Genomic DNA, 72,089 nt, shown 5'->3' on the forward strand with positions numbered 1-72,089 from the left:
GTCGGGGACACACACGCACGCACGCACGCATATGCACACAGAGGCAGAGCAGTGCTTCATAGGACCTAAGATCCAGGGTGGCTGGAAAGGGATCTGGGAGGCCACGTCTGAAGGAGCCAGCAAGGCCCTGGTGCTGCCTCTGCCAGAGTCGTGCAGCCACTGAAGCAGCCTGATCCTGATAGTTATTTTGGGGGGAAAAACACCTGGAACCCAGGTTTGAGCTAAAGAAAGTAAGGGCAAGTGACAGATGATCAAGCATTTCTTTGAAATGAGGAAGAACTGAGAACTACCCAGCTGGCCTGGCCTTAGGGCAAACTGGACCTTAGGAAACTACTCTCTTCGCACACACAGCAGCACACATCCTCCGATGGCAAGTTCACCCGTGCCCAGCAAGGGCCACTGCACCTCCTAACTGCTTTTTCAGCCTCCTCCAGGTTTTGCCAGGCAAATGAAACAAGAACTCAATAGTAAATTATTTTGTTCAGACTTCTGTCTTTTTATGAAAATAAAAGGCAACACTTTGTCATTTTTAATCATATAAGCAGACAATAAACCTAATCTTGATATTGATTTTTCCAGAATCAAGTGATTTTGTGCAGTGTCTGTTTTATTTCCTTTCTGAGGAAGAGCTGTTTGTTGGTAGATGGTGTGGCTCTAAGACTGCACTCCAGTGGGCAGGTGCTTATCTGAAACATGTAGTTGATTGTGGACTTTGAAGCGAGATAGCTAAAATGGGGTTCTGCCTGGGTGGCAGGAAGTTTGGTTTTTGTCTAGTTATTGAGATAATGGTTTCAACCTCTGGTGCACTAGGATAGATTTAAGACTCAGCTAGTGCTTTTAGAAGTTATGGCCTCAGAGTTTCACTGCAATTTTTTTCAAAATAAAATCAAATAAAAATAAAACCAACAACCCCAAAATCTTGATGTTATTGGTCCCAGACAGCACCGTGAGAAGCATTAGCAAGGAAAGCACACTCTCGAAGCAGCCCCAAGTTTAGGAAAGGGACATGACCCTGAGCTGGCCGACCTCGGACAAGGGCAAAAGCCCAGTAGAGAAGTGGCAAGGGATGCAAGTTCCTGCTAATGGGCTCAGAGGCATGGATGATTTCTCTGAATTCTGATGTTCTTTCTTTCCTTTGTCAAAAACAAAGTGATATTTGATGCTGATGCCAAATGGTGTTGGCACCTTTCATGTGAAAGTCTTGAGGTGCAGGGAAGTGGGCCTGGCCTCCACCTAGCTATAGAAGGAAGAGAAAGAGGGAGGGGATGAGGAGAGAAAGCTTCAAAGAAGAAAGGAATGAGTTGGAGAGAGGAAGGAAGAAAGGGAAAAAAATGAAAAGAGGTGGAGAAGAAAATGAAACGGGACGAAGAGGGTAAGATAGAAATAAAACGGGGAAAGAGAAGTAAAAAGGATGGTGAAGGAGAGGGAGAAAGGAAAAGAAGGAAAAACAGATTTCAAAAGACCTAATTAAAAAAAAAAAAAAAATTACCCCATCCCTTGGAGGGAATTGTTTGCTCTGTGGACTACGTGGGAATTTTCCCATAGTTCTGGGTAGTTTCTCCTCCCGCCTGAAATGCAGAACAAATTACAGTCGCCAGCATAAATTAAAATCCCCGAAACTCTCACTCCAATCCAAAAGGCTGGACTCAGGGAGCGCCGACCGCGGACCCATTGGCAACCCTACCATCCACCAACTCCCCCAGCCACCCCCCCTCCCCCGCCCCCTCAGTGAATGGCAGAGGTCACCACCACCCCACTCCACCCCCACCACCAATTTCCAAGGGCCTAGGACCCTGGCTAAGGGAAGGGGACTTGATGGTTCTGTGCCCTGCGGAAGGGGATGGAACCTCGGGCCTTCGAGTGACCCTAGGGCTCTGACCTTTGCCGCGGTCCTCTGGGGTCAGCAGTTAACCTATCGCTCCCCGCCCCTCTTCCCTTCCCGCCCCGGTCACTCAGCGGCCCCGGCTAGGGAGAGTGCGTCAATATTTGGGGCCAGCTTGGGGGAGGGAGCGGCGTCCAAGCAGGATTGCAGGAGGATGGAGCCCAAACCTGCGTGCTCATTCCACTCCCCACACCCGGAAGACCCAGCCTCAAAGATCCCTCGCTTGCCCGGCGCTCACTGCCAAGGCCCAGTTAACCCCGTGCCTGGTAAAGAACCCGCTAAGGCATGTAGGAAGAGAGTGGGCATCTTTCTCAGTTTTCCTGCCCTGTTTAGAGCAATTTATCTTCATTCTAAGTGTTACACACCCTTCAGACACCAGCCACCCACCCTTTTGCATTTGGGGAATTCAAAGAGCCTTGGGTGAGAGGGGGAGCAGTGTGGAGTTAGCCTTGTGTCCTCCTCAAGCCCGAAACCTTGGACTAGTCTCTGGGAGCAGCTGCCAAGAGAACCAGTGAAGAAATTGGGCCAAAGTCCATGCTACGGAGCCCAGCTGACCGCCTCACTGTCCCCTCCGGGACTATGAGAACCAGCTTAGCGCCTACCCCATCCCACTTCCAAAAGTGCCTGCGACCGGCGCCCCAGAGGGCTCTCCCGGCGGGGACGGAGGGGAAAGCGGGCGGCAAACCGGAGGCTGCCGAGGCTGGCGGAGCGCCCCCAGCCCCCAGCTCACCGCTGCTTGGGGTTTTCGCGGTCTCCCCAGCTGGAGCCGGGGCCGCCAGGAGCCGAGAGCGTTAGGTTCAAATGCATCAAGGCTCTGAAGTCATTTATCCGGTTTCATAAATAATTTTCTTATTACACTTAAGCCCGATTCCTGCCCCCTTCCCGTTTTTATTGCGGGGTTTCAGCGGCTAAAAAGTTTCTAAGTCGGGTGGGCCGTTGTTTTCCTTTTTCCATCATTAACATCATTAATATAAGCTATCAATAACCCTGTCGTTCGGAGCCGAGTTTCACGGTATTGATCCACGCGGCTATTCATCTCTGCCATGCAAGACACGGAATAATTTTCGCATTACAGTAGCCTGGATTTGCTTTTAATTCATATTTAAAGCTGCAACCGGCTCGGTGGAGCGCTCTGCGAAAGACTAGAGGCGCCTAATTAATAATAAGTTAGAAACGAAGGAAGGCACCGGCGAATAAATAATTAATACAGACATCTATGTCTCTTTGAATATTGCTCCTTTAAAAATTTAGACTTACCAGGACCATACTGTAAGTCTGCAATTTATATTGCAGGGATGATTTAAGAAAGCTATTTTTTTTTTTCCTTGAAATACAATACTAAATTATTTACAGTGTTTTTGCAAACCTAAGTTCCTTCATTAGCCAGCCCCTCGGGTTTGTTCCTTCCAGGTGGAAAACACCAATTAAAAAAAATAGTAATCAAAATAAGAATCACAATAAACTCCCAAGAACCACTGGCTATGATTAGTTTAAAGGTGGTAAGGGTGGGGGCAGATTGGCTGGAAGAGAGGTATATGGGGTTTTCAGAGGAGCAGAGAGCTGCCCTGTGGGGGGCTTGAGGGGGAGGGGTTGTTAGAGAAAACAAAAAAATCTGAAGTCAGTGGCAGTGACTTGGGACATTCACTGGTACTGGAAGGAACAAAGTTTTAGGTAAACTCAGAGTTTTCAAGGGGACTCAGGGAGTGTCCCAGGTCCTCCCCCCTACAACTCCCCCTGGGAGGAGGGGGAAATAGAATTTTTAAAGAAAAACTATTGAAAGCCAGTTCTGGATTCGAGGCTAGCTGGGGGCTACCAGTGGGCTAGGAAAGATAACAAAATTTAAGCGGGTCAAAGTGACTGAGAATCAGACAAAGGTTTGTGTGAGAGAGACTAGGATTTGTTTGCAATATTGTTAGCAATATTGATTTTTTTTTTTTGTTACTTGGATTAATGTATGTTAAACAGGGAAATACAGGCATTAGTCAAGTACATTATAATCATCTATTGTTGAGAGCAACCTTTCTCAGGTGAGTGCTGGAGATTCAGGACTGTAAAGCACTTCCAGGGGCTCAAGAACATCCAGGTCCAGTTAGGGGCATCTGGGAGCCCACAGGGGCTGGCAGTGCAGAAAGAAGGCACCCTCCACCCCAGCTTGCTCTTCCTCCCGCTCCTTTAGAATTACAGGCTTATTTAACCAATCTACTACCCAGGTATGTCAGGTTCAATCTCTAGCTGCGTAGGTGACTACAGAAATGTACAAGCTAAGTCACTTCAGTTGCGTCTGACTCTTTGCAACCTAATGAACTGCCAGGTTCCTCTGTCCATGGGATTTTCCAGGCAAGAGTATTAGAGTGGGTTATCTGGAGAGGTGGAGGCATTCTTGACACCAAAAATTTTTCACCGGCCCCAGGCATTTTCCCACACCCTCCTAGCCCGGCTTCCAGGTCTATTGGCCCTGGTGACCATCCCTACAACCCGCTTGGGACCTAAGGCTGGGAACTCCCACATCCCAGTCGGTGGTCTGAGGCCTGGCAGGGAGCACATTGGCGTGCCTACACAAGTACATCCACATGCATCCACACCAGTTAGACCTGAAAAAAAAGAGACGAACTGGGGAGAGAGACACCTGGAGACCCTCCCAGTCCTGGCTCAGCCTGGGTGCTGGCCCAGCCCTGGGAAGTGTGCCTCTGAGACAACAGACATCCCCCACATAACGGTCCCCAGTCATCCCCTCACCCCAACCCAACCTCAGGCCCACTCCCCACAGGCCCTGGCGCCTTGCCCCCCCCTCCCCCACAGTTGAGGGGGAGGGGTTCTAAGACCACACACTCTGCTTTTTTTTTTCTCATTCCCCTCTCCTGCACCCTGGGTCACTGCATTTATGGAGCAAGACCCTGCGACATGAAGTTCCCAGCAAGTGAAGGTGAAGGTCTTTTACAAGCTCCACTCATGTTAAAGGGCTTGCACAGGACCCCTTGGGCCTTGGATGGTTCAGAAGGGGGCAAAAGGGTTAGAGGGTAAGGATTGTAGGGGAAAAGACTTCTGGGCACCATTGCCCAGATGGTGCTGGGGCAGAAGCTTGCCCAGAGCCCAAGAGTCACGCAGCCAAGGCTGGTTCTCTTGTCAGCCGCAGGGACGAAGGAATGAGAAGGCCAAGACTTGCAAGATGAACAGGGCCGGATGGGCAAAGAAAGAAGGGAATGTGTAGAAACTGTGAAGGGGAAAGGAAAGATGAAGGTTGGGAGGGGAAAAGGCGGCCCAGCCTCAAGAAAACACATGGCCAGGCGCAACCCCGGGCGGGAGGCACAGGCAAGGAATGGGGAGCCCAGAACACCAACACCGGCGTTTCATTTTTAAATCTTCTAGGTGTCTGCAGGTCAAATAAAGACAAGGGCAGTAACGATTATTCTGTTAAATCTATGGTACTTGACTTCGCAAACACTAATTGATTAGACACCAAAATGATTTGTTTAAAGAGTTTTCCTTCCCAAGTGCAGCTGCTCTCCAGTGGGTCGGTGTGATACTGCAAGGCTGCGGAGGAGCTCACCAAATGGGCCATGCTCCTGGCTGCAGAGACTGCAATCAGCCCAGGGCTCTGGGGGCTAGTCCACACCCATCCACCTCAGATTCTGGGCTGGACTGCCACCCTTGACTTCCATCCTTCCTGTCCACCAGGTCTGAAGCTTGGTGTACCTGGAGATCATTGTGAGCCAACTTTGCCCTCTCTCCAACCCTTTTGCTCGGAGTTGTCCTCACTTTGGGTCGCTTTGATCTGCTCCAGTGAAAGGACCCCTTCTCCCTGTCCTCCCCAGTCTCCAGCCCTGTAGTTCTCTACATCAGGGGCTCGCCGGCTAACCTGGAATAGAGCCCCACAAAGGAAGCACTGCAAGAGCATTTACCACTGCCCCAAATCTGGTAAATTCATTGCTCCACTGCACCTGCAGCCCAGATAGGTCTCCTTTGTAATATACTTCAACAATACAAAGACTAGGAAAGAAAATCCACTGAAGGATTGGCCAGAGAAGGTCACCTGCCCCGGAATCTAGCTGGCTGCATCCATAGCGGGGTCTTGAAAACAGTATGTTCCACCTGGGAGCCTTGGACCCCATCCAAAGCCCCAGGGTATCAGGAAGCCCCTCTCCCTTTAGGGCTCTTAGCCAGAGATCTTGAAAAGCCCTAGCCAAAATTGGCAGCCATTGGGATGAATTTAAGTCCAGGAAAAGCCGCCTCTAGCTTATTTTCGGTGGCCCAATTGCCCAAGAATGGGGAAAGGAATGTTGGACCACCTGGGCATCTCCTATAACCCAGAGTCTGCTGAACTAACAGGAACTGTCAAAGAGCTCTGCACCAGAGCATCTTCTCTTTCGGATTTGGAAAGTGTAGGTAGGAAATGTCACAAAGGAGAGAGTGAACTCACACTATATATAGTGTGCAAAACATAATTTACATTAAAAAGGAAAAAACTAACAACAGATGAATAAGAAGTATATGAAGGTCAAAGATTGATGAAGAGGGCTAGAATAATTGATTAGCACTTCCTTGGCCCTCATAAAATGGAGAGAAGCCACTGACTAATTTTTTTTAATGGTTGTCAGTAGGGAATTACAGGCCACCCTCTTCTGAATTTTTCCTATTCTAAGCCAATAGCAGTTTTCTGGATTAAAAAAAAAAAAAATCTGCAGAGGTGGGAGGAAGACAGGAGAACCTGGCTAGAAGCACCCAGGATCAAATCCTTCACCCACAGTTATCAAGTGCCTAACTCTACCCGACACCAAAGAAATGGTTCCTCACCAAGAGTTTAATTCTAGACTTGCTACAGGCATCAGAAAGGCTGGTGAGTTACCAGCCTTGCCATGAAGCCCTGGATGAGGGAATCCACCCTGACACTCAGCTTTGCTGTTTGTGCTGTCTACAAACAGGAAGTAAACATTTAATGACTCAGAGGGGCTGGAAACAGTTCTTTGGAAAGGTACTGAAAACTGGGACTGAGTCATATGCCACATCTCTGTTACTTACAAAGCACACTAAAGCAGCAACTCTGAAACTGATAGAAGGTTCTCAAAGAACCTTGTGTGGCCAGCATTTGGAGGAAAGACTTTATTCTCATTCTCTCTTCTAAGCCTTCTGGGGTCATCGGGCAAGCTCTAGCCCACCTAGCATAGGAAGGATTGGACCTGCCTGACCACCACCAAGCAGCACTCCAACTACAAAATAAGTAGTCTGAAATCCTTGTTTCCACACTGAAAATATTGCCAGCAACAAGCATCCAGTCCATAGTCTTGTTTCCTTTTTTCTTAAATATATAAGTGTATGAAACAGAGTAGTGACTGACTTTTTTTTTTTAAAGTTCCCTGCAGCTACTCAAAATCTAACCAGCTAACAATGAGCCCTCCCCTCAAGCTTCTTGGCTATTATATAGAACTGTACACATCCTGTAATCACATACATTAAACCCATCAGGTAATTTCAAGAGACCCATCCTTGGGCTCTTTAATCCTCCATAGTGCACCGGATGGGTGCCAGGCTAGGCAATGGCAGGTGGAAGGGCAGAGAGAGACAAAATGACAAGAATCTATCCCAGTCCTCTGGTTCCCCCCATACACACACATGCACACTCACTCACATAGATATGCATTCACCCTAATTAGGCCTAAGAGCGCCCATCCCACCCAACATACATTCTTAGTAACAGGAAAGTTTTCCAAGACATTGAGTAAGAATAAAAATGTTTCTGAGAAATCACTGTAATTCAGTCAACTCCAGGAAAATGAAGGTTAAATAAAAGGCATAAATGACCAAGAAAAATTAAGGAGATTTCCTCCCCAAGCAAGTCCTGTAACACACTTTAGTCCACCATATAAATACTTATCCAGATTTTTACTTTGGCTCCTCCTTTAGGGACCAGCACTGAACCAGGCCCCCTTTCATAAGGTGGGGGGAGGGAGAGTTAAGCTCACCTGATCCCAGCCCTCTTCAGGTAGACTCCAGAGGTTCAACCAGGAGCCTCAAAGGAGGAAAGGTTTCTAGGATCAAGTCCCTAATTAGTTACACAAAGAGAAAACCATGAACAATTTGTGCATTTGGTGGTATTTACTTCTTTCTTTTAACAAACTGCCTTTTGGGAACAGAGTTGTCATAAGGGCAAATCAATCACTTCAAGAGGATTAGAATGAAGGGGGAAAGGCAAAGGGGAGGCAAACGGTTTAGCTCAAAGTCTGCCTTCTATGTTAACCCATTGTTTGGTCTCATACAAGAGCTACATGCTCTGTGTTGTAAGAAACGAGATCAGAAACATTAAGAAACCAATAATTCAGCTTGCCACCAACATATTGTGATCCACTAGGCAGAAAATATGTTTTATGCTTGTATGTATGTATGTATAAATAGATGTAGATACATGTAGATACAAGTAATTTTAAAATTAATTTTTGTTTTCTGAGTTCCTTTTTGTCAGTCTATGTTTCCCAAAGACCTTTTACCCTCAGGAGGTTTTAAATCCTAAATATTCATTGTTCAAGTTGATGCTAAGTCCACGGAGATAGACCCCCCATAGGCATTGTTTGGACAAAATAGGAGTGTCTGTGGTGATGAAACCAACCAGGTTAACCCATCTCTGAACAGGATAGCTTTCAAAGAAGTCAGCTAGAGTGAACCCACAGGTCTTGACCTACCTTGATCTTCATGTTTCCTGGGCTGTGGTAGGGACCTGGGCAAAGAGGTTGGCCTGCTTATGCCTTCGCTGGTGGGAAGTCTCCCCACCTCCTCCCCCTCCCCAAGGATAGGCCAGCCCAAGCTTTTGCCTAAGGGACTCAGCTACCACCACTACTAGCACCGAACCAACCTGAGCTTTCCTAGGGTCTGGGAACAGTCCCAGGAGAGACACCAGTGGTGGGCTCTGATCGGAAAATACAGTTGGAGTTCGGCTCTGCTCAGGTCACAAACACTTTATTTCATATCCCAGCCCGGATAGACACCCAGGCTCTGGAGGAGTTGTTCCCCCATTGTGACCACCACTCGCCCGGGGCTGAGGCTCGGCACTGACCGGGTCGTAACTGCCAAGGGCCTGACAATGGACACATCTGTCCTTTCTCTGAGGGATGAAAGCACCTAAGCGGACACGCTCTGCCTTTTGTTACGGACTTTTTTTTCTTTCTTTTGTAAATGAAAGAAAGCCGGCATGTGGCAGCCGGGAATACGTCCCATACTGGGGGCTTCCCCACGCGTCCCCAGCCAGGCCCAAGGACCAGGTTCGATTCCGGATTGGAGCGTGATTGTGGAAAGCGAACAATTACTCCCGAAGCTGAATTGATTTTCAAATCTGGAGGCCTCTCGCAGGGACGCCGGGAAGAGGGCGTCCCTACGGGCCAAACAGAGACCGGCGCGCCTGGTCCACCCTGCGGGCGTCAGTCCTTCCGCAAGCAGCGGCCTCTGGGTGCTTTACCAGGAGGGCCATGAAGAAGCCGCAGGAACAGCACGAACCTCTGCGGCCCCATACGAGTTAACATAGGAACCCACCCAGGGCACTTACAACACACACACACACACACACACACACACACACACACACACACACACACACACACACACACACACACACACACACACACACACACACACACACACACACGCCGAGTCATTCACGAAGCGGCGCACCGCTTAATTATCAGCTGAACCGGAGAAGGACCCAGGCGGCTGAGGATAGAGAGGTATGGCCCGGCCGGGACTCTTGGCACTAAGCGCGCCTCTTCGCAGAGCATGGAAGAGGAAGGGTGGGCAAAGTATTAGGGAGCACAGAGATTGTCGGCTGAACAGCCACTGGGTTGACCAAGGCCTTTGAAATATTTGTTCCCCTCCCCGGCAAAAGGTCAAACACCTGAAGCTTGGGAGAGTGTGGACTCTCAAAGGCCCTCCCGGGAAACAGGCCAGGGTGGAAGAAGTGATGACACCAGCTGAGGCTCCTGGGTAACCTTCACCGGGAGGCAGCAACTGGAGAGAGGGGCGATGGCTCTCTAGGCATCGTGCGCCACTCGGGATGCGAGCCCAGCAAGTGCGGCCGGGGGCTGGGAGAAGAGCCCACCCAAGCCAGGGAGCCAAGGGGGACGCAAGTTTCCCGGCGCGGGTTAGCAACCCTAGGTCGCGCTCTACGTTAGACACTCGCACGCGCCCGCCGCTTCCCCGCCACCCGGCGCTGCTGGTAAGGCGTGGAGGCCCCCCACCTTCATTTGTACGGGGACGTCACCGACCGAGAGCGCGGGGACGAGGGGGCGGGGCCGATTGGCGCGCCTGCGCGCTGCGCCCGGCTAGCGGGAGGGTGGGCCGCGGCGGCGGCGGCGGCGGCGGCGGAACAGCGGCCACAGAGTCTGCAACAGTAACCGAGCCATGGCTGGAGCTGGCCAGCGGCACGGACAGGCAGCAGCCGCGGAAGGCGCGCGGGCTGCGTCAGGGGAGCCGGGGGCCTCACAATTCTAAGAAGGAGAGGGGCGAGAGGGGGCCAGGGGCGGGAGGGCTGGGGGAACCGCGCTCGCCCAACGGCGCGAATCCTTTTTGGAAATTAATATTAAAAAAAAAAAGAGAGAGAGAGAGGACGCAGAGGGGAAGGTGGGGGCAAGAGGAAAGGCGAGACACACTGAGAGGGAGACAGAGCCCCACAGTGAGAGGAAGGAAGGAAGGCAACAGTCGCCAGCAGCCGATGTGAAAACCGGACTGCGTGCGCCCTTCGCCGCCTCTGCCCGGCCTCATCGATGTTGTGTCCGCCGCCCGCTCGCCCAGATCACGATGAACGCGCAGCTGACCATGGAGGCAATCGGGGAACTGCACGGGGTGAGCCATGAGCCGGTGCCGGCCCCTGCCGACTTGCTGGGCGGCAGCCCCCACGCGCGAAGCTCGGTGGCGCACCGCGGCAGCCACCTGCCCCCGGCGCACCCGCGCTCCATGGGCATGGCGTCCTTGCTGGACGGCGGCGGCGGGAGCGGCGATTACCACCACCACCACCGGGCCCCCGAGCACAGCCTGGCCGGCCCCCTGCACCCCACCATGACCATGGCCTGCGAGACTCCCCCAGGTATGAGCATGCCCACCACCTACACCACCTTAACCCCTCTGCAGCCGCTGCCGCCCATCTCCACCGTCTCGGACAAGTTCCCCCACCATCACCATCACCACCACCACCACCACCACCCGCACCACCACCAGCGCCTGGCAGGCAACGTGAGCGGTAGCTTCACGCTCATGCGGGACGAGCGCGGGCTGGCCTCGATGAATAACCTCTATACCCCCTACCACAAGGACGTGGCCGGCATGGGCCAGAGCCTCTCGCCCCTTTCCGGCTCCGGTCTGGGCGGCATCCACAACTCCCAGCAAGGGCTCCCACACTATGCCCACCCGGGTGCCGCCATGCCCACCGACAAAATGCTCACCCCCAACGGCTTCGAAGCCCACCACCCGGCCATGCTCGGTCGTCACGGGGAGCAGCACCTCACGCCCACTTCGGCAGGCATGGTTCCCATCAACGGCCTTCCTCCACACCACCCCCACGCCCACCTGAACGCCCAGGGCCACGGGCAACTCCTGGGCACGGCCCGGGAGCCCAACCCTTCGGTAACCGGTGCGCAGGTCAGCAATGGAAGTAATTCAGGGCAGATGGAAGAGATCAATACCAAAGAGGTGGCGCAGCGTATCACCACCGAGCTCAAGCGCTACAGCATCCCACAGGCCATCTTCGCGCAGAGGGTGCTCTGCCGTTCCCAAGGGACCCTCTCGGACCTGCTACGCAACCCCAAACCCTGGAGCAAACTCAAGTCCGGCCGGGAGACCTTCAGGAGAATGTGGAAGTGGCTGCAGGAGCCGGAATTCCAGCGTATGTCTGCGCTCCGCTTAGCAGGTGAGCCGCCAATTTGTTGGGCGCGAGAGCAGATAAGGTATTGGGGAAGCTAAAGGGACCCAAGGAGGCAGGGAAGGATAGCCTTCTGTGCACGCTTCATCCCGTCCTTCTTTCACCGAGAGGGGGGTTCCTAGGCCTGGAAGAGCCAGAGCGTTGCTCTCGGGAGCAGGCAGCCTCTTCCAGGACTCAGTGCATTGGTCTGTGGAAGGTTCCGGGAGCTGAGCGGCGCGGCCTGGGTGATCCCGGGGGCGCATTTGTGCTGGGAGAGAGCGCAGGAAGCTCGCACAACCATAGGAGGAGAGAAATCCCCACACCTGGATGGATACGATTTGTGCGTCGCTTCTGGGTTTCGCACTCGGGTTTGGGGAAAGAGAGGCGAAGCATACGTGAAACTGCGCGCAGATGCTGCCAACCAGTATCCCTGGCACATACCTGGGCGCTGCGCTGGAGCGTGCAGGAGCTGCCTGCCAATGTTTATCTGAACTCGCTGCGTTGACTCCCCCCTCCGGCGCTCACTCTAGTGGCACGGAGAAGGGCAGGGGTCTGAGGAGTGGGGAGCGCACTCTGGGAGTTTCAGCAAAAGGTTATGGAACCGCGGCGGTGGGTGTGTGGCGCAGATGCTTCCTAAGATTTAGCACGCACTTTGAGCGGGTGACCGACTGTTGAGACGGAGGCAGACCGTGCCAAGGTCCAGGTGAGGGCGGCCAAGGAACAAGGGAGCTTCTAGCTGAGCCCAGAGACCGCTTTTGTTGCCGATTCGCTTAGTACTTCTCATTTTGTTTTATTCTTCCGCATGAATTTTCGTCTGAATCCCCATGCAGGGGGTGGGAGTGTGAGAGGAAAAAAAAAAAACAAGTCTTCGAGAAGAGGTCTCCTGGCCCCAAACCCCGAGGCACTAGTGTTTCTGAGTTGGGCGGGAAGGTCTCGGTGATACTGCATACACACAGCGCCCAGGTCCCCCAGCCTCTCTAGGCCAAGGATACCGGGAAGGCTCTGGCCGGCCGACTGGCGGAGGGAACAAGTGACGCCAGCCTGAATCACACGGGGGACTTCAAGCAGATTCAGCCACCCCCTAGGGCGAAGGACAAGCGGAGAGGTAGAGCCAAGGGGAGCCGAGGGTGGACTCGGTTTGATGAGACCGGGGCTGAGTTGATTGACTCTTGGGTACATGCTGCCGCTCCCCACCCCATCTTAGCCTGGCGCCCTCGCCTGAGTCCTGGCGAAGAAAAAGGTAAAAGCCGGAATGAGGGTTTGTTAATTAACTGATCGTTCTCCATTAATTTGTCCCTGGAGTACGAGAGACAGTCAATCCGCTCAGAGCCGGGGGCACTGAGCCGTTTCACAGTCTAAAATCAAAGCGAGAGGCCAGGGCCCCCTCCCCCACATCGTGCGGGCCAATGAGAAGCTAGAGGGGAGCAGGTGCCGGTGTCCCCGCGAGCCGCGACTGGAGCCGGAGAGGACTCAAAGCACTCCTGGCGTGTGAGCTCTTGTGGCCTGGCTAAAGCGCCTCGCCGCCTGAGCCTCTGCCCCCGCCAGGTTTTCCAGCCCAACCCCGCGCTCGTAGGCTCCAAGCAAAGTCCCCAGGAGGACTCGTGCAGCCTTCGCCCAGAAGTTTGGAGAGGCTGGGGTAAGGGGACAGGAGGGGCAAAAAAAAAAGGTTGACCGGGTACCCTCTGGGGCTCCCGCAATTCCATTCTGTAGTTGTGTGTGCAGCCACCAGATCGCCCCCCTATCTCATGGGTTGACCGAGACCCCAGGACAGTTGAAGTCCTAGAAGGAACGGCCGAAAAGGCTATTCCTCTCCCTGACTGCTTCGCCTCTACGGGCGCCCAAGGTAGCCTTTTCACACGCGCGCACGCCAGGCCACCCTCGAGTCGGGCTTCAGGACCTTTTACCCAGGCAGTGTACACACAAGCCTCGGTTAGTGGGGTTAGGGGAATGCAAGGAGGGGGTGCAGCTGGAAAGCAAGTCCCCTCAGGAAAACTCGCTCCACACCCCCTACCTCGTGAAGGCGCTTCTTCAGGACTTCAAGAACTCTCTTTCCCCAGGGCCTCCTATCTCCCCCTCGAAAGACTGACTGAGAAGTTAGGTTCAGAGACGACCCTGGAGCCCTGGCAACCTGCCCTGGCGCTCTGTCCTGCAGGAGCGTCCTCTGACCTCCTTGCGTGGGCAGGCCTGGGGAGGTGCGGGCAGCGTACCCACCAGGGCTCTCGGGGACCCGAGTTATCAAAGGGGCCGCTGCCTGGCACCCAGCAGCCAGTAGAGAGTCGTGCTCAGCCCTTGCGCCGGGGCGCGTGGCCTTTTCCTCCGTGAGGTGGGGGTGGTGAAGGCAAGTCGGAGACTTCGGCGGAACAGGCGTTTGGCGCCAAACCCCCAGCGAACTCTGCATCCTAAGACCCGGATGGAGAGTCGTCTCTTCCATTTTCCTTTCTTTAACTTCATTAAAGGGGTGGGGCAGGCTGGGATGAGCGTGCTTGCGGAGCCAGCCGGGATCAATCCTATTATGCAGGAAGAACCAGGACTTGTTTTTAAGACACCAACTAACAGCGAGCCGTCCTGTTAACATTTCTTTTACGGAAAATAAAAGGGGGGGGGGGCAGATTCCTGGGCCGTTCAAATGATCTCTTGTCGGTTCTGACTGCAGGTGACTTAAAACAGATTGCAGGGCATGTTGGCCCCAGCTATGGGACATCGCCGACCCCCACCCCCCAGCTCCGTCCGATGCACAGAGGAAGGTGCCACTTGCAGTTCTGCTCGCCTTTGCATTCATTCAAAGACAACCCCACCCCCACCCCCCGCCACCTCACACTCGTTTCTGCCCCATTCCAGGCAAGGCCCATCGAGGTCGGTTCCTTGGCTGGGTGGCAGGAGAGTCGCTTCTTCGTGCCCTTCCTGGTACCCCAGGTTCCGGGCAGGTGGCAGCCTGTTTGGAGAGAAGCTTTCTCTTCACGAAATTACATCGGCTGGTGGAAGACAAGAGACAGGAGGAAATTTTCACCAAATTAACTACCTTTAAAAAATCAATATATGTTCCCTCAATGTAGTACTTGCTGCTGCCCCATTTAAGTGCAGTGCAACTAGGTTCACGTTGCGTCTTCTCCCAGGTGGGGAGAGTGGGCTGGGCTGTGCGGGTGGGTGGTCGCCCGCCTCTGACGTGGTCGCCTATTAAGACGCAAGGAGATTAGTTTCCAATTAAAGATTCCAGAAGACTCTGGCCACATTAGGGGAGCTGCCAGTGCAATAAGTGGCTGCAAGTGCACACCCACCAGCGGGCAAGGCCGGGAGTCTGGTGCCTGACTCCTGCCTTGAGGAACCTGTGAAGGTGGAGGTGAAGAAACCTCCAAACCGCAGCGCCGGGGAGCCACACGGGTTTGCAGCACCCAGGACTGCTCCTATTTCCAGGCTGGCACTTGCCTCAGGGCCACCTGGACAAGGGCAGGGGTGGGGGTGAGGGGGTGGCAGTCTGGCCAGAAGGTGGCCATGAGAAAAGTCTCCCGTAGGCCAACCTGGGCCATGTTTGCCATAAGTGGCCTTGCGGTCTGGTTGATTGATAACTGGCCCCCGCACAAGTCCATTTGCTTTTTGTTAATATTTATCCCAGCGGGTGATACTTCAACTGTCCCCTCATTTCCCTGGACCAAGGGAGCCAAGCAGAAGGAGTGCGATGCTGGGCCCTGGGAACCCCACTTTCCGAATCCTCGAAGGCCGGGAGAAAAGCCAGGACTGGGGCTGCGGAATGCAGGAACAGAAGGGTTCCTGGGCCCAAGAGTAGGAGGAGAAGGTGCCAAATGGACTAGTTCCCCCCACGCCCGGGCCGGCGTCTCTGCGCCGCGGGTCTCCGGCAGTGCAGCTGCTCCCAGCCGGCTGTGGCGCGAACAAAGGGCCCGTGGGGCGCGGCGGACCGAGTCAGCCTCGCAGCCTGGGGGCGAGGGGGGCTGGCTGCCGGGGAGGAGGGCCTCTTCCAAAGCTTTCTTATAGCCTCCTCCCAGCGTGGCCTGGGGGCAGCCAGTTGTCAGGCAGAGGCAGAGTCCCCTGACCAACTCAGGCCCAATGGTCACCTTGCTCCCGGGGAGTTGGTTTGGGACCCCGGACACACCAGCCGAACAGGTCTGGCTCTGGAGTCCGATCACCAGACGGCTTTTCGTGCACCTTTCTCCCAGCCCATGTCTGAGTCCTAGAGGCCTTGTGATAATAGTTCTCCCTTGCAGTCCCCACTAGGGAGCACAAACTCCAGGGAGGAGAAGAGGGAATGCATGGAGTTAAGTGTGCATGTGGTGAAGATCACAGCAGATAGTTTGTCTAGAGTAGAGGAGACCTGCTGGTCGTTGTGTGGTGACCTGGTGTCGGGGCATTGAGCACGGCCGCCAGAGACAATAAACCCTGCGGCTTGTTCCTAGGGCGGTTGGCTCTCCCACCAGCGGGCGCAGCCCCAAGTCAGAGGGCGATCAGGGTCAATAGAAACCCAATCCTGCCATAGCTGTTTTGTACTTGACACTTGGGACAGTCTGTGCCAACAACAGCAAGGTTGTGTTGTAGCAGCAGAGCGACTCAAATCCCAGGCTGCATCTTTATCTTCAAGCTTCCAGCGCTCAGTGCCAGGTGGGGAGCTAAACTCCTGCCCTTGCTGATGCCCTCGATCTGGACTCACCTTCCCCCAGTAGCTTAGGGGATCGTACTGTGCTCCAGACTGTGCTCCAGTAACTGCGTGCGCCCCCTGCGGGTCGCAGGGCCAGGCACCCAGTAAACCTCGGTGCCTCAATCCAATGCGAAGAGAAGAGGCTTTGTTTTAGAACACTGATGTCCTAGTGATTTTCAACGGATAACTGTTTTGATTGGTAGAGTGTAGTGGAGGGAGGAAAGGATACTTAGTGGATCTGTCTTGGTCCTACCCACTTCCTGGGTATGACCGCACTGGTGAGACAAAATCACCATTCCCCCAAATTATACCCCAACTCTAACCTCTCCAAACAAGATAGCATGTTTGGAATTTATACTTTTGCTGGAATGTTGAGAATATCAGGGTCACAGTAGAGAAGGTGACCCTGGCAGTCTGAAATCAGAGATTGGGGCTCAGAGTGTAGGGAGGGTGGATTAGCGGTCCCTTTGTTTTGTTGTTTCGCCTTACAGCTAACTGACCAGAGTTGGAAGGCTGCCCTGAGGCTTTGAGCTTGAAGCTCTTTGTTTGCTGTCTGGTGGGGTGCGTGAAGGAACGCTTGGAGGCCTGGCAGCCTTGAAGCCTTGAAGCCTCAGTGTGGCGTCAGGACCCTGGACAGGGCCCAGTCAGTCCTGTCCTCTGGGTTTCTCTTGCCCTTGAAAAGTGGCTAAGATGGCTTTGAAGAGTTGTGGTGAGGAAACAAAAATTAACAGCTAATATTTCAAAGTTTATTAGAAGTCATGAGGCCCTGACAGTAGTATCCATGAGCACAATCAAGTAATAATGGAAAAGATCAAACCTATCCTCATCGATCAGGTGGTTGATCTTTTCTTCCCCCCCCCAGCAGCTTTCTGCGTGCATCTGAGTGCACATGCACACCTGCTTATACAATCGGAATTTGAGTCCCTATGGGTGTGACAGGGGTTGGATCATTAAGCTAAAACGTTCAATTCAGTCCCTTTGATCCGTGCTGGGGAAAATCTATAGTCATCTCTAATCTATGAGGTCTTTAAGGAGGTTGTTACATGAGCTGTTTTGATGTCATCATTTCCACATTCATGGCAAATTCAGCTAATCAAACAGATGCTGCTACCCAAAGTTCTCAGAAGAAAGAGTTCTTGCAGAGTATATCGGTAAAATTTATTCTTTATTTCCTTTTAAGAAAGAAAATCCTCAAGTCTAGTGAAAGTGGGTAATTAAAAAGGAGGTTCTCATGTGTCTTGCTCCTCAAAATACATAGTTAGAAGCCTTTCCCTTCAAGTAACAGTGCTTAGTGCTCTTTGTAAACTTCATATATTGGAATAGTTGAAAACCAGTTTAATATTTTAAGTCAACCAAGGAGCTTAGATGGACAGGATGAGAAATTTCTAATTTCATTTCAGTCCCCATAAAAACAGAAGTTTCCACACTCTGGGCAAATTTGAATGGTCCTCAATCTAAGATACCAACAGAAGGAGGGTCTTATTGAAGTCATAATAGTTAAAGTATAGATTTCCTATAACTTGGGATAAAGGATTCAACAAGTATTAATTAAATACTGTTTTCATTTTGTTTGTATTTAAATAAGATGGCTAAGCACCTTTGAGAGAAGTCATTTCCTGAAAAGTGTCAGCCTTATAGAGTTTAGTAAAAAGGAAAAACCTGATTTCTAATGTGAATTAATTTAATGCATCATCATACATTCCTGTCTTCTATCAATAGATTTGCATAGATTTTTATTTTAACACAAGTATGCTAATATGAATGAAGCTTAATTTTATTCTGAAATTGTAGAATTGGCTTAGATGACCGGGACAATCTGATTATTTTGATACAATCGTATAAATTTGTTTTACCACAGGGTCTGGCTGTAGAAACATCCACATTGTATTCCTCCCCAAAGATGTAACCTGATCATAAAGGTGAAACAAATTAACTTCCAGAAATTTTCCTCTCCTTTAGGTGAGATAGTTTGATAAGATAACAGCTGAACAGAACAAGACCCTGAAGTTCAACCCACAGATTTGTCTTAGCAAGTGATAAGGAAGTCAGTTGATAAGGAAGGAGCTTGTGTCCATTGTGTACCTATTATCGGTCAGGAACTCTACGGGGCACATATGTGTTGTGCTTAGTTGCTCAGTCGTGTCCGACTCTTTGTGACCCCCATGGACTGTAGCCCGCCAGGCTCTTCTGTCCATGGGGATTCTCCAGGCAGGAATACTGGAGGGGGTTGCCATGGGGATCTCCAGGGGATCTTCCCAGCCCAGGGATCAAACCCAGTTCTCCTGCATTATAGACAGATTCTTTACCGTCTGAGCCACCATTTAATTCTCCCTGTACCAGTGCTCCCAAATCTTGCTATACTTTGAACTTATTTAGGGATCTTTTTAAAAATTATTCCTGGCTAAAATCTCAGATATTCTGGGCATTAGTAGTATTAAGGCATGACCTGGGCACTGTGATTTTTAAGAGCTCTGATGTGATTTTAATGTGCGGCAAAGTTTAGAAGCCACTAGTTTATGGGGTCGTTACCATTATTTTCTGGCTTCTCTGTTCAATGAGGTTGAATTACTTAACTGTGGTAACAGAGCTGGAAATCACTGAGACCCTGTGCTCAACTTTCTCAGCTCAAAGCCCAGAACCCCCTTACCCTTCACCCTGTGCCTCAGTTACGGGCTCAAGTTCACCAGGTCAGTGGACCAAGAATGTGGAAATGTCTGATCCCCTGTCATAAACACCAACCTGGAAAGTCTCTGCATAATAAAGGTCTTGAAAGTAGAGAATGTGTGTCTTCCCTCTGGGATGCTCAAAGAGAGATACTTGTGGAAACTTCTTTCTTTTTTTTATTAAGACTTATAAGAGAGATCTTTTATTGCTCCTTTGAAGAAAGAGGGAATGTGAGGCAGTAACAGAGCTAGCCATGGAACTCAAGTCTCCCATCCATTTGTTCACTTAAACAATTATTGATGGGCAAGACCCATCTCATTAGATGTGTTCTGTGGGTAGGACTGGTCCACTGGGACCCAGCCTGGAGGAGGGCCCAAAGGCCCAAACCTCCCATATTTTCTGGCATTGGTGTTCTAATCCGCACTTGCACAACAATTATATTTCTTGGCTTCACATCAGTTCCTGTCTTGCTATTCCAAAGCTTGCCTGTTACTCATGTTTTAGGACTCTGCACTAAAAAATAATAAATTGACTTAAACTCTGTATATATGTTGGCAGTCGTCCAGAGGGTAACTTACAGTTTCCCTCAACCACTGCAAGCTTCCAGTTATCCGTGTGTTTCTTATCTCCCTTTGCATTCGCCAGAGTCCTCAGAATCGACAGTTTCTGAAATCGCTACTTTTGTTTTTGCATCTGGTGATGACCTCATAGTCCCAAAGAGAGGTTATCAAAGGAACATAATAAACTCTGTTCTTTTCACTTTCTTTCCTGTTGTCTTCTAAAACAGATCAATGGGGAAATTAAATAAATAAATGAGCGAAACGCGCCACCTAGTGACTCCTGTGCTCACTGCAGGTGAAGTGCGTGAGAGGAGTGGCTAGCGCGATTCAAGTATTGATGGAGTCACAAAAATCGTTCATTAAGGCAATTTAATCTTTGCTATTAAATGTCCTTTCAATTCATTTGGGGTAATTAAGATGCAGTTAAAGTGATTAAATTCTAATTACTTATGCTAGACAAAGACATATTTGTCACACTAATGCGGTTAACTAAGGACTCAGAAAGAAAGTTAACATTTACTTCAAATGATGCAACTGGAAAAATCAGTTCCTCTTTTCATCATTAATCCAGTGAGCTGGGTGATTATGTAATGGCACTACAAGCTCATTAAACAGGGGAAGTGCTGATTAAAATGATTGCTGGGAGGAAAACCTGATCCAGGAGTACCAAAGTACCCTTTGGTCAGCATTCTTAGCAAAATTACTTGAAGGCCTCTCCCTTCAAGCCTCCCCCCCCCACCCCACCTCCAAAGTAATAAGCAGCTCCTGAGTTTTATCCTGACATTAAAAGAGGGATGCTTCTTGGAAAGCTTTTATTGCCAGCCTGCAGACACTGTTAAACCAAAAGATATTTTCAAATGGTAAATGGATTCTTGGGGTAGAGAAGATCAAGGCAGGGGAGGTGGGGGAGGGGGGATCTCTGAAGTAAACAACTCCAGAATGAAAATTTCCACTTCAGGTTTTCGAAGCCACTACACAAACACCTTTCCTACCAAGTAGTCCTTCTCCCTCCCCAGTTGCTTTTGACTACCTCTTATGTGAGGACAGATTCCTTTACACACACCATGCTTGTTATGCACACTCTGAAGAGCGTAACAGCTGCATAACAGCTTCAGCTGCAAATTAATCTCTTTTCAGTTTTTCTACATTCGCATGTAAAGGCATCTAAGATTATACACCATCAGCTTACTGGGACTACATTGTATGGATATGTGTAATATCCATAAATAGGTCCTAGCCTCCTACAACAGCTTAATTCTGAGTACTCAGAAGAGGAGGATGAATTGAAATTTCACAGCATTTGAAGTTTGGGGCTTCCCTGGTGGCTCAGATGATAAACAATCTGCCTACAATTCAGGAGACCTGGGTTCTATCCTTGGGTCAGGAAGATTGCCTGGAGAAGGGAATGGCTACCCACTTCAGTATTCTTGCCTGGAGACTTCCATCAACAGAGGATCCTGGTGGGCTACAGTCCATGAGGTCATGAAGAGTCAGACATGACTGAGCAACTAACACTTTTTCACTCTTTTTCACTTCCTCACAAAATGGCTTCTTAAGCCCAAACCTATATTTTGCCTGGGGGGATGATCCAAGGATGAGAGTGACAAGTCAAAAAATTGGAGATTAATTTCCCTGGGAGATTGGTGTCTTTATGCTATGCTAAGTCACTTCAATCATGTCTGACTCTGTGCGACCCCATAGATGGCAGCCCATCAGGCTCCCCCATCCCTGGGATTCTCCAGGCAAGAACACTGGAGTGGGTTGCCATTTCCTTCTCCAAAGCATGAAAGTGAAAAGTGAAAGTGAAGCCTCTCAGTCGTGTCTGACTCTTTGCGACCCCATGGACTGCAGCCTACCAGGCTCCTCTATCCATGGGATTTTCCAGGCAAGAGTACTGGAGTGGGGTGCCATTGCCTTCTCCGATTGGTGTCTTTAAAAACTGTTAAATTTGTCTATTGAAAACCATTATTATGGAGATTGCATCTTTCCCCTATTTATCCCATTGAAATTCAGTATTATTTCTGTTTAGTTCACAAGGAAAGGACCTGAAGATATCAAATTCATCAGTCACTTACATCAAAAAACTACCTTTAAAAGTAAATTGGCAGTTATTTAAGTATTTACAGTCATTTTTAATTTAATAGATTTCTACACCATTTTAAATTACTAAACCAAACACATTTAAAAACCAAAAAAAAAAAAATAGGCCTAAATTAAGAATTGAGAGCCCCAGAGACAGGTTCTTATACTAATTAGCTCTGAGAGCTTGTCAAGTCATTTAACCTTTCTGGGCCTCAGTCTCCTTAAATATAGAATGAAGTATTTGGCCTTAGGGTCCTTCAAGATCCATGTTCTATGATTCATTGACTTCTGTGATGACTGTGTCTCTTATCTCAATTTAGTGCTGTGTCCCAAAGTCAGGATTCAACAAGGTGTAAGTCCCTGGCACCCATCTCTTGGACAGAGTCTCAGATCAGGCCCTTCTATTAGATGGCCAAGAGGAAACACCTGTCCAGTCAGGACACTGCATTCTGGTGCAAAAATGCTGCCACTTAAGGATACAATTCCTGGGTCCTAACAATACAAGTGGTTGGTGAGGATACAGATCACCAGGAATTCATGCCCTGCTGGTGGGGATGTAAACTGGCACCGTTGCTTCAAAACATCATTTGGATTATAAACCTGAACCCATGCCTGGATCAAGTCTACTCCTTGGTGTATACCCTAGATAAGCTGACAGATGCTCTTGAAGACGAGTACAAGGATGGTTTGTAACAGCACTGTCTCTAAGAGCAAACAACCAGAAACATCCCAAAAGTCCACTGATGAGGAACACAGGAATAAACTGTGATATATTCATATTAATGCAGGAGTATTTTGTGATGAAAATGAATGAGCCACAGGTATACACCACAGCATAGTTGAGTCTTAGGAACAATGTAAATTAAAAAAAAAAAGAAAAAGCTACAAAAGGTCACACCAGAACAATACTGTTTTTACAAGGCTCAAAAGCAAGCAATGCTAAACAACTTACGGTTTAGAGATATATAAGTATGTGGTGAAAACTAATAATAAATTCAAGTTCCTAAGTGGTTACCTCCAATAGGAGAAGGTCAAAGATGGAAGGAGAGGACACCGTTGTAGCTTCCCAAACACCAGTTGTTCTGGTTCTTTCGTCATGTCTGCCTTCACCTGTGTTCATTTTGTTCCTGGGCTTCCTATCTTAAATATATATGATTTGTAAGAGGTAAATATTATGTAATTTTAACTTTTAGGAGGAAAAATGTTGTTTCTGTCTGGTTCCCCAACCCAAACAACTTGAACCAAACCAACCCCAGGACATTTGAGTTGTTATTTACACAGTTCTTAGCCCTGTACTAAATGTCAGCCCTCTTAAGAATTAGGTTTGGCCGGTTATGGACAGGGCATAAGATGTGGAAGAGGAAACTTCACTAGGTCTGGGGAGAGTGGTTCTTTCTTTATTCGTTTGAGCACCAGCATAACAACACTGTGCTCAATACTGGGGATGGTGTGCACAGCAGACGTTTTTGGAACTCATAGTCGAGTGGGGAAGAGAGACAAATAGCTGTTTCCTGGTTGCATTTTTGTGCCAAAACAAAAGGTTTGGAATGTGATGAAAGGATAGTTTTGAAGATCTAGGGAAAAAAACTGGACTTGGTCAGAAATAGAGGTTTTCAGGCAGAGGGAACAACAGCATCTGTGCACAGCCTGGCTGCAACCCTTTTGCAGAAGATTTAGCGGATGTGAGTTATTATATAACTGGAAGCTTGTTTCTCCCCCAGCACAACTGAGAGACACAGTACCTTTCTATCAATAACAAAAGTGTTCTCCAAGGCTGTAGTTTTTTGTAGTGGGGAGGGGTGGATGGAGGGTTTCATATTCCTCAAATCAGGTTGGCGGCTGGCAGAGAAGTGGGAAGAAAATACATGCTGATTAAAAAGTTTTTCAGGTGATTCTAATATAACTCCAAGTTGAGCATTAGAACATTGATATTGAGCATTGCTATATATAAAATAAACAAGGATCTAACGTATATAGCACAGGGAACTATATTCAATATCTTCTAATAACCTATAGTGGAAAAGAATCTGAAAAAGAATATATATATATATGTGTATGTATGTGTGTGTATATATATATTTAACTGATTCACTTTGGTGTACATTAGAAACTAACACAACATTGTAAATCAACTATAGTTTAAAAAAAGAGTATTGATATTGAGACTTTAAGAGTAAATGACTTTATTTTTGCCCCTTTTATTATTTATTTTACCCTTTTTCTGGAATGACCTATATAATTCTATAGTTATATATATTTTAATGACACATAATATTATTATATAACATGTATTATATTAATATCATTTTATGATATTTTATCTCTTTTGAGATCAAAAGTTCACTCAAAAATTCAATATTCCTATTGGAATGTTGTGTCCATACTTTCCTCTATCTGAAAAAAACTTACTGTTCACTGGGTCCTTACTACTCAGTGTGGTTCTTAGCACAACAGCAGAACTTGTAAGAAATGCAGACTCTTAGGTTCCCCCCGGACCTACTGAATCTGAACCTGCATCTTGACAAGATCCCCAGAAGATTCATGTGCACATTCAAGTCACCAAGGGTCACATCACATCATTCAGAAGGTCCATTCTCCGTCATTAGCCCTCATGCTATAGGAGCGCCTCCTATGTGCAAGTTCAGTTCAGTTGCTCAGTCATGTCCGACTCTTTGCAACCCCGTGGACTGCAGCAGTCTTTCCTGTCCATCACCAACTCCCCGGAGGTTGCTCAAACTCACATCCGTTGAGTTGGTGATGCCATCCAGCCATCTCATCGTCTGTCGTCCCCTTCTCCCCCTGCCTTCAATCTTTCCCAGCATCAGGGTCTTTTCCTATGTGCAAGATGCTGGGCTAAGTGCTGGGGCCCAAAAGTCATATCCTGTAGGAGCTCACAGGAGGATGAGTATGGGTAAAGAATTACTTACAGTGTCCCTGATGATTGCTGGGATAGGTAGGAGTACAGTTATGTGGGAGCAGGGAGGACACTGGAAAGAAGACTGGAAAGGGAGTACATAGTTGTATGTCTGTCCAGTCCAAGGGACTGGACTTTGTGACAGCAGGAGCTGAAGGAAGTTGTGGCCTCTATTGGCGTGAAGTTGTCAGGCTTGTGCTTTTGAAAGCCATCCTAGTGTGAACCAATGGGAGAAGCAGCAGCAGCAGAGGACTAACTAGGAGGGGTGGCAACAGATGATGAGGGTCAGATTGTATGCCACTGTCAGCAGAGGTAGAGAAAATATATGTTTCTTTTCAGGTTTTTTCCCATTATAGGTTACTATAAGACATTGACTATAGATCCCCATGTTATACAGCATGTCTTTACTGTTTATCTATTTTATATATAGTATTGTGTATCTATTAACCCCAAACTCCTAATTCCGCCCCCCCCCATACTGTTATTCCCTTTGGTAACCATAAATTTGTTTGCCATGTCTGTGAGTCGATTTCTGTTTTGTAAACAAGTTCATTGGTATCATTTTTTTTAGATTCTACATATAAGCAATATTATATATTTGTCTTTCTCTGACTTATTTCACTTACTATGATATCTCTAGGTCCATCCAAATGGCATTATCTCCTTCTTTATGGCTGAGTAATGTTCCATTGTATATATGTACAACATGTTTTTAGACACTTAGGCAGCTTCTGTGTCTTAGCTCTTGTGAATAGTATTGCAATGAACATAGGGGTGCATGTATCTTTTCAAAACAGAGTTTCCTCTGCATATATGCCTAGGAGTGGGACTGCAGGATTACATGGTAACTGTATTTTTAGTTTTTTAAGGAACTCCCATACTGTTCTCTATAATGGCTGCACCCACATTCCAACCGACGGTATAGGAGGATTCCTTTTCCTGCACACCCTCTCCAGCAATAGTATTTATAGGCTTCTTAATGATCATCTAATGCTTTTAAAACATAACTTCTTTGTACAAGTATTACTACTAGTCAAGAAAAAAGGTGACAAGAATCACCCATAAGCATAGGTAATCCTCATTTTTGTGAATATCCTTCCAATCTTTTCTCAATGGGATGATCCATACATACTATGTTACAATTTTTTAAATTAAAATCCCTTGTTACCAAATTTATGATAGAACATTTGAAAATACATGGAAGAATAATGGGTTGCAAAGAGTTGGACACGACTGAGCAACTGAACTGAACTGAGCACTTACTCATTTAGCAGATTTGTATAGCTAGGATGTTTGCAAGACGGCAAAGAGTCAAAGCCCTCCCCCTACTCCTGAATCAGTTTGGGTCAGAAAACATTCTGCACATTGTGTTTTACAGCTATGCTATAATTTAACCAACCCCCTATTTGTGGATACTTAGGTGGTTCCATAAATTGATTGGGCAAACATAAATTTTATGACTAATATTTTAGAAGTATCATAATTTATACAACCTCTCCAAGAACCTTTCCTGTCATTGGACATTTCAATGATTTCAGGTTTTTTATTTTATTTTGTGTGTGCTATTAGAAATCAATGACATAACAGTCAGCAATATTATATATAATATTTTGTGAATATTTTCCTTTTTCAAAAATAAGTTTTCTCTAATAACTTTGAAAAATATGAAACACTATAAACAATACAACAGAATCAAGTCATCCATAATTCTGTAACCCAGAAATGATACCCGTCTATGTCTTGGTTTGTTTTCTTCTAGGTTTTAAAAGTACATAAATTAAATACACTTTTAACTTTAATTTTTCACAAAATTAAGCTCATAAAGAGTTAACAATAGAACTTATCTCAGTGTAAATATTAATCAAAAGCATGATTTAAGATTTTATTTGAAAATTTCCAATTTTTCAAATGATACAAAAATAGAATAGTACAAAGAGCATATACCGTTTACCCACCAGTTGACTAATTGTTAACATTTTAATCCCATTTGTGTTATCATTTGTGCACCTATGCTCTCTCTCTGCCAATTTCTCTCAGTCTGTCTTTCTCTCACTCTCTTATATGCACAGAAATGTTTTCATGAGCCATTTCAGAGTATATTACATACATCATGGCCCCTCACTCCTATGTACTTAGGAATGTATTTCCAAGAGGACAGATCTTTCCTCTGTAGCCACAGTTCACTTTTTTGTCCATTGATAAGATTATGCAAATATCCTACTACTCATCAAAATTCCCCCCAGATTTAGCAACTGTTGATTCTTGCCTGACCTACTCTTCATCGCTACAGCTTCAAAATGATTTTCCATCTCTGGTTTCCTGCCTTGTTTGACAATCAGCTCTTGGCTTTCTTCTGTGAGCAAGAGCCCCTTCTCTCTCATTTACTTACCCGTTTGTTATTGGTGTGGATTCACACATTCCTTCTTTCCCAGTGGCTTCTAATTCAGTTCTGTACATACCTGTTTTGGTACTCTCAAGCTTTCTCAGATTTGACAGTGCTGCTGCTGCTGCTAAGTCACTTCAGTCGTGTCCGACTCTGTGCGACCCCATAGACGGCAGCCCACCAGGCCCCATCGTCCCTGGGATTCTCCAGGCAAGAACACTAGAGTGAGAACCCCTTTAATTTGGCTCATGTGTTCTTGTGACATGCTTCTGTCTTTTCCTTCTCCTTCTCGTCCTCCTTCTCCCTGTCTTTTTTTTTTTTTTTCCCCTTTAAACTTTATGGCATTCCTTATAAGATGTTCCAAGTCCTGGAGTCTACCTCTTCTTTGGTGAGCCATGGTTTATTGTGGTAAGGAATGGTGTTAGAGACCAAGAAGGCCTGGGTACTAAGTGTGCTCATGGCTACCAGGGTGATTTTGTTTTCCAGCCCTCACAGAAAAATCCAGGAAAAAAAATGTATGTATATTTATGCACACACACCACACAAACATACATATGCACTCATACATAAATAATATACATGTGCACCTGAACTCAAATGGCACAGTGGTAAAGAACCCACCTGCTAGTACAGGAGATGCGAGAGACGTGAGTTCGATCCCTGGGTCAGGAAGATCCCTTGGATGAGGAAATGGCAATCAACTCCAGGATTCTTGCCTGGGAAATCCCATGGTCAGAGGAGCCTGGCAGGCTACAGTCCTTGGGTCACACAGAGTCGGACACAACTGAGTGACTAAGCATGAACGCATACACATAAACATGCTTACATACATATTTTTAAAATCATGAATTTGCACAAGTACCTCCCCATCTAACTGTAACATATCCCCATAGGATTTTTTTCTTGCCTACCTACATTCCATAATTGTATGTCCCTTCCTCTACAGTGAGAACCCTGTTACCCAATAATTTATCCACCCCACCAACCCACATGCACAGTTACTCATTTGCTCAATTCTGTAATACATCCAAAATCATTTCAAACTTGCTTCACCCATACCCATAAAATAAATAAACCTGCTAAAATTTTTTTCTGTAGTATTCATTTGCAGTTCTTCTCCCATACATATGCCCCAGCATCACTGGGAACTTGTTAGAAATCCTACTGGGAAAGAGCTCAGTAATCTGAGTTCTTACAAGCTCTCCAAGTGATTCTAAAACATGTTAAAGTCTGAGAAGCCCTGCCTGAAATATGTGGAACAGGTTTATAATATGTTTATGTGTATGTACCTTTGTACCAACATGTTATTGTGTGCAATAATACTTTAAAAATACCCTAAATGTAAAAAACATAAAACAGGTCCAGTGAAAATTCATCAGGGTCCTTTTGTCAGCGTGGGTGTGGAAGTGTGATATAAAAGAAGATAAGCCCCCAGTTCTTTGTTTCTGCTCCTTTGCCAGCCTGTTGTATAATCAGGAGGAAGAGGAAGGGATGGGTGTGAAGTACCCTCATTTTCCAGAGGGGGTGCTCTTCAGCTCCACAGTTGCTGCCCCGCTGCCCTTCAGCATTAGGAAGTTCTATCAGTTAATGACAGAATCTCCTCCAACTTTATTCCAAATTCCCTGGGAAACCTGGGAAGATGTATGTTTGTGAATCAATTCTCTCAGAGAATCTAATTCAGTAGGGTTAGGATAGGGTTCTGGAATGTGCACTTTGAACAAGCCTCCCCTTCATGCTCCCAGGTGATGTTGATATATTTGACCCACACCTTACAGTTTCTGCTCTGGACTCTAGACCCTGGTCACTCAGAGGACCATCCTGGACCAGTGGCTGAGTAGTGAGCAACTGGGAACATGTTAAATGTGCAGAATCTCAGACTCTGCCCTGACCAGCCAGATCAGAATTTTCTTTTTTTGGTTTGTTTTGCTTTTTAAAAAAAATTTATTTATTTACTTGGCTGTGCTGGGTCTTAGTTTTGTCACACAGGGGTCATTTTTTGTTTTTTGTTTTTTGTTTTTTTTAAACAGTGAGCATCTCACTTTATTTTTTTATTTTTTTTCTAATCTCAATTTTATTTTTATTTTTTTTAATTTTATTTTATTTTTTAACTTTACAATAATGTATTGGTTTTGCCATATATCGAAATGAACCTGCCACAGGTATACATGTGTTCCCCATCCTGAACCCTCCTCCCTCCTCCCTCCCCATACCATCCCTCTGGGTCGTCCCAGTGCACCAGCCCCAAGCATCCAGTATCGTGCATCGAACCTGGACTGGCGATTCGTTTCCTATATGATATTATACATATTTCAATGCCATTCTCCCAAATCATCTTAATAAGATGTCCAAATGACTCAAGTTTATGCACTCAAGTTTGAGAAGCACTGATTTAGAGTAGTGGTTCTCAGCCTTGGCTACGTGTTAGAATCACCTGGGAACTTTAAAAGGATTGTGTCTTGGATGGCTCCCCATTTTCTATGGGGCCACATCCAACTTATTTATCCAACAAGGATGCTGAGTATGCCAAATTAATAATCTGAAGTCTACTCGGCCCGAACTCATTGTTTCCTAGTGAGAGAGATGGGTAGGTAAAGTAATTTTCTGGGGAGCTCTATGGGCACAGGAGACCACAGTTCTCCCTATATGAGACAGGGGATGGAGAAGCCTTGATAGAAAGTGAGATGCTTGAGCTAAGCCTTGAGTTAGGGAAAAGAAAGAGAAGGACATTCTGGGTGAGGAAACAGCTTGAGCATAGGAATAGAAGTGTGAACATTCATAGTAGATTTAGGACTGACTTCTGAGTAATGTGACTTAGTATGGATGGTGGGTGGGCAGCTGTGGGAAGTGAGGTGGGAACAGTGGTCGGGATCAGAGTGTCAAGGTCCTTGAATCTCATGATGAAGCAGCCACCAAGGGCTTTCTCTCAGGCTTTCTGGAGACCCTTGTGAGGCCAATTGTATGATACATCTGTCATTGGAAGAATAGCATTTTCAACTGACTCTGCAGATGACTTTCCAGAAATGAAAACAAGGAAAACCACTAATTTAAAATTAAGAAATGTCTGATGACCAAGTGAAAAGTCAAAATTGTAGGCTATTTTTGAAGGAGTTCCATTTTATAATTTTCAATTGCTGTGAATATTGTGAAGTGTTATATATGGCTATTAATTAAAGAAATGGGATCAATAAGCTAAGACTTACAATTCACAATGGGCCTGCATGAGATAATAATGCATAATAAGCATGTAATTCATCAGGTCTGCCATTTGTTGTGACTGTTTTGCAGAATCAACATCATAACTAGGGCATCGATATCACATATTTCCAATTATCGGGGCCCAAACTATTGAGGAGCTCCACCAGTTACTGTCAGCAGCTGTACATTTCAGTCAATTCTGTTCCATCCCTCCCAGGCTCAGCCAGCCTCTGCCCTCCTTTGGTCATAAAGTCCAACCTCTTGGGCTACAGCTCTGGAGCCTTCTTTAGAGAAGAGAAATTGATGGAAGTATTTTGGAGCACTCCAGGCAGCAGATGGGTGGGAAGGCAGGTCTGTGTCCTGAAAAGCTCAGTTATAGAAGCAAACAGGGTGGAGAGGTGAGAGGGTTGAGCAACTTTTCCAACCTGAGTTTGGTGCAGCAGACCTCTCTTGACTTTAGCTGCTACCCATCTTTCCTTTGCTTTGGATCAGCTCAGGTTTCTTCTGCTTCCTCTCAGAGCCAATATCCACACAGAGACAGCCTCTAGTGTTCTTCTGTGCCCTTACTGAGACTACACTCACTCTGGCCCCTCTCCCAGGCCAACGTGGGTCTTGCATCCCCTTCGTTGCCTGGGCTTCCTCCATCTCAATTTGTATGCAACCCACTTTCTTGGGTGGGCCAATGCAGTCCTTTCCGCCAGACCAGTCTGGCTGATAATAGGCCTACTGCCTGGCTAGCCACCTGCTTCTGCTCCACTCACCATGGCTCTGGGTTCCCTAGGCTCCCCTCACCAGCTGCTCCTTCCCTATTTAACCATCCTGGGGAAAGATTTCATGATGTGTCCACTGTGTTGCATCTGCTTCCGGGGCACAGTGGAGTTGGAGGTCCCCAGCTTAACCAGCTGTGTGCCCATAGGTAAGTTACCTCACCTCTTTAACAGCGTTTCTTCACTTACAGAAAAAGACATACTATCCATTTCTACCTCCCCTGAGTTTTGTCGGATCACATGGGAAGGTTTAATGGAGGTGTTTTAAGCACTGTAAAGCATGGTACAGGGGTAAGATACAGCGATCATCCTTGACCAGGAACATCTGCTCTTTCCATGTCTGTATTAGGTGTTTCATACGCATGCCCAGAAGAGTTTCCATAGGTACTTAAGCTACCCACAAAGTCATAGACACCAGCAAAGCTCACCTGTGTCCAGCAGGTTGTACTGGCCCCACGTCCCTCTCCTGGGCATCATCGTTACCAAATAGTCCATGCAGGTGTTCCCTTCCCGTGTAAAGGCTGTCTTTGGCTGTATCAGTTAGAACTCACTGGAGTTGCTTTTCAAATTGTACTTTATACTGTGGGAAGGGTAAATTTGCTGCTTAAGAGCTGTCCCATCCCCAGAACAGCGAGGGGCCTGGCTTATAAAAAATATGCACTGGACAGTAACATAACACAAAGCAAAGCAGATAACATGATGACCCAGCACTCCTGCAGTCTGAGCTCTAATCCTAAAGTTGTGTGGCCCACCCACTGACTCTCTGATCTCCACAAGGTGGATGCCATCCTGTTAAATGGGCTCAAGAACCTCCCATATTCACCTCCATAGTTCCCCCATTCTTGTCTTTTTGAAGAATGTTTATTGGAATATAGTTGATTTACCATGTGTGTTACCCATTCTTGTCTTACTGAAATTTGTTCTATTTGCATGCTTCCTCCTCGAACATGTATTGTCTTATAGAGTTTACTTTGAAAAGCAGCTTCAGCTGTCAAGAGACAGTGTTTGGGGGCTCAGTAGACATGAACAGCAATGCTACCATCCCTGTTAGTCCAGGAGAGGTTTCCTGGGCAGTGAGAGCAGAGGGCTCACTCTGTATGTGTGCCCAGCTACTTCTTTCTTAAATAGTTTTACTAAGAAATAAGGGCTTCCCAGGTGGCGCTAGTGGTAAAGAACCCACCTGCCAATGCAGGAGACATAAAAGACGTGGGTTCGATCCCTGGGTCAGGAAGATCCCCTGGAGGAGGGTATGGAAACCCACTCCAGTATTCTTGCCTGGAGAATCCCATGGACAGAGGAGCCTGGAGGACTGCAGTCCACAGGGCTGCAAAGAATCAGGCACGACTGAAGTGACTGAGCATGCACGCACTAAAAAATAATTTACATGCTCTACAATTTACCCATTTAAAGGGTGTAAGTCAGTGGTTTTTAGTATATTCACAGAGCTGTGCAACCTTCGCCACAATTTTAGAACCTTTTTATCTCCTCTCCAAAAAGAAAGCCTGTACCCATTAGCAGACCCTTGCATTCCACACCCCTCACTACCTACTCAGCCACAGGCAACCACCTACTACTTCAGTCCCTATGGATTTGCCTATTCTGGTCCCACTGCTTTTTTATCCCTTTTCCTACCCATGAAGTCTCAAGCCCCCCTGAGCAGGATGTGCGAGGAAATCCCTGCTGACTCCATCAGGAATCTGGGTGGAATTTCAGTGTGTGTTTTTGCCCTCCCCGTATACCCTACTGGTCCTGGAGACCCTGGAGCAGGAGAGGAGCAGCTGCCCGGACCCTCCTCCAGCTCCAGGCCAGGCCTTCCCTGAGTGATGTGGGACATGGCAGGCTCACCTGTTCAAGAGCACTTGGCTCTGCAGGTTGCAGTTTTCAGTTCTGTCAGCAGCCTTCAGGTGAAAGACATTGTGTTTCTAACAGGCCCCTGATAAAGTGCACCACACTGTCTTGAGATGACAGTGCATTTTCATGGTGCCCTGGAATCCCAGGCCTTCCCCTTTCTGCTCCCTGGCCCACCTCCCCTCAATCACAATAGGACAGCAGACTCTTGAGCAGTTGTATGGAGGCAGAAAGTACATGGCTATAGTATAAGGACGCTCAGGGTAAAACCCAGGTGTGATTGGGGAAGCTGTAGGCATACAGTCTCCTTCCTCAGTCCCATGGAGTCAGATCACCAAATAAGTCTGATTTGAATCAGCCAAGCCTGGTTCTGTCTTGGCACCCCTCAAGTCCTTTCATCCTGTCTGTCTAGAGGTCTCTATCCAAACATTGAGGCCAAAACTGTTCTCTCCTCAAGTTGAGTCCCAAATTTCCTATTAAATGTCATACCTCACCGAGCTATTGCTAAAATTAAATAACGTCTCTAAAGTGAGAGACACACAGCTTATCCTTCATCTGACTCCATTCTCATCTTATTCTAGCAGATACTGTGGCTTCTTGGTCACTTGTCCGTTTGTACATCTACAACCCCCACCAAACACACACAGTTCTCCATATTCCTCCTTAGGGTAGCTAAGATAAGTGAAAATTTTCCAGAAGACCTTTTCAAATTGTCATTACAACTTATGAAGTTCAGCTTTCTGGTCCCACCTAGTGATACTGTTCACTGGGCACACACGTCTCAGTCCCTTTTCTACTCCATCTGCAGGTGCTCTGCCCAGAGGTCTTCCCTCCCCACCGCCTGCCAGGAGGGAGAAGATGGTGCTGGCACGGGGATATTCTGAGAATAGAGGGGAGGAGGGCAGGGAGGGGGGCAGCTAGAGTGAACAGTTCAACCCTCTCACTTCTCCAAGTGCCCACTTAGGACATAGAAATCTGAACTGTATGTCTTTTCCCTGGAGTGATATTGAAAGCTCTTTACACACGTCAAGTCATAGGGCTGCACCCAGGAGGAACTGTAAAGTTTTTAGTCAAATTCTTTCATTATTATACAGTTAAGGAACGTGGACTAGCCTCGTTAAGGGATTTAACCCAGCCATTCAACTAATTAATGACAGAGCCAGAACCTAAAACTTTCAACAACTAGAGCGGTGCTCCTTTCAGAACCTTCCTCCCTTATAGACTGAGAATATAATGGACACCCTCAGTCTACTTGGATCCTTGGTGTACTTTCCATAAGTTCACACTGAAACACCCACTAGTGCCCCCAAGAAGACAGCCTCTTCTATCTATTGATAAATAAATGAATTTATTAAATAAATAAATATGTATTTGGCTGCACCGGGTCTTAGTCGCAGCGTATGAACTCTTAGTTGCGGCATGCAGGATCTAGTTCCCTGACCACAATCGAACCTGGGCCACTTGCCTCGGGAGCCCAGAGTCTTAGCCACTGGATCACCAAGGAAGTGGTCGTCCTCTTTATCCACAATTCTGTGCTATGTGAAGCAGCCAACTCTGGGACAGATATACCAAGAACCTCAAGCAGCAAGTTCAGACAATTTTCCTATAATGTTAATGAAAAATAGAAAGTGGCAAAAATATAAAATACCTATTGTTCAAGGGCTCAGAATGCTTAACTGTTCACAGGGTCTGTGGTTGTTGCTGTTGTTATCGTTTTCATCTCTAAAGCTCATAAGTCTGAAGCCACTGTGAAGAATATGAGTTTGTATTAGATCACCTTCATTCAAATAAACATGGATCCGGACTATTTGCAAAACTGGATGGTGTCCCTGCAGAGCCATTACCTTCTCTTTTTGAGAAGCCAAAAGGATGGAGAAGATAAAATGGAAGAGTCACCATACTGGCTATATATTCTAAAAGACAGAGTAAGGTTACCTTGGAAATTTTTTAACAGATAATATAAGACTTTGGACACCAGGAGAGATACTGCATGGGTTTGTTCATTGACTCACAGGGCTCTAAAGCCTGCAGGGGCCTTAGAACACTGCCTACTCATTGAAAGGATGCAGAAAAAGAGATCAAGTGATGTGCCCAAGTTTATACTATAGGCTAGAGACAGAGCGAAGACCCAAACTTGCTGTGTAAATTCAGTGTTTATACCTGCATCTTGATCAGAGAAGAAAAGATCAGAGAATTAATTTGTAAACATCTAGAATATCTCCTAAGCACTTGTCATTTTAACAGTCATTTCAACAATCAGATCTTGTGTGCATGCTAAGTTGCTTCAGTCATGTCCTACTCTCCTAGGCCTCATGGACTGTAGCCTGTTAGGCTCCTCTGTCCATGGGATTCTCCAGGCAAGAATACTGGAGCAAGTTGCCATGCCCTCCTCCAAGGGATCTTCCTGACCCAGGGATCAAACCCTTGACCCACATCTCTTACGTCTCATGCATTGGCTGCTGCTGCTGCTGCTGCATCGCTTCAGTAGTGTCCGGCAGCCCACCAGGCTTCCTGTCCCTGGGATTCTCCAGGCAAGAACACTGGAGTGGGTTGCCATTTCCTTCTCCAATGCATGAAAGTGAAAAGTGAAAGTGAAGTCGCTCAGTTGTGTCCGACTCTAGCCTATGGACTAGAGCATGGACTGCAGCCTACCAGGCTCCTCCGTCCATGGGATTTTCTAGGCAAAAGTACTGGAGTGGGGTGCCATGCATTGGCAGGTGGGTTCTTTACCACTAGTGCCACCTAGGAAGCCCATAGCTTATCTCATGCTTATTCTAATCCTGAGAGGAAAGAAAGCCACTGTTCTCTACCTTACAGCTGGGTATACTAAGGCTCTAGAAGACAAGTAACTTGCCCAAGATCACACATCTATCAGTGGCCACAGAGCTGGGACTTGAGCTTGTGTCCTGTGAGCTCAGGTTCATTTAAGAAGTTGTATTATGATTCTGTCTGGCTTTATAAATGTCTCTCAAGCCCACATGTCTGTACCTATGTATTTTTTTTAATATGGCACAGCAGATCTTTTTTTGTTGTAATTTTTAAATTAAACTATAGTTGATTTACAATGTTGTGTTATTTTCAGGTGTACAGCAATGTGCCTACTTATTCCCAAACAAATTCTTGGCAGACTTTTGCACAGCTCAGTTAGCAGTTTAGATGTTGTAAAGTCCTTTGTGTCATTATATCAGGAAAATGGATATGTTGACACACAAATGCTTGGGTGACAGCTGATTCTAGGATGTTACTGTATACCATGTTTTATAAAGTATATTCTAAGACAAGGCTTCTTCAACTCTGTGTAGTGAAGTTTGTCTCTGATTTCCATATGTTCTGGACCAATAGTTTTGATAATACAATAAAAAATATATTACTAGAACAATAATCACAGAATGCTGGAGCAATGTCAAACTGCCATAAAACTTTCTAATTGTTTATTCTCAAATTTCTGATCTTGCTACAGGTCAGTAACAGTTTACAGACCAGCATGGGTCTGGCAACCAGATTTTGAGAGACATGGTTCTAAGCAACACCATTCCTGAGAGAATCTCTGAGTAAAGAGTTGCTTAATCAAATAAGTTTGAGAGACCCCATAAGCTAGAAAGTATCAGTGCATATTAGCATGTTAAAGGCTCTGAGAAGTCCTGCATTAAAGAAGATTGCTTAATCATTAACTCAGCATTTCCCAAACTGCCTGACTTCAAAACTCATTGTTCATTGAATGCCTTTCAACATCTTTCAGAATTCATATTTCTTGAAATACCCTTGGTTCTCTCCTGCCAACTCTGGGCAAAGCACAGGCCCCAGGCATGCCTGAGGTGAAAGCTTGTCCTTTGCCCACATCCTCGTGCATTGCCTTTTAAAAAAACAATTCTTTATCATCTTTATTCTTGTGATACACAAAATCATTCTCTGCCTTTTGCTATCTTCCACACCTGGTTCTTTCTCCCATACAGTACTGCCTGTAGGTGACCTGGCTCCCAGAGATCAAAGTCACCTGAGACAGCCCTATTACACTTGGCCACTGCATCCTGCAAACATATCTACTTGCCCACCTTCATGGAGGTGACTTGGGATGAGTCATCTTCCTCTTCAGTATTGCCTTTTGCACGTAATAGAAATCTTCTTCCCTTTAGTCCGGTTCTGTGATAACTACTCTATTTTTAGTGAAAACTATACACCCACACAAAAATATAGTTTTCCCATAAAACACATGCAATACTGTTCCCTAAGCAGTGGTTCCTGTTGTCAGACTTTATTCCCACTTTCTTATTCTCTCTCTTTGTCCACTGCACACTTTTATAGACCAGTTGCTGGTTTTCAACTTTATATTAGGTAATCTCTGGGGCTTCCCTGCTGGCTCAGTGGTAAAGAATCCAACTGCCAATGCAGGAGATGAGGATTTGATCCCTGGGTCAGAAAGATACCCTAGAGAAGAAAATTGCAACCCACTCCAGTATTCTTGCCTGGGAAATCCCATAGACAAAGGAGCCAGGCAGGCTACAGTCCATAGGGTCGCAAAAGAGTCAGACACAACTGAGCTGCTAAACAACAATGTGTACCCTGACATGAGTTCCATGGAAATGCCAGAACATTGCTTTCATTTATATTCTCTTAACAGGTCTCACAACTATAATTCTATACACGCTTCTAGAAGCATGATTTTGTTTCTGTGGGCTGCTTCTCCTGGGCACCTCATTGAAGTTACACACTGACCTTCAACAAGCTTTAGTCCACTCTTCACTCTATAGACATCTCTACTTTCTTATTTGGCCACTCCAACTTCTGTACAAAGCTCTTTCCAGATATAACCACACACATTTAATCACAGTCACCCCATCCAGTACCCATATGAGTACTGGGCTCCCCTTACATCCAAGCACTATGGCAGCCTGCCCTGGAGAGACAGAATGAGTTGGCCAGGCTCCTTGCCCCAGGAGAATCTCACTTCCCAGGTTCTGACATAGTGACATTTGCAATGCTTGAAAGCTCATTGCAGGAACTTCCAAACTGCATTTCCCCATAATTAGTATTGTATAAGACATAGACAGTTTCTACCAAACAAAGTTCTGGAATTAAATAAATTTGAGAAACATAATTATATGTGCTAAACACATACAACGCATTTTGAGGAAGAGGCTATGTATAGTAGGTTTTTCTGAAAGTACTTGGCCTGCAAACCATCTTTTCAAGTAACTCGTGTTTGAGACAATATCATGCCTCTGATGCCATTTGGGAAAGGGTGCTCTGGAGTAGCTTCAGCCAAGTCCTGCAAGTGCTAAGGACCACACTGAAGTCACTCAGTTACCCTGTGTACGTGCATGCTAAGTCGCTTTAGTCGTGTCCGACTCTGTGTGACTCTATGGACCTAGCCCGCCAGGCTCCTCTGCCCATGGGAATTCTGCAGGCAAAAATTCTGGAGTGGGTTGCCATGCCCTCCTGCAGGGGATCTTCCAGACCCAGGGATCAAACCCAGGTCTCTTATGTCTCCTGCATTGGCAGGTGTGTTCTCTACCACTAGCACCACCTGGAAAGCCCTCAGTTACCCTAGTTGGGTTGAAAATAGATATCTCTTTGTGATTTCCCTTAGTTCTGCCTTTTGAATGATAAATAAGTAGAGTCTGCACCCAATGCTCAGTTATTTATTTTTACATAGGTATGTGTTCTGTGTAATTTAGTCCACTCTTCACTGTACAGAGCTCTCTACTTTCTTACTCAGCCACTCCAGCTTCTGCACAGGGAAGTGTCTAGAGTTATCTAGAGATAACGCCTCCCAGTCTATATTCCTAACACAGATCTCTCCCCCTGAGCTCCAGGCCCCATGTATTCTGCCATCTGCTGGACACCCACCTATTGGAGATATTTAACAGGATGTCCAACATGCACTTCAGATGGATTTGTCCCTCATAGAAGTGACAACTGCTCTCATAAAACTCATTCCTCCATCTGCATTCCTCATGGCCCCCTTACTACCATCCAATCAGAAGCCTGGGAGATGTTCTGAACTCCATCCTCCCAGCAGGGTTGTTGTTACTAATTCCTCTTGGTTCTCCCTTCCAAGAAGCTCTTAAATTTGCTTCCTCTTTTCCATCTTCAACTGCCATTGTCTATCTTGGGGTCCTCATTACACTGGTTTTCTAATTGGCTTCTGTCTTAGGCCAGGTTTTCTGAGAAACAGACTCTGAGACTTGCATGCAGAAAGAGGGCTATGGAGATTAACCCTTTTCGAGTGGGGAAGGGTGTGGAGGAAGTAAGACCAGGCAGATGGAGCTGAACTTTAACGAAGTTGCAAAAATAGCCTCAACCCATCCTACAGGGTACTCTGGAGCTGGATAATGCTTCAAAGTTGTCCCTATTAGATGCAAGGGTTTGGTGTGGGGGAGCCTTAAACCAATTCATTCCACTGTCTTCAACCTCTACCCTCATACTCCCATCCCCTACTCCCCCAATCCCCCGCTGGATGTGTCTAGCCCCCCAGCTTCTCTCTGGGATGGCATAACCTTTGGCCAAGGGCAGTTCCCAGCATGGATCTCAGCTGAGAGTCACCAGCTTCTTCCAACAAGTGCAAGAATGAGTGTCCTAAAGGAGGTCAAAGTAGCACATGTCAGCATACATGTCCTGAATTGCTGCTTTCCACCTCGCCCCCCACAACACTGCCAGAGGGGTTTTTCTAAACTAAAATTCAATCACATAGCACCCTTACTCAAAACCTTACCTACAAGGTAATTCATTTCTGATCTCGGTCTACCTGTGAAGCCTTGTCCCCCACAGCTTTCTTCCTTGCATGCACTCTTTGTCCGCCACCAATCTACTAACACTTATCAGTCCTTCACGAGTGCTGCTCCCCCTGCTGGGAATGAGTTTTTCCTGCTTTTCTCACTAGCAAACTCCTATTCATCCTTTAGGGCCTAGCATAAGTATCCTTCTTGTGTGATGCCTTCTTTAATATCCTCAAGCAGAGATAATATCCTGTAGGCTCTTGTCATACTCCTGCAGTTATTAGGTTACATAACCATTAGATTGACTTCCTTAAGAGAAAGGCTTGTGTTATATTCGTTTTTGAATGTAAGTGAATGAATCAACCAGCCATGTGCATCAGTATTATGTAAAGCTGTGTCTACTTGGGTTGACACAAACTAACTAGGCTTGACTTTAGTCTAGTCAGCTTATTTTTTCAGGGACTTAATCTGGTTGTCCAGTGAAGGCTGTGGGTTCCCTGGGGGCAGGGACTCTCTCACTTAGTTCAGGATATACAGCTCAATGCTCTGAGGGAGTTGGATATTTAATAAATCTTTCCCATTATGTAGATGCTTCCTGTCATGGTGGGCAAAGGACAGAGCCAGTGATCTATAGAATGTGTTATAAAAGGTACCAGAAGACCTGGCTGCTCTAAAATCTCTCTTTCATAACTGAGGACATAAAAGAGAGGCCTCCCATCATGTCCAGGCTTCCCAGGTGGCTCAGTGGTAAAGATTCTGCCTGCCAATGCAGGAGGCATGGGTTCAGTCCCTGGGTATGGAAGATCTCCTGGAGTAAGAAATGGCAACCCGCCCTAGTATTCTTGCCTGGGAAATCCCATGGACAGAGGAGCTTGGTGGGCTACAGTCCATGGGGTCGCAAAAGAGTCAGACATGACTTAGCAACTAAACAACAATCCCTCATGTCCATTCTGAAATTCTTGTTCTTATATTTCCTAATATAATGGACCTGTGAGCGCTGGAGTGAGGCAAATGCACTCTGGGGCCTGAGTAAGCTGATGCAACTGTAGAAAAGAATTTCTATATCTATTTATGTTATTTTACCCTTTTAAAATTTTCTATATTTTGTGTTTGCTTTATAATGTCTGTAACACAGTTGTATAGTAACACATGCATATCATGTATAAAGAAATAACACAAGGGAATGTAATACTCAAAGCATTCTTTACTAAATAGCACATAATTAAAAAAAAACAAAACTTGGAGACTCCTAGATTGCACTCTGAAGACTGGAGGCTTTTTCAACCTGTACCCAATAGCTTTTTAGCTGCTCTGATTGCTCAACTGATTTGTGCTAAATGGACACCTAAAGCTTTAAGGGAATCCACCTTGTGGAACAGCAGGGTACAAAAGGTAGGGGCAGGCTGAAGGGCAGGGCTAACTGGGGAGAGCACAGAGGCTGCACGTAGCCAGAAGTGGTGAACCACCTAGTAGGGAATTAGGAACCTGGAATACAGAAAGATGGGAGAGGGAGCAAGAGACAGCAGTAGGTAGGGCAGCCGGCTACAGCGACATGAAAGAGAGGCAGGCCCCATCTCCACCGGGAAGATGCCCTGTCTGCCTTTTGCTGTGGTGGGAGTGTACACCTTACAGTGTGTACTAGCCAGCTGTGAAGATAACTGAGGCTGCTCCGGAACCTCTACACTGGGTGGGCAGCATGGGGTTGGGGGGTGGGAGTGGGGGAGGTTGCAGGAAGTGGGAGGAGGTGCAGCAAGGGGCCGGAAACTGACTGGGATTACAGCACCGGAGCCTTGTCTTAAAGGTGAATTAGCAGAGCCAGAGAGCGCTGTTTTTACTTCAGTTGCCTGGTTATGTGGGGATGGCTGCGGGGATTCATTGATGGGGGAGGTGGGCGGGAGAGGGAGGGGAGGGCATCGTTAGCAATTCAGTGCCCCTTTGGCAGGTGGAAGCCACTGAGCCAAGTTAGTTGAGAAACAGGAGTATGGCATCTGAGGTGAGGAGACCCTGATCCACCACCAAACCCTGGGGACCTGAGGACCACATTGGGATGATGCACCAGAATAGCTCTAGCAGCCATGAGGCAGCTTCATGAAATAGGAACTGCCTGTATGGGCATGGGCAGGAAATGGGCCTTCTCAGCGGGAGATGAGGCGAGGGAAGAGGGCAACTCCAACAGCAAGACTCACGTGAAGAACAAAAAGGAGGCACAGGGACACCCCAAAGGTGAACATGGCTAATGTCACAGTTTAGCCCCAGTGGTGACGAAGTGCACTTCATCCCTGCTCCCCAAGTCCTGATTCCACCAAAGAATCGGTGGAAAACTGTTTGATGGGCATGGTAGGACACTCTTTACGGAGTTTTCTTACATACTAACTCTTCCTTGTTTGTTTCCTAGGAAACAAAAACAATCAGAAGGGGAACAAATGCAATTCCTTTTTTATTTGGCTTTTAGACCCTCAATTAGGTTCTTAGTATTCCACTAGCAGCAGACCGTAAATCCTTTGAGGGCAACACCCACTTCTAGGGGATAAGACTTTGTGTTTGTGAAGCCCTCTAGTTAATGTTAATGACTTCCCTGGTGGATCAGATGGTAAAACATCTGCCTACAATGCGGGAGACTCGGGTTCAATCCCTGGGTCAGGAAGATCTCCTGGAGAAGGAAATGGCAACCCATTCCAGTGTTCTTGCCTGGAGAATCCCATGGATGGAGGAGCCTGGCAGGCTACAGTCCATGGGGTCGCAAAGAGTCAGACACAACTGAGCGACTTCACTCACTTCACTAGTTAACGTTAACTTTTACATACTATTTCATATATTCTTACCACAACCCAGTAAGGTAGATGTTCTTACATCTACTTTACGGATAGTGATTAAAAAAAAAGTTCCAATAGTCAGTTCATTTATCTAAAACCCAACATTCCACAGATGAGTAATCAAGGTCCACACTCCGTTAATTGATTTACTACCAACAAAACACAGATACTCGTCAAAGCCAGGACTCATGCCCACTACTCACAAAACTCTATCTCCTCCTCATTCTCTATGCCTTTGTTACACTTCCCTCCCAGCCCATGATGGTGCTAAAACTAGAGGTCAGCAGATAGAAGGTGGCCATGAGGAATGCCTAACAGATTGAATGGGCTGGGCCTTTCTACTCTCAAGTCTCCCAGCCGGTCTGTTCTAACAGCCTCTGTGTCTCTTTGCAGCATGCAAAAGGAAAGAGCAAGAACACGGGAAGGATAGAGGCAACACACCCAAAAAGCCCAGGTTGGTCTTCACAGATGTCCAGCGTCGAACTCTACATGCAATATTCAAGGAAAATAAGCGTCCATCCAAAGAATTGCAAATCACCATTTCCCAGCAGCTGGGGTTGGAGCTGAGCACCGTCAGCAACTTCTTCATGAATGCGAGGAGGAGGAGTCTGGACAAGTGGCAGGACGAGGGCGGCTCCAATTCAGGCAACTCATCTTCTTCATCAAGCACTTGTACCAAAGCATGAAGGAATAACCACGAACTGAAACCTCGGTGGAAAAGCTTTAAATAAAAAGAAAAAATTTTTAAAGACCAGGACCTCAAGATAGCAGGTTTATACTTAGAAATATTTGAAGAAAAAAAAAAAAAGTGTTATTTATAGTCCGAAGAAACCAAAGACATAGCTCACCTGCATTCTGACTTTGTTCGGAGACACACACTTCAGCCGGGTGACAACTTGGCAAGAAAAATTATGAGCAGGAAGGCACCACTGGATCTCACAGCTTCGGTCCGTGATCATCCTCGCTGTGCTTGGCTGTCCTGTGGTTTGGAGCATAGTGATTTTGAGCCATCGAGTGGACACCTTTAAGATCAGACTTCCTCATCCACTCCACCGCGCCATGAAGGTGTATGGTGTCTCAGTACTGTGTGTGGGTGTGTGCGTGAATACACCCACACGTACACATGCACACCACCACCACCACTACCACCACCAGTGGTTAGGGACTTAGGCAGGGCTGGTCTTCAGGAAGGGTTGTGCTGTAGGAGTGCAACCAACATAGTGTGGGGTTGTCTGAGTTCATGGGATTAGGAGCTTGATTTTGCTCAACTAGCCTAGCGTTTGAACCTGCCAGGCCCACAACCTAAATGCAGATTCAAACCCAGCAAAGAAATTTGAATGACACCTAAACCAGTGCATTCTCTTTGTTTGTTAAGGAATGTTCAGATATTTTTTAAGAAATGAAACAAGAGTCCATCCATTAAAGAAAGAAAATCACCTAGGTACCAAAGAACACACTTAATATTATAGTGCAGGTATTTTATTGCAATGATTTTAATAACCAAAGCTATTTTTACACAAGATACTATGTAAAGTTATACGTATGAACTGATCTAGCTGTAATACACATACCATGTAGAATCATGACTATTATTTATGACTCTTGAAGCATTTGAAATATTAGTTTTCAGAACTGGCAAGAAAGAATGTAGCTTCAGGGAAGCAATTTATATCGTAACAGAGAGGTCAGTGCAGTATACACGAACATCCATATGGCACATTCCCTTTCGGGAACTATAAATGTCACTTAAGTAAACATATAGACATGACTCCATGCTCTGTTCACAGCTGAGAAAACCTGGTGATTCTTCCGAAGTAGGACCCATTTGTAAACTTAGAAAACTAAGTTTAACAGGACAGGTAGCTAAACTAGAAAATTTGTTCAAAGTCATTCTTTTTGGTAAAATGCCACTGAATGAAGCACCCCATACGTAGGTAAATTTGACTAAAATTTTCCTTATGCATTTTACACAGAATACCTATTTAAAATACTTTACAAACACACAAAATAAGCAGACTAACATTATTATTAAAATGAACTATCTAGTTCATTATATCCTGAGAATATAATCAAGCTGATTTGATTGCCAATCCCAATTTTGTGACTTGGACACCAATAAAAATAACATGTGCAACCAAGAAATTGTGGAACTGCATAGAGAAAGCAAGAATTATAGTGGAAGGTAAGACCTTGGGTTCCATAGGTATTAAGCTATCTATTTCACTAAGCATAGCCTCCAAAACATACTACATTCTTTCTTGCTACCGCATTAAGCTGGAAATTTTATAACATAGATTCCACCCTCTTAACAGGGACAGGTTAAAAAACTAGACCTGAAAATTTTCCAGATACAAAATTTTAAATTTCTATTTTTCCAAATCACTTAAACCAGGGCTATAGAAATCAAGGCAAAAAAAAAAAACAAACAAACCCACCCAAGGTAATACAGTTGTTCTAGTAGTACCCAAGTGAATCACTTGGTTCCCAGAAAAATTCTCTTGGGATCAGTTGAACTGTAACCATGTAAGTGGATACCTTTTGTACTAGTAGGTTAAAGAATTGGGTACTCTTAATCACCACACCTAACTAGAAATATAAAATTAAATATTATCTCAATAATAAGCTATTTATTGAGACTCATTTAAATGCCAAATTAAAAATTGAACCATTTTGACACAAAACCTAACTCCTTAGGATCAAATATGAGCATCTTGTCCAGGCCTAGAAGAGGCAGGCACCTGGAGAGATGAACCCACAAGCCATCAGTGTCTCCTTCATGTCTGCTGTGGGATGAGAAAAGGAAATCAAGACATACTCTTCCTTGGATGAAACTGTGCATTTGCCTTGACGCATTTTGTCTTTGACTTTTTTTTCAATCTCACCCCGAATTCCATCTTTATATTTCCCCTTCTAAATATGGCACAATTATAGTTCAGCTATTAAAAGAAACCATTTAAATGGCCATCCTCTCAGATTTGCTAAAAATATAATCTTGTCAATGACATAAGTGAAAAAGAAAAAAACTGATGAACATTTTTTTCTCTCTCCAGAAAAAGAGGGGGGCAATATAATACAATACAATATATTTATCACTTAGGAGGGAAGAAAGCCTTTTTTATTTAAAACATGAGAGTTTTAAATGCAGGGAAATTCAAGCTGTGTCTACACACAATCTTACCAAATTCAATACCCCAGGAAAAACGAAAGTTGAATTCAGACAACTGTGTCTTTTGCTTTATTTTCCCTATGTTACCCACTCAGATTAGTTGGTTACATTTTTGACCAATGCGATTTACATTTTCAACCAATTATTTTGGTACAGTATAGACACAGTCTCAAGGAATATTGCTACACTTTTAATATTCCCACCACAATATTTTGTTTTGTTTGGCCAAGCCCTGTGGCATTCGGGATCTTAGTTCCTCAGCTAGGGATCGAGCCCATGCCCCCAGCAGTGAAAGCATGAAGTCCTAACCACTGGATGGCCATGGATTTCCCCATAATTTTTTTTTTAATAACCAGTGATCCTATTTGCTAACACCAAAGATAATTTTCATACCAGCATTGAATTTGCACCCATTATGCAATTTCAGGGCCTAGAGATATATTTTCTCATAAACAGATGCACAAATCAGAGCCTGAAAAGCAGTTTTTTTACTTGACTATTTAGGCATACTCACAACCTTTGCTTTTTAGAAATCTTAATGGACAAACTCAGCTTCTCACAAGCAATACATGTATTACATCATGTATGACTGATTCCTTCTTGCTTCTGACTTGGCACATAGAAAATGCTTCCATTCCTGTTTAGTCTGGCGTTAATTTACGTCTCAAATGTCTTCACCTACCACACTCAGCAGTGCTGTTTGTTCACCCATCATTTCTCAGTCCTTTAGTGAAATCACCTAAAAAGATACCGCACTCTTTTCTTTGTATGCATGTTTATTCCAAAACTGTATTTCAAATAGCATGTTTTGGGTTGTTTTTGGTTTTTCTTTTTTTGGTGGAATGGAAGTTAGACTGTTTTTGGCCATAAATCATTCGGGTCTTCTCATGACTAGAAGCTTCCCTGAAAAGGGGCCAAGAGAAAGAGTGGGAATTACGATGTCTGGACACCCCAAGAGCCCAGACATCAGTAAATGTTCAGGTAAAAGAATTCTTTTTGTCAAGCACTGAGTATTCTAGTTCCTGGATACACCTGGAATAGACGACCCCCACACCCCAAAAGAAAAAAACCAAAGAAAATGTGTGGGGAAATTTAGAAGTTCCAACTGAACATGTCACTCACTCTACCCCCCAAAAGCATAATTAATTTTCCAGGAAAAAAAAAAAGATAAAGCTCTATATTACTTTCAGATTCATGCCACTCCTATTGCTACCCCAGGTGAACAACCGGTCTTTGCAGGTTAAATGCAGACTTTGCTATACCAAAGAGTCCTAGGACATTTTCACACGAGCTATAAAGACATTTTCCCTAAGAAAGGGCCTCCCTTCTTTGTACATAAATGATGAAAACTATGCATTTAGCAAACAAAGAGAAAGCACTTCTCCCTTTCCTATCTAGTTTAGGGTGCATTCAAACACCAGAGGCCGTTTTGAGACTCGATTGGCCTTCTGGATTATTCTTGTGGTGTGGTTAGCTTTACAGTACATTTGGTAACTATTTACTAAATAGTAAGGACAAAGAAGCAGAAGGTAAGAAATAGCTACTTCCACGTGTAAAAAAAAAAAGAAATGTGTAAAGATCTACTATTTATAGTGTGAACCAAAGACGCTACCTCACTCGATTTCCATTGGTGATTTTAATCACATTGATGATACCAAAGAATACCAAAGATATTTTCGTGCACGGCCTTGGTCTGCAGAGGGAACTCCGCCCCTCCCCCCCCACCTCCTCTCCCCGCCTCACTCTTCACTCAGTGTGTAAACTTGTCTTCATTCTTAATAATAATGATACGATAATGACAACAACAACATTAGGAAATACTACTCTTACTACTGCTAGTTCTACTTGTAAATCTCTAGGCAAACATGTTGCAAACTTTGTAAACTCCTAGGACGAGTGCCTTGCTTGAACCAAAGTGTTAAACCGCTGTTGACCTCTCTCACCTTATACTCTTTGAATACCTCAGCCTCTTAGAAAGGCCACTAATGAAAAAAAAAAAAAAAAGGAATAATTAATCACCGTGGTGCTTTTTCCGTGCAACCATGCAATGAAACTTTCTTTGATACCAAAGGATGACTTTTTCCCCCCAATTTCTTGCTGATAAACCAAAGCTCCTCCTCCTGGTTCCCTCTCAAAGCTCTCCCCAACTTCACCGAGTCCCTTCCCCAGGCAGGCCGTGCATCACTTTTACCAATTCCTCCAAATACCTCATAGTAATAAAATTTTAGGGTTATGTTGTATAGAGAGTCTATGTGATAAGGCAGAACTTACTAGTTTGATAATTGTTAAGGTTACTTTTAAAAAAAAAACTTTATAATTGTTATTTATTTTGTAGTTTGTATGTTTGGGATGTCCCCCACCCCACCCCCACTTTGGTTCGGGGTTTATTTTCTCAGAAGAACTGCTCTGTTGCTCAAGGAAGACTTAATTTCTGGAAATGTTCCCCAGGTGGGTGAAGGGTTGTGTAAAAATGCAAGAATGGAATAAGAAATGATTTTCATTCTGACGGTTACTTATGAAGTTTTTGTGTTTTCGTAGTAAATTTGTTTCCACAGGGTAAAGAAGTATATATAATCTTTTTTTGTGAAACTGGTTCCTATTTTTCTCTATAATGTGCTGTGATTTTTTTTAATTTAAATTACATTTTATATGAGCTTATTTAATCACTGTGTTAATTTATGACTGTGTAGTTTTTAAAATGTATATAGTAGAATGGAAACGGCCAAAGCTTTATGTTACAATCTTTTTGTTCTCTATGCTAAGATTAGCTGAAGGCAAGAACTTCTCTTAACTGCAGGGTGTATCTTCAGCTTTTCTTAGCAGGCACTTCAATGTGTGTTGTGAACACTGCCAGGCTCCCCCCTCAAAAAATCTGTACATGCCAAAATGGGTGTTTCAAGGTAGTCTTTTCTGTCACTTAGAAGAAAGGCATTGTTTATGTTCTTCCTTTAATTTATCAATATTTTATTTTTTTTCTTTAAGAAAAGGTTGCTTTGCAGGTTAGACCTGAAATTCCGAAGACTTTAAGACTTATTTAATGTTTCAAAGCACCGGCATTTGTGAGATATTTTGCCACTTTTTAAAAAAAAAAAGAAAAACATTTGCCCAGGTATGAGAAGTAAAAAGTGTAAAAACTCAAAGAGACAAGCTAACTTGAATTTGGAAATCCTCTTAAGTGTCACCAAGTTTCTGAAGTGCTTCAAGGCAGCGGGCAGGGCTTGGAGACAGTTCCTTTCGCAGACCTAAGAGATCATCACAGGTCCGTGACCTTAGAGAGAAAGTCAGGCTAGGTAGCAGCAGACCTGGCCCCTGCCTGTCCAGCCAACCTGCAGAAGAAGCAAAACACAATTGCTGAACCCCAGTCAGAAATCAAATTTAAGAAAAATGTTTCAAAGATACAGACTCCACCTCATGTTTTTTTGTTTTGTTTTATTTTTTAATTCTTGGCATCTACTACCCACAATTACCCTTTTCCCTCCCCAAACCACCACCCTCAACAAAAATTAGAAGAATTCTCAAATGCCACAGCCCCAGGGGAGAATGAACTTCAGACTTGTCTGTCTCTTCTCACTGGTCATATTCCCACTAGTTTTCTTGCCCACACTAAAGAGGGTCCCTGCCCCAAACCCCCTTAATCAAGGCTGTTCATACCCTTGGCCCTGCTTCAGATCAGCACACACACAGAATTCTCAGCTGACCAGAGCGTCCTCAGAAGACCCGGTGCCCACTATTTTGTTTAATTTTGCTAAGTAAGTTGCTTCAACTACATGACATAAATCCATAGATGTAAATACTTTTTCTCCTAATATAAGAATTTTACCTTATTTTCTTTTGCAGGGGTGTTTGGGGGAGGGGGAAGGAAGGGGAGGGTTTAGACTTTTGGTCAAATGTTACATTTTCTTAGAAACATTTTATACTTGTTATGTATTTTAATAGGGCAATAAATCTGCTCTGAGTTGCAGGATCATTCAGTGCTCTATTGGTAAGCATTGATTAATTACTTGTTTTTAATACAAATGCTGTGTAGTGAGTTACAGAAAGCCCAGGAAAATGGTTGAGGGAGTTGACTTTCACCATCACCAATGAAACGCTGAACAGAGTTGTATTCATAAGGTCGTATTTTCTGTTTCTGTGTTAGTCTTAATTTTTTGTGGTATGTTCTGCATTTATTACATAATCATTGTGGGCTCATTTGACATTTGCCGTCTGAACCAAGTGACAAGTATTTTTTAACAAAATAAACTTTAAAACATTGTCTTCCACTTGCTTCGGTAGTTGTCTTCATATCTCCCTGAGTTTCTCATCCCTTCTAAAGTCAGCCCATCTGTCACTCATGTAGACCTGTCCCTTCTCCCTCTTCTATTTTCAGTAACTTTGACCTTAGCTTATGTTTGAGTGTGACTCAGTTTCCCTGTTCAAGTTAGCTTGATGGTTTATTATGTAAGGAGGGTGCCTAAGACAATCATCAGGTAAAAAAAAAAAAAATTAAATTAAAAAAAAAAAAAAAAAGATCAGTAGAGTAGAATATCTTCCAAGAGCAGAGGGAGTTCTTCCTTAGTAATGAAAAAAAAAAAAAAAGGTAAATACATAATTAATTTTAAAACCTAACCATGAGGGGCTTAGAAGATTTTTGATAAAAGACAAATGTTGCTGTCATTTTCTTTGTCAATTAGAAAGCAGTGGTAGTTTCTACGTTGCATCTACATTTCAGACTAAATGATTATTGTACCCAGTTATGGTTGTTTGCTAATATTTTGTCTCTTTCTCTTTCTCTCTGTCCAATGCTTCTTCTGTATTTTTGTGTGTAGCAACAAAACGTGTAATGCATTAGGCATTTCCTGGTTTGTTTATGAGTATCTCCTGTACTGCATTAAGGTTTCTTTCATTTTTTTTTTAAGCTTCGCTACTGTTCTCACTTTATGCCGTGCAATATCATCTGCTGTGTTTGCTAAGCAAAAAAGAAAAAAAGAAAAAAAAGCAAGTGATGATGCCATCATGCTTTTCAGTGTTAAAATGTTTCAGCATTTATGTAGTCACCAAAATGTAGTAAATAAAATGTTGGATTTTCCAGCACTTTAAATTTAGACAATTCTTGCCTTCTTTTGTTTTTTTTCTCTCTGCAATCCTCAGTGAGTAGCTTGCGGGTTTTCTTTGGAGGAAGGGTGAAGTTAAGGGGACAACATGCTTGAAAACTCAAGCCAGTGCCATGACCTAAAGGAAAATTAAGGGAAAAAAAAGAAAGAAAGAAAGAGGTGTTCTCTGCTGGAGCAGAAGAATTTTTTAAATGGAAGCTGGACAATTTATTTGTAGATGTTAGCCATTTATATTAACCTAATTGACCCTCAGAAGAAATGAAAATTATTATTAGAGAGCATAGCCTTTAAAAGTCCTCTCCGATAAAATAACGTGTGTGTGTGTGTGTGTGCGTGTGTGATATATGTGTGGAGCTAGGGCAGGGCTGAGAAATTAAGATACTTATATTTTATGACAGAATATACTGATATATGATAGAATATACTGATATGATAGAATCATAGAATATGCTGATCGATTAAGAGGCCTGGCTCCGGAAAAACAGAAACTGAGTGTGAATTCCTGCTATACTGATTACTAGCTATGTGACTTTGAACAGACAATTTAATTATTTAACTTCCCTAAATCTCAGCTTCCTCATCTGTAAAATGGAAATAAATATCTATATTACAATGTTGCTGTGAGGACTAGAAATTTGAAGTAAGTAAAGCTTAGCATAGTGTCTGGCATATGACAAATCTTCAGTAAATCTTACCTATTTTCATTATTATTAGTAAATTTATCTTAAAATGCAGATTTTTTTTTCCAGTTTAAGGAAAACACTAATTTCTAACTCAGTTTAAAAAAAAAATTTTAATATAATTCAGTTCAGTCGCTCAGTCGTGTTCAACTCTTTGCGACCCCATGAACCACAGCACGCCAGGCCTCCCTGTCCATCACCAACTCCCGGAGTCCACCCAAACCCACGTACATCAAGTCGATGATGCCATCCAACCATCTCATCCTCTGTTGTCCCCTTCTCCTCCTGCCCTCAATCTTTCCCAGCATCAGGGTCTTTTCTAATGAGTCAGCTCTTCATATCAGGTGGCCAAAGTACTGGAGTTTCAGCCTCAATATCAGACCTTCCAATGAACACCCAGGACTGATCTCCTTTAGGATGGACTGGTTGGATTTCTTTGCAGTCCGAGGGACTCTCAAGAGTCTTCTCCAACACCACAGTTCAAAAGCATCAATTCTTCGGCGCTCAGCTTTCTTCACAGTCCAACTCTCACTCCATACATGACCACTGGAAAAACCATAGCCTTGACTAGACGGACCTTTGTTGACAAAGTAATGTCTCTGCTTTTTAATATGCTATCTAGGTTGGTCATAACTTTCCTTCCAAGGAGTAAGTGAAGTCGCTCAGTCATGTCCGACTCTTTGAGACCCCATGGACTGTAGCCTATCAGGCTCCTCCATCCATGGGATTTTCCAGGCAAGAGTGCTGGAGTGGATTGCCATTTCCTTCTCCAGGGGATCTTCCCTACCCAGGAATCGAACCTGGGTCTCCTGCATTGCAGGCAGAGGCTTTACTGTCTGAGCCACCAGGGAAGCTTACTCCAAGGAGTAAGTGTCTTTTAATTTCATGGCTGCAATCGCCATCTACAGTGATTTTGGAGCCCAGAAAAACAAAGTCAGCCACTGTTTCCACTGTTTCCCCATCTATCTGCCATGAAGTGATAGGACCAGATGCCATGATCTTAGTTTTCTGAATGTTGAGCTTTAAGCCAACTTTTTCACTTTCCTCTTTCACTTTCATCAAGAGGCTCTTTAGTTCTTCTTCACTTTCTGCCATAAGGGTGGTGTCATCTGCATATCTGAGGTTATTGATATTTATCCCAGCAATCTTGATTCCAGCTTGTGCTTCCTCAGTTTCTCATGATACACTCTGCATATAAGTTAAATAAGCAGGGTGACAATATACAGCCTTGACGTACTCCTTTTCCTATTTGGAACCAGTCTGTTGTATTTCTTGACATGATCCCAGTAATTACATTACATTCTCCAAAGGTGGGGGTGGGAAGAAGCTGTAGAATAAAATGTGAATGGGGGGGGGGGCCCTCTCAAGTGGTCCAGTGGGTTGACCCTGGAGAGGTCTCTATTAGTTTAGTTCAGTTCAGTCGCTCAGTTGTGTCCAACTCTTTGCAACCCCATGGACTGCAGCACGCCAGGCCTCCCTGTCCATTACTAACTCCTGGAGTTTACTCAAACTTATGTCCATTGAGTCAGTGATGCCAACCAACCATCTCATCCTCTGTCATCCCCTTCTCCTCCTGCCTTCAATCTTTTCCAGCATCAGGTCTTTTCAGATGAGTCAGTTCTTTGCATCAAGTGGCCAAAGTAGTGGAGTTTCAGCTTCAGTATCAATCCTTCCAATGAATATTCAGTACTGATTTCCTTTAAGATGGACTGGTTGGATCTCCTTGCAGACCAAGTGACTCTCAAAAGTCTTCTCCAACACCACAGTTAAAAAGCATCAATTCTTTGGTACTCAGCTTTCTTTATGGTCCAACTCTCACATCCATACATGACTACTGGAAAAACCATGGCTTTGACTAGATGGACCTTTGCTGGCAAAGTAATGTCTCTGTTGTTTAATATGCTGTCTAGGCTGGTCATAAATTTTCTTCCAAAGAGCAAGCATCTTTTAATTTCATGGCTGCAGTCACCATCTGCAGTGATTTTGGAGCCCCCAAAAATAAAGTCTCTCACTGTTTCCACTGTTTTCCCATCTATTTGCCATGAAGTGATGGGACCAGATGTTCTGATCTTAGTTTTCTGAATGTTGAGTTTTAAACCAACTTTTTCACTTTCCTCTTTCACTTTCATCAAGAGGCTCTTTAGTTCTTCTTCACTTTCTGCCATAAAGGTGGTGTCATCTGCATATCTGAAGTTATTGGTATTTCTCCCGGCCTTAAGAACCCCATGAACAGTATAAAAAGGCAAAAGATAGGACACTGAAATATGAACTCCCCAGGTCAGTAGGTGCCCAATATGCTACTGGAGATCAGTGGAGAAATAATTTCAGAAAGAATGAAGAGACGGAGCCAAAACAACAACAACACCCAGTTGTGGATGTGACTGGTGATAGAAGCAAGGTCTGATGCTGTAAAGAACAATATTGCATAGGAACCTGGAATGTTAGGTCCATGAGTCAAGGCAAATTGGAAGTGGTCAAACAGGAGATGGCAAGAGTGAACATCAACATTTTAGGAATCAGCGAACTAAAATGGACTGGAATGGGTGAATTTAACTCAGATGACCATTATATCTACTACTGTGGGCAAGAATCCCTTAGAAGAAATGGAGTAGCCATCATAGTTAATGAAAAAGTCTGAAATGGCAGTACTTGGATGCAATCTCAAAAACGACAGAATGATCTCTGTTCATTTCCAAGGCACACCATTCAATATCCCAGTAATCCAAGTCTATGCCCTGACCAGTAATGCTGAAGAAGCTGAAGTTGAACAGTTCTATGAAGACCTACAAGACTTTCTAGAACTAACACCAAAAAAAAGATGTCCTTTTCATTACAGGGACTGGAATACAAAGGTAGAAAGTCAAGAAACACCTGGAGTAACAGGCAAATTTGGCCTTGGAATACAGAATGGAGGAGGGCAAAGTCTAACAGAGTTTTGCCAAGAGAACACACTGGTCACAGCAAACACCCTCTTCCAACAACACAAGAGAAGACTACACATGGACATCACTGGATGGCCAACACCGAAATCAGATTGATTATAGTCTTTGCAGCGAAAGATGAAGAAACTCTATACAGTCAGGAAAAAAAAAAAGACCAGGAGCTGACTGTATGGCTCAGATCCTGAACTCCTTATTGCCAAATTCAGACTTAAATTGAAGAAAGTAGGAAAAACCACTAGACCATGCAGGTATTACCTAAATCATATCCCTTACGATTATACAGTAGAAGTGAGAAATAAATTCAAGGGATTAGATCTGATAGAGTAACTGAAGAACTATGGATGAAGGTTCATGACATCGTATAGGAAGAGGGATCAAGACCATCCCCAAGAAAATAGGTCTCTATCTTAATATCTAAGTACCAAGATACCAGAAAGGAAAGAAGAATTATCCATTGGGTAGCAGTTTTTGAGGTGTAAGTTGACTTTGAGCCTTACAGAGGATGGGGAGACTCCTGGAAGCATCTCAAACACCATTCCCTAAAGGCTTCAACTGTAGATTCTGTAAGAGACTGGAGTTAATTTGGGGAGATTTGGAAAGCTCCACAGAGAGGACCTGGGAGGATTAAGATCCCCTTGGGACTTCCTGGGTGGTTAGTGATAAAGAATCCATCTACAATGCAGGAGATGCAAGAGACATGGATTTGATCCCTGGGTTGGGAAGATCCCTTGGAGGAGGAAATGGCAACGCAATCCAGTATTCTTACCTAGGGAATTCCATGGACAGAGGAGCCTTGCAAGCTACAGTCCATGAGGTCGCTGAGTCGGACACGACTGAGCAACTGAGCATGCACTCATGAGGAAGGGTTACAAATAAAGCCCAGGGGAAGGAACCCAGAAGAAATATGGAAGCCTCCAGATGGGGTCAGTATTTCTCTTCTATTTCATTAAAGTGCTGAAAACAATGTGTGTACATACTCCTCACTGATGGCAAACATAACTTATAAATTTTAATTGGTTTCAATTCCTTCTAAAGCAGTTTTTCCTATTTCTCCCCTCCTGGGCAGGTCCTCACTTCCAGTGATTACACTTGTGCAGAGTGTGATGCCCTCAGTATGTATGCATGGGCACAAAGGAGGTGATAGGAGAGAATGCACCTTGCTCTTTTCCCAGCTGTTTAGATATCCAAGTTCATGAAGCTCATGCTGCTGCTGCTGCTAAGTCACTTCAGTCGTGTCCGACTCTGTGCGACCCCATAGACGGCAGCCCAGCAGGCTACCCCGTCACTGGGATTCTCCAGGCAAGAACACTGGAGTAGGTTGCCATTTCCTTCTCCAATGCATGAAAGTGAAAAGTGAAAGTGAAGTCGCTCAGTCATGTCCAACTCCTCAGCGACCCCATGGACTGAAGCCCACCAGGCTCCTCTGTCCATGGGATTTTCCAAGCAAGAGTACTGGAGTGGGGTGCCATTGCCTTCTCCTAGGTACCCTCAAAAACTCAAAGAGATCTATCTTCTCTAGACACACTATAATAAAACTGTCAAAAATGAAAGACAAAGAGAACATCTTAAAATAGGAAGAGAAAAGCTTGTAACTTACAAGGGAGACTTCATAAGGCTATCAGCAGATTTTTCCACAGAAACCTCACAGATCAGGAGAGAATAGGGTGATATATTCCAAAGTGCTGAAAGAAAAAATGTCAATCAAAAACATACTATCCACCAAAAACATTCCTTCATAAGTAGAGAGATAAAGAGACTTTCCCAGACATACTAAAGCTAAAGGAGTTCATTACCTGTACACCTGCCTTATAAGAAATGCTGAAAGGCATTTTTTAAGCTGAAATGAAAAGATGCTGTTGTTGTTCAGTCGCCCAGTCATGCCCAACTCTTTGTGACCTCCTGGACTGCAGCATGCCTCTCTGTCCCTCACTGTCTCCTGAAGTTTGCCCAAGTTCATGTCCATTGCATTGGTGATACCATCCAGCCACCTCATTCTCTGACACCCTCTTCTCCTTCTGCCCTCAATCTTTCCCAGCATCAGGGATTTTTCCAATGAGTCAGCTGTTCACATCAGATGACCAAAATACTGGAATTTCAGCTTCAGCATCAGTACTTCCAACAAGTATTCAGGGTTGATTTCCTTTGAGATTGATTGGTTTCATCTCCTTGGTGTCCAAGGGACTCTCAGGAGTCTTCTCCAGCACCACAGTTCAAAGGCACCAGTTCTTCCACTCTCTGCCTTCTTTATGGTGCAGCTCTCAAAATTGTACATGACCACTGGGAAGACTATAGTCTTGACTATATGGACCTTTGTCGGCAGAGTAATGTCTCTGTTTTTCAACACACTGTCGAGGTTTGTCATATCTTTCCTGCCAAGAAGAAAACATCTGATTTCATGGCTGCAGTCACCATCCACAGTGATTTTAGAGCCCTAAGAGGAAATCTGTCACTACTTCCACCTTTCCCCCCTCTATTTTCCATGGAATAATAGCACCAGATGCCATGATCTTAGTTGTTTGTTTGTTTTTTTTTTTGATATTTAGTTTTAAACTGGCTCTTTCACCCTCCTCCTTCACCCTCATCAAGAGGCTCTTTTCGCTTTCTGCCATTAGAGTGATATCATCCACATATCTGAGGTTGTTGATGTTTCTTCCTCCTATCTTGATTCTAGCTTGTAACTTATCTAGCCCGGCATCTCTCATGATGTGCTCAGCGTACAGATTAAACAAACAGGGTGACAGCAGACAGCTCTGTTGTACTCCTTTCTCTATCTTAAACCAATCAGTTGTTCCATACAGGGTTCTAACTGCTGCTTCTTGACCTGCATACAGGTTTCTCAGGAGACAGGTAAGATGGTCTGGTATTTCCATCTCTTTCCATAGTTCTTTCCATAGTTTATTATGATCAACACAGAGGCTTTGACGTAGTCGATGAAACAAAGGTAGATGTTTTTCTGGAATTCTCTAGCTTTCTCTATGATTCAGCAGATGTTGACAATTTGATCTCTGATTCCTCTTCCTTTTCTAAACCCAGCTTGGACATCTAGCAGTTCTCGGTTTGCATAATGCTAGTTAATGTGAAAACATATGAAAATACAACACACCAGTAGGGGTAAGTATATATTCAAGTTTAGAACACTATAATATATAATATGGTGGCAGGTTAACCAGTTACCTCTAGGATAGAGGTTAAAAGACAAAAGTATTAGAAATAACTAGGGACTTCCCTAGTGGTCCAGCGGGTAGGACTACATGCTCCCAATGCAGGGGGCCCAGGTTCAGTTAGAGAACCCGATCCCACATGCTACATCATTAATCACTGGGGAAGTGCAAATCCAACCCACCAAGGAACTATTACTTCCTGCCCACTCGAGTGGCTATACTAAAAAAGATAATACCGAGTGTTGGCAAGGATGTAGAGGAATTGAAATGGTCATACATTACCAAAGGGGATTTACGGTACAGCTACTTCAGAAAACAAATTGGCAGTTCTACAAACTGTTAAGTCATAGAGTTACCATTTGATCCAGAAATTTTACTAGTAGGTGTATAACCAGAAGAACTGAAAACATATGTTCACCCAAAAGGCTGTACACAAATGCTCATAACATCATTAATCATAACAGCAAAAAAGTGGAAGCAACCCAAATGTTCATTACCTGGCTAAGTGAATGAACAGCTTGTATTATGTTCATATATTGAGCTGTTATTCAGCTATAAAAAAGAATTGATGCATGCTATGACATGGACGGATTTCAAAAATGCTACGCTAAGTGAAAGAAAACAGACATAAAAGGCCAAATACTGTACAATCCCATTTACACGAAATGTCCAGAATAGACAAGTCCACAGAAGGAAAAAGTGGATCAGTGGTTGCCAGGGCCTGAGGGAAGGAGAAATGTGAAATGACTGATGATGGCTGTGGGCTTTCTTTTGGGGGGGTGATTAAAATGTTCTAGACTTAGACAGTGGTGATAGCTTCACAATCTTGTTAAAATGCAAAAAGCCACTGAACTGTACACTATAAAAGGATAAATTTTATGTGAATTACATCTTAATTATGCTGCTGCTGCTGCTGCTAAGTCACTTCAGTCGTGTCCAACTCTGTGCGACCCCATAGACAGCAGCCCATGAGGCTCCCCCGTCCCTGGCATTCTCCAGGCAAGAACACTGGAGTGGGTTGCCATTAATTATGCTATTACTTATTAAACAATAAGACCTGTTGAAGGATATAGGAGAAGACTTTAAAAGAACTCCCAAAGGCTTCAGTTTGAACAATTTGAACTGCAAAATAAAATAATGAGTATTGGATTATAACCCATACAATAAAATAAATATTTACCAGTTCATACTAACATAAATATATAAGTGAATAAATAAGTGGGAAGGAGGGACAGCCTTACTACAGTAGAATTTCAATTTAAAAAATGTAAAAGGAGAGACTGAATTAGTTAATCACCACTAAGCAAACATCACCATAATAGCTGCTGCTGCTGCTGCTGCTGCTAAGTCGCTTCAGTCGTGTCTGACTCTGTGTGACACCACAGACAGCAGCCCACCAGGCTCCCCTGTCCCTGGGATTCTCCAGGCAAGAGTAACAACTATTGATGAAAGCTAAAATCGGTAAAAGATAAGAAATCGGATATGTGCAAAATCTCAAAGCATCTCCATAGAAGATGCTTACTAATTACAGAGGGGAAAGATAGTAACTTTAGTGCAGAGAAACCTGATAGCTCCTTAACCAAGAGATCAAAGTTAGCATTAGTGAAAAGTGAAAAAGTGGAAACATTAGTTGCTGAATCGTGTCAGACTCTTTTTCGACCCCATGGACCCCGCCAGGTTCCTCTGTCCATGGAAATCTCCAGGCAAGAAAACTGGAATGTGTTGTCATTTCCTTCTCCAGGGGATCTTCCTGACGTAGGGATTGAACCCAGGTCTCCTGCATTTCCGATAGATTCTTTACCGTCTGAGTCACCTATAAATAACACATATCAACATCAGTATACTATCCAAAATAAATTTCTTCAATCTAATCATGAGAAAGTATCAGACAAACTGAGGAAAATTAACTGATAGTACTCTTCAAAAGTGTTAAGGTCAAGAAAGACTGAAGAATGTCACTGTTGGAGGAGACACGACTGAGCGGCTTCACTTTCACTTTTCACTTTCATGCACTGTAGAAGGAAATGGCAACCCACTCCAGTGTTCTTGCCTGGAGAATCCCAGTGACGGGGTAGCCTGCTGGGCTGCCGTCTATGGGGTCGCACAGAGTCGGACACGACTGAAGTGACTTAGCAGCAGGAGACATGACAATGTGAGCTCTTGCACTGAATTCTGGACAAGAAAAAGGATATTAGTGGGAAAACAGTCAAAATTCAAATTAAGTCTTTAGAGTAGCTAAAAGTATTGTGTCTACATTAATTTCCTGGATTCAATAATTGTACTATGGTTGTATAAAATGTGAATATTAGGCATAGCTGGATAAAGGGTAAACAGGACTCCCTGTACTATTTGTGCAACTTTTCTATGTGTCTAAAATTATTTCAATGTAAAAAGTTTAAACTATTTGATTTAAACAACTATGTCCAAATTCATTTCTCTCTTAAAGTCCAGTTGTGGGTTCCTTCTTTGCTTTATAAGTTGCTAACAGAATAGTGTGAAAAGCAGTAGCCCAGTCACTTACAGCGAAGCACCTTGACTTGGAAACTTTGTTGTTTTGTTCAATTGCTCAGTCGTGTCTGACACTTGCAACCGCATGGACTATAGCACACCAGGCTTCGTGGTCCTTCACCATCTCTCAGAGTCTGCTCAAACTCATATCCATTGAGTTGATGATGCCATCCAACAATTTCATCCTCTGTAACCCCTTTTCCTCCTGCCTTCAATCTTTCCCGGCATCAGGGTCTTTTCCAATGAGTCAGCTCTTCTTATCAGGTGGCCAGAGTATTGGAGCTTCCGCTTCAACATCAGTCCTTCCAAAGAGTAATCAGAGTTGATTTCCTTTAGCATTGACTGATTTGACCTCCTTACTGTTCAAGGGACTCTCAAAAGTCTTCTACAGCACCACAATTTGAAAGCATCAATTCTTCAGTGCTCAGCCTTCTTTATGGTTCAAGTCTCATACGACTACTGGAAAAACCACAGCTTTGACTAGAGGGACCTTTGTTGGCAACGTGATGTCTCCTGCTTTTGAATACACTGTCTAGGTTTGTCATAGCTTTTCTTCCAAGGAGCAAGTGTCTCTTAATTTCATGGCTGTAGTCACCATCTACAGTGATTTTGAAACCCAAGAAAATAAAGTTTGTCACTGCTTCCATTTTTTTCCCAATCTATTTGCCATGCAGTGATGGGACCAGATGCTATGATCTTAGTTTTTTTGAATGTTGAATTTTAAGCCAGATTTTTCACTCTCTTCTTTCACCTTTATCAAGAGGCTCTTTAGTTCCTCTTCACTTTCTGCCATTAGTGTGGTGTCATCTGCATACCTGAGGTTGCTGATATTTCTCCTGGCAATCTTGATTCCAGCTTGTGTTTCTTCCAGCCCAGCGTTCCTCATGATGTACTCTTCATATAAGTTAAATAAGCAGGGTGACAATATACAGCCTTGATGTACTCCTTTCCCAATTTGGAACCAGTCTATTGTTCAATGTCCAGTTCTAACTGTTGCTTCCTGACCTGCATATAGGTTTCTCAGGAGGCAGGTAAGGTGGTCTGGTATTCCCATCTCTTTAAGAATTTGCACGATTTGTTGTGATCCACACAGTCAAAGGCTGTAGTGTACTCAATGAAGCAGAAGTAGATGTTTTCCTGGAATTCCCTTGCTTTTTCTTTGATCCAACAGATACTGGCAATTCGATCTCTGGTTTTGCTGCCTTTTCGAAATCCAGCTTGTACATTTGGAAATTATCATTCAACCTACTTATGAAGCCTAACTTGAAGGATTTTGAGCATTACATTACTAGCATGTGAAATGAGTGCAACTGTGCAAGTAGTTTGAACATTCTTTGGCATTGCCTTCTGAGATTGGAATGAACACTGACCTTTCCCAGTCCTGTGGCCACTGCTAAGTTTTCCAAATTTGCTGGCATATTGAGTGCAGCACTTTCAGTATCATCTTTTAGGATTTGAAATTGCTCAGCTGGAATTCCATCACCTCCACTAGCTTTATTTGTAATAATGCTTCCTAAGGCCCCACTTGAGTTCACACTAGAACTCACACTTGAGTTCTCACCTGGCTCTAGGTGAGTGATCACACCATTGTGATTATCTGGGTCGTGAAGATCTTTTTTGTACAGTTCTTCTGTGTATTCTTGCCACCTCTTCTTAATATCTTCTGCTTCTGTTAGGTCCATACCATTTCTGTCCTTTATCGAGCCCATCTTTGCATGAAATGTTCCCTTAGTATCTCTAATTTTCTTGAAGAGATCTCTAGTCTTTCCCATTCTGTTGTTTTTCTCTATTTCTTTGCATTGATCGCTGAGGAAGGCTTTCTTATCTCTCCTTGCTATTCTTTGGAACTCTTCATTCAGATAAGTATATCTTTCCTTTTCTCCTTTGCCTTTCACTTCTTTTTTCAGCTATTTTTAAGGCCTCCTCAGACAACCATTTTGCCTTTTTTTAATTTCTTTTTCTTGGAAATGGTTTTGATCACTGCCTCTTGTACAATGTTATGAACCTATCAGACCTAATCCCTTGAATCTATTTCTCACTACCACTGTATAATCATAAGGGATTTGATTTAGGTCATGCCTGAATGGCCTGGTGGTTGAGAATCCAAGGTTTTAACATTTTCCAGGCTGCAACTCCTTAGTTATATACCATTTCGCCAGCAGGTGGCAGCACTTGATTAGTTTCTCATCAGTGAAACCCAAGAGGAGAGATGAGCTTAAGGAGGTAGGTGAAGCAGAGAGATGGCCTGGTTCAGTTCAGTTCAGTTCAGTTCAGTTTAGTCCCTCAGTCGTGTCCGAGACTTTGAGACCCCATGAATTGCAGCACGCCAGGCCTCCCTGTCCATCACCAACTCCCGGAGTTCACTCAAACTCACATCCATCGAGTAGGTGATGCCATCCAGCCATCTCATCCTCTGTCGTCCCCTTCTCCTCCTGCCCCCAATCCTTCCCAGCATCAGAGTCCTTTCCAATGAGTCAACTCTTCCCATGAGGTGGCCAAAGTACTGGAGTTTCAGCTTTAACATCAGTCCTTCCAAAGAAATCCCAGGGCTGATCTCCTTTAGAATGGACTGGTTGAATCTCCTTGCAGTCCAAGGGACTCTCAAGAGTCTTCTCCCAACACCACAGTTCAAAAGCATCAATTCTTCGGTGCTCAGCTTTCTTCACAGTCCAACTCTCACATCCATACATGACCACTGGAAAAACCATAGCCTTGACTAGAAGGACCTTTGTTGGCAAAGTAATGTCTCTGCTTTTGAATATGCTATCTAGGTTTGTCATAACTTTCCTTCCAAGGAGTAAGCGTCTTTTAATTTTATGGCTGCAATCACCATCTGCAGTGATTTTGGAGCCCCCCCAAAATAGTCTGACACTGTTTCCACTGTTTCTCCATCTATTTCCCATGAAGTGATGGGACCAGATGCCATGATCTTTGTTTTCTGAGTGTTGAGCTTTAAGCCAACTTTTTCACTCTCCTCTTTCATTTTCATCAAGAGGCTCTTTAGCTCCTCTTCACTTTCTGCCATAAGGGTGGTGTCATCTGCATATCTGAGGTTATTGATATTTCTCCTGCAATCTTGATTCCAGCTTGTGCTTCTTCCAGCCCAGCATTTCTCATGATGTATTCTGCATATCAGTTAAATAAGCAGGGTGACAATATACAGCCTTGATGTACTTCTTTTCCTATTTGGAACCAGTCTGTTGTTCCATGTCCAGTTCTAACTGTTGCTTCCTGACCTGCATATAGGTTTCTCAAGAGGCCAGTCAAGTGGTCTGGTATTCCCATCTCTTTCAGAATTTTCCACAGTTTATTGTGATCCACACAGTCTAAGGCTTTGGCATGGTCAATAAAGCAAAAATAGATGTTTTTCTGGAACTCTCTTGCTTTTTTGATGATTCAGCAGATGTTGGCAATTTGATCTCTGGTTCCTCTGCCTTTTCTAAAACCAGCTTGAACATCAGGAAGTTCACGGTTCACATATTACTGAAGCCTGGCTTGGAGAATTTTGAGCATTACTTTACTAGCATGTGAGATGAGATTGTGCGGTAGTTTGAGCATTCTTTGGCATTGCCTTTCTTTGGGACTGGAATGAAAACTGACCTTTTCCAGTCCTGTAGCCACTGCTGAGTTTTCCAAATTTGCTGGCATATTGAGTGCACCACTTTCACAGCATTGTCTTTCAGAATTTGAAAGAGCTCAACTGGAATTCCATCACCTCCACTAGCTTTGTTCGTAGTGATACTTTCTAAGGCCCACTTGACTTCACATTCCAGGATGTCTGGCTCTAGGTGAGTGATCACACCATTGTGATTATCTGGGTCGTGAAGATCTTTTTTGTACAGTTCTTCTGTGTATTCTTGCCACCTCTTCTTAATATCTTCTGCTTCTGTTAGGTCCATACCATTTCTGTCCTTTATCGAGCCCATCTTTGCATGAAATGTTCCCTTAGTATCTCTAATTTTCTTGAAGAGATCTCTAGTCTTTCCCATTCTGTTGTTTTTCTCTATTTCTTTGCATTGATCGCTGAGGAAGGCTTTCTTATCTCTTCTTGCTATTCTTTGGAACTCTGCATTCAGATAAGTATATCTTTCCTTTTCTCCCTTGCTTTTTGATTCCCTTCTTTTCACAGTTATTTGTTAGGCCTCCTCAGACAGCCATTTTGCTTTTTTGCATTTCTTTTCCATGGGGATGGTGTTGATCCCTATCTCCTGTACAATGTCACGAACCTCCGTCCATAGTTTATCAGGCACTCTATCAGATCTAGTTGCTTAAATCTATTTCTCACTTCCACTGTGTAATCATAAGGGATTTCATTTAGGTCATACCTGAATGGTCTAGTGGTTTTCCCTACTTTCTTTAAGTCTGAATTTGGCAATAAGGAGTTCATGATCTGAGCCACAGTCAGCTCCTGGTCTTGTTTTTGCTGACTGTATAGAGCTTCTCCATCTTTGGCTGCAAGAATATAATCAATCTGATTTCGGTGTTGACCATCTGGTCATGTCCACGTGTAGAGTCTTCTCTTGTGTTGTTGGAAGAGGGTGTTTGCTATGACCAGTGCGTTCTCTTGGCAAAACTCTACTAGCCTTTGCCCTGCTTCATTCCGTATTCCAAGGCCAAATTTGCCTGTTACTCCAGATGTTTCTTGACTTCCTACTTATGTATTCCAGTCCCCTATAATGAAAAGGACATCTTCTTTGGGTGTTAGTTCTAAAAGGTCTTGTAGGTCTTCATAGAACCGTTCAACTTCAGCTTCTTCAGCATTATTGGTTGGGGCACAGATTTGGATTACTGTGATATTGAATGGTTTGCCTTGGAAACGAACAGAGATCATTCTGTCGTTTTTGAGATTGCATCCAGGTACTGCATTTTGGACTCTTTTGTTGACCATGATGGCTACTCCATTTCTTCTAAGGGATTCTTGCCCACAGTAGTAGATATAATGGTCATCTGAGTTAAATTCACCCATTCCAGTCCACTTTAGTTCGCTGATTCCTAGTATGTCAATATCTTGCCATCTCCTGTTTGACCACTTCCAATTTGCCTTGATTCATGGACCTAACATTCCAGGTTCCTATGCAATATTGCTCTTTACAGATGTCCTGGAGATAGGGGATAAAGGTGACATTGTCATTATTTGATATACGTCACTCTAGGGTGATGCCATTATTTATGAACACTTAAGTGATGAGGCATAGAGGAAAGAACTTGTAAACAGTGATCTAAGGCTTGGAGGCAAATTTATCCACTCCACCCTATCCCCACACTGCTCCCACCCCAGCCTGGGGCATCAGGTAGGAGCCCTGGGCACTGCCTCCACCAGGTGCTAATGCCACATTTGAGAGACTTTTAAAGAAACTATAAATCAGTAATAGTATAAAAGTTTAATAATTTTTAAATAAGACTGTTACCAAATGTCTTGCTGGTTTTTCTGAGAACAGTGGGCCTGGGAGGAACTCCACTTATTTCTCTTTTTCTTTCTGCTGTCTTCTCTCCCAAACCCCAGAACCACTCCCATCATCAAAAACCTGACCTCATTGTCTCAGCCATCTTTGGTGGCTGTGAACCCCAAGCGAGCAGGAGAGACCACAGCCAACAAGTGCTAGAACTAGAACTTCAAGCCAAGACTTTGATGAGTCCAGACCCCTTCCATGGGGCAGAGGAAACCCATCCTAAGTTCCTGCCTTTCATCAGTGCTGGTGTGGGCTCCCAGGAGACAGGGGTGGGATGATTTCTGGTACTGGGCACCAAGGAGTCCCTGATGAAGTTCAGGTACGCTAACTAAGATGAACCTCCCCATAATGGTTAAGACATATAAGATACAGTTATTTCAGATTTGGGTTTGGGGGTTTTTTTAATTTTGTTTTTCGCTTGGTTGTTTGGTTTTCAGTGTTTTTGGCCGAGCCACACAGCTTGCAGAATTTTAGTTCCCCAATCAGGAATTGAACCCATGCCCCCTGCAGTGGAGGGCTTCCCAAGTGGTGCTTGTGGTAAAGAATCCACCTGCCAATGCAGGAGACTTGGGTTCGATCCCTGGGTCAAGACGATCCTCTGGAGGAGGGCATAGCAACCCTCTCCAGTATTCTTGCCTGGAGAACCCCATGGATAGAGGAGCCTGGTGGGCTACAGTCCATGGGGTCACGAAGAGTCAGACACAACTGAAGCAACCTGGCACACCCCCGCAGTGGACGCTCAGAGTCTTAATCACTGGACCGCCAGGGAATTCCCTAAAATATGTATTTTAATGATGCATTGTATTCTGATTTTCCGAACCCGGGAACGTTTGTTCCTTGTTCCACTACTGAACCTGACTTAACTTTTCTTTACCCCACTGCAGGGGGAGAATAATTGTTGTGAAACATAGAGCCCAAAACTTGTGACCAGACCTTCTTGGTACTTCTGAAGCTTCTCCCAGAGAGATTTCAGTCACTAGGCCCAAAACCAAACAAACAAAACAGAAGTCTATTTAAAGATGCCCTTTCTGCCACTCCTAATCCATAACCTCCTGCCAATGAACAGATGAGCGTTGTGCTGCCTGCCCAGTGAACGCGTACCACCTGGCGTCCTAACTGCCCCCCAGCCCCTCAAAAAGCAGCAGGTTAGAAGGATGTGTGGAAGGACACGGCCTTCAGAGCCAGCAGGGATCCTGGCTTGAGAGGTGTTAGGACTGACAGGGAGGAACTTCAGGAATCAGCCGCAGCAGGAGAGGCTCCTGAGTGTCTCGTCCAGTCCAGGTTGGGAGCCAACACAGGCAACCATAGCTGCTAGTGTCTCAAGGTCTAGTCCAAGCCAGTCATCAGGAAACTGGAGGGCGAAGATCACAGGTGGTCCTTCTCATTGGCTTCTCCCAAGAAAGGATTCCTTACTTAGAATGTCAAGGCACAGACACGATCCTGAGGTCTGTCTGCTTGGGGGACACTGAAGAGCGAAAGTGTTAGTCACTAAATGGTGTCAAACTCTTTGCAACCCCATGGAGTATAGCCCTCCAGGCTCCTCTATCCATGGGATTCTCCGGGCAAGAATACTGGAGTGGGTAGCCATTCCCTTCTCCAGGGCATCTTCCCAACCCAGGGATGGAAGCTGCGTCTTCTGCATTGCAGGCAGATTCTTCACTGTCTGAGCCACCAGGGAAGCCCTGAAATCCCACACACCCCTTTTCTGCCTTCCCTCCCACCCAGAGTCCCTGCAGCTCACTCTGACCCACAGTAGACTGAGGCCCAGACACCAGTTGCCTGCTGCCCAGGCCTTCTGTGCTGCTTCTGAGGCTCTTGCCACATCTGCAGCTGAATGAAACAGGATGTGGGTAAGAGGGCTTGAGGAGTGTGATGCCAGAACCCTTGGTTTTACATAACACATGTCCGCTCTGCTGAGTGTGCAAAACTTAATACAAGAACTCAACTCCTTCAAAGAGGCAACTCAAGAAAGACAGCCAGGCAAGGCTGCAAACACACCCCACCCGAGACTGCCCACAGTGATACTTGTTTTCACCAGAATGAAAGTGAAAATGTAGCCCTGTCCCATCACCCCATCCTGATCTGGTAACCTTCATTTTAAGAACACCAAGGTCTTGGGGTGGGAGGTGGGGGAAACCCACAGTTTGTTTTTTAGCTTCAGTGGACATCTTTTTTAAATAACATTTTTTAGAGTCAAAAGAACATTTTCACATTTAGCCAAGTTAAATTATATAATTATATTCCTTAATATGTAATTTCCAGTTAAAATTAAAATTTCTCAAACTGTCCTTAAAAATAGCCTTTATAGCTGGTTTGTATAAACTAGGACCCAATAACAAGATCCTTCATTGCACATTCTCTTAAGCCCCTATTGTCTTTTTTTTTTTTTTAAGATTATTATTGGCTGCGCTGGGTCTTCATTGCTAAGCACAGGCTTTCTCTAGTTGTGGCGAGCAGGGGCTTCTCTTTGTGCCAGAGCACAGGCTCTAGAGGTATGGGCTCAATAGTTGTGGCACATGGGCTTGGTTGTCCTGCAGCACTTGGGATCTTCTGGAACCTGGTATCGAACTTGTGTCCCCTGCATTGACAGGCAGTTCTTAACTACTGGACCATGAGGGAAGTCCCCTATTGTCTTAATCTACAACATTCCCTTTTCTCATGCTGCTGCTGCTGCTATGTCGATTCAGTCGTGTCCGACTCTGTGCGACCCCATAGACGGCAGCCCACCAGGCTCCCCCGTCCCTGGGATTCTCACTGACTATTTGGAGACATGGGGTCAGTTGACTGCAGAATGCCTGCCTCCTGAGTGTTTCTAAAGACTTATAGATGAGGTTTGGCTTGTCTCTCTATCCCTTGACTTTCCTGTAACCTGGAAGTTATATCTGAAAGTTAGAGTTTCAGGTGAAACCTGAATCTAAATGTATTTTGTAAAATTGAGAAAGTGTCCCACAGAAAAGCCGAATGGCATAAATGACAATCATATTAATATATAAAGTATCACAGATGCATGAACTGCTGCCACTCAGTTAGGCCACACTTATCTTAATCTGAAACACAAAACCTAGTTCCTTATCCATTGTATGGATGGAGTTTACTTTTAATTCTACCTTTAAAATGTTGTAAGTCACAAACTTGTAGTCTCATATGGCTTAGAAGAAATTGCCATAAAAGAAATCAGGAAACATGCCTGTTTTCACTTAGGAAATGGATCTGTCTCCAGTTTTTGACTCACAGCCCTAGCCCGACCCAACTCCTGGTTCTGGCCCCCATCTAGCCCATCCACTTCACGCCTTCTCTGCCCAGTCTCCGTCTCACCCTAACCCCATAGGGGACAGATAAAGAGAAGCAAACACAAATCCAGATTGAAATTCTACCTTGTTCTCACAGTTTTCAAGAGTCCTCATTTCAAAATTTCATTTACCCCAAGTTCTAAGTAATATCCTGTGTTTTGTGGCATGAATAATTCGTTCTATGAGCTTGTGTCTTACAGGAACAAGCCAGTTCCAAGTGATCTCGGCCATTTCTTCTGTTCAGAGAAAGAAGGAGCCTCTGGACCTTCCTTAAGCAGGGTCCGCTTTGCTTTCTGTGATGGTAATCATGGAACACTGGTGAGCAGCTGGGAAGGAAGGATATGCTCCTTCTTCAACTGCTTAGTTACACTCAGAGTAAATTAGTCAGTTAAAAAAAAAGTCAGGGGCCAAAAAAAAAGGGGAAGAGGGGAATGGGGCAAGGAGCCACACCTGTGTGTTCACAAGCAGGTAAAAAATGGAGGGTGGTATGCTATAAAGGAACACCGATTTTACATATGCCTGCATATACATGGTCTTTTTCTGGAAGGATATGTAAGAGCCTGATGGGTATAATTGCAGGGAGATTGAGGATGAGAATTCCATGAACAGAGGAGCCTGGTGGGCTACAGTCCATGGGGTCAGGAAGAGTTGGACACGACTAAGTGACTAACTTTTGAGGATATGGGGTGGAAGATTAATTTTACTGTATAATCTTTTGTACTATTTGATTTCTTTTACCATGTGCACATTTGACTTTTTCAATAATCATGAGTTTGTTGGTTGGTTGTTTAATGCAACTGTTAAACAAACCATCCATAAGTCAACCACTCTCAAAAGGAGTTGCTTTTTCACGTCTTCAGCTAAAGGCATTTTTCAGTGATAGCATTTCAGGTGGCTGGCTATCAGGGAAGGGAAAGTATACTATTTTACCCAGAAGAATGTCTTTCCCAACTCTCCTCAACTTTTGATGACATCTCAGGACTGGACTAGTCCCACAACACTTCAGAGAGAGTATAGTGGGGGCTATGCTTGTATTAATATTTGGGCAGCCTTCCAGAAGGAGAATGCCCTGGTTAGGCAGGGGCAGTTTGGCCTTTGCCGCCCCTCAGCAGCAGTAAAGGCCTGCTCTCTCCCAGCCAGAGCGCAGAGTGGTATTTTTAACCTTGGTATTGGCTTACACAGAGGTTCAGGTATTCTCTGGGTGTACTCTGAGACAGGAAAGCTGAGATCTGACACTTAGACTCATTTGCATTACCTCAGTGTACTGCTTTTGTGCTCCTTGGAGAATTGGACTGTAAAAGCTGTAATAAGTGAAAACTATTTATTGTGCTTCCCACACCTCCAAAACACTTTGGATATCATCTTTCTTTTGTTTCTGACAAAAGAAAATGCAGGGATGGGCAGCTAACCAGACCCCCCATCCCCGTCGGGAAAGGGAGAGAAAAATTACCTCCGTATCACCCGCCTTAACTACACCAGGAAGACAAACCAGATGTGGGTCTATTACAAAAGAACCAGAATTACAGGTAGGCTATTGAAGTCCTCTTGAGAAGGTGGTGTGCATTAGTCATAAGATATAATGGTACTTGCATGAGACAAATCAAGTCAACAGGAAATTGATCATGGTGTCTGTGAGAGGAAGACAGAAGTTGAAGTATGTGCGCTACACAGATTCTTAGGAAACTGGGATCATGGATTTTTCTTCTCACCAAATGAGTGAAGGGATACTGATTTACAGGTTTATTAACAAAGGAGGGATGCAGACATATCACTTAAGTCAAAATACATCTCTGTAAGCCACTAATGACACAAGAGTTAGGCTAGAAAGGAACTTGTCTGGGCCCGTTTAGAGATTATCACCCCTTTCCTTAGATGAAAGGAAGGTAAACTAAAGGAATTAGTGAGTTTGTTTTGAAAAAGAAAAATACGAAGTTATACGCCTATAGAGATCATCAAAATTTTGACTAGACTGCTATGTGATCCTTTCATTCCACAGCCTTCTAGAAAATGGAGCCCACTGAAAAATCTAAATAAAATTCAGTCCAGGATTTTTGTGTTCACACTGGTCTAAGGATAAGCTTGCTTCTAGTAGTTTCTCGGATCATGGCAAACTAAACACTGGCTGCTCACCTGTCGCTGACATAGAATGCTCCCAGTTGTGGGCCAGGGAAGGGTAATGTATATCGTCTAGCTATCTGCCTTAGCAATACTCATATCAGATAAAATAGACTTTAAAACAAAGGCTGTGAAAAGAGACAAAGATGGTCACTACATAATGATCAAAGGATCAATCCAAGAAGAAAATATAACAATTATAAATATATATGCACCCAACACGGGAGTACCGCAATATGTAAGACAAATGATAACAAGTATGAAAGGAGAAATTAACAATAACACAATAATAGTGGGAGACTTTAATACTCCACTCACACCTATGGATAGATCAACTAAACAGAAAATTAACAAGGAAATACAAACTTTAAACGATACAATAGACCAGTTAGACCTAATTGATATCTATAGGACATTTCATCCCAAAACAATGAATTTCACCTTTTTCTCAAGCGCACATGGAACCTTCTCCAGGATAGATCACATCCTGGGCCATAAATCTAGCCTTGGTAAATTCAAAAAAATAGAAATCATTCCAAGCATCTTTTCTGACCACAATGCAGTAAGATTAGATCTCAATTACAGGAGAAAAACTATTAAAAATCCCAACATATGGAGGCTGAACAACACGCTGCTGAATAACCAACAAATCACAGAAGAAATCAAAAAAGAAATCAAAATTTGCCTAGAAACGAATGAAAATGAAAACACAACAACCCAAAACCTGTGGGACACTGTAAAAGCAGTCCTAAGGGGAAAGTTCATAGCAATACAGGCACACCTCAAGAAACAAGAAAAAAGTCAAATAAATAACCTAACTCTACACCTAAAGCAACTAGAAAAGGAAGAAATGAAGAACCCCAGGGTTAGTAGAAGGAAAGAAATCTTAAAAATTAGAGCAGAAATAAATGCAAAAGAAACAAAAGAGACCATAGCAAAAATCAACAAAGCCAAAAGCTGGTTCTTTGAAAGGATAAATAAAATTGACAAACCATTAGCCAGACTCATCAAGAAACAAAGGGAGAAAAATCAAATCAATAAAATTAGAAATGAAAATGGAGAGATCACAACAGACAACACGGAAATACAAAGGATCATAAGAGACTACTATCAACAATTATATGCCAATAAAATGGACAACGTGGAAGAAATGGACAAATGCTTAGAAAAGTACAACTTTTCAAAACTGGACCAGGAAGAAATAGAAAATCTTAACAGACCCATCACAAGCACAGAAATTGAAACTGTAATCAAAAATCTTCCAGCAAACAAAAGCCCAGGTCCAGACGGCTTCACAGCTGAATTCTACCAAAAATTTAGAGAAGAGCCAACACCTATCCTGCT

The 72,089-nt window shown here is 44.5% G+C and overlaps 1 protein-coding gene and 1 long non-coding RNA gene across 3 annotated transcripts in view; both read left to right on the forward strand.

Moving 5' to 3' along the window:
• The window catches only part of LOC133254633 (uncharacterized), a 5,986-nt gene extending 5,416 nt beyond the window's left edge, over positions 1-570 (forward strand). For both annotated transcript variants that reach the window (XR_009738729.1, XR_009738728.1), the window contains one exon: positions 1-570. This exon is cut by the window's left edge and continues 196 nt beyond it. This is a non-coding gene — a long non-coding RNA (uncharacterized LOC133254633).
• A 9,652-nt stretch (positions 571-10,222) lies between these two features.
• Positions 10,223-50,018, forward strand: ONECUT1 (one cut homeobox 1). Its single transcript, XM_061428720.1, has 2 exons — positions 10,223-11,762; positions 42,734-50,018. The coding sequence occupies exons 1-2, from the start codon at positions 10,658-10,660 to the stop codon at positions 43,024-43,026; spliced, it is 1,398 nt and encodes a 465-aa protein (XP_061284704.1). The 5' UTR covers positions 10,223-10,657; the 3' UTR covers positions 43,027-50,018.
• Positions 50,019-72,089: the final 22,071 nt, after the last annotated feature.

The sequence above is a fragment of the Bos javanicus genome, chromosome 10 (genome assembly GCF_032452875.1).
Source record: "Bos javanicus breed banteng chromosome 10, ARS-OSU_banteng_1.0, whole genome shotgun sequence".
Lineage (NCBI taxonomy): Eukaryota > Metazoa > Chordata > Mammalia > Artiodactyla > Bovidae > Bos > Bos javanicus.

What these genes read in the sequence shown, in the direction of transcription:
- ONECUT1 (XM_061428720.1), top strand. Translation starts at nt 10,658, where the DNA reads ATGAACGCGCAGCTGACCATGGAGGCAATCGGGGAACTGCACGGGGTG. An exon ending in GTCTGCGCTCCGCTTAGCAG is followed by an intron (nt 11,763 to 42,733) that starts GTGAGCCGCCAA and finishes GTCTCTTTGCAG; the next exon opens with CATGCAAAAGGAAAGAGCAA.